Raw genomic sequence first — 72,089 nt, forward strand, 5'->3', positions numbered from 1 at the left:
AACTGGTTCCTCCTCCTTGTGCATTCCTATTTTATTCTACTCATGTGGAACCCTTCACCTATTGCTGTACATTGACAATATTTATGTTTGTATTGTAGTAGATTTAGAAGATGACTTTCAATGATTCCCATTTCTTAATGTTCATGACCTTATGTAATCCCTTTCTCTTGAGAGTGGCTAGACCTAGTGACTTGCTTCTAATGAACAGAACACAACAAGCATGATGGGATGTCATTTCATGATTTGACTATAAAACACTGTGATATCTATCTTACTAGAGGACTCCCTTTTAGCTTCTCAGTTTACACACTCTGGTGAAGTAAGACACCATGTTGAAGATGCTCACATGGAGAGGAACTGAGGGTTGTCTGAGGCTAGACATCAACAATGAGTTGAAGCCCTCAAACCAACAGCTCTTCAAGAACTGAATTCTGCCAATACCCATGTAAGTGAGCTTGGAAGTGGATCCTTCCCCAGTCAAGCCTTCAGATGAGACTACAGCTTTGGCCAACATTTTTATTTCAGCCTTATGAGAACACTGAAGTGCAGGAGCCAGCTAAACCATGCCTAGATTCCTGACCCATAGAAACTGTGAGATAACTGTTTTTATCCTGCTAAGTTTTGGTGTAAGTTGTTGTACAGAAATAAATAAAATACTCATCTCTTAGCTCACCTACTTAGCTATTGTCTCCCCAAGGCAGAAACTCTAAATGATAAAACTAGATGGAAGCACAGTGCCCAATGTAAATGCTAAAACATACGAAACACTAATTGACAGAAAGTTTAAATAAATCACTTTACTGAGCCAATTTTCCAATTGCTGTGGAAAGGGAATATTATTTAACCTTCTCTAAATGAATGAATTACATATAAAGTTTATATTACCCTTTAATGTCAGATCCTATGTTTTGATTTTTGCCTGTTTATCCACTCATTTTTATTTCTTCTTGTGTTCTTAGCAGGAAGATGTTCATGTCAACTTCTACTTACTTAAAGGAGTGCATAATTCACAGTGATAAACAATAGCAAACTTGAATTTGTTTTTGAATACTGATATCAACCAAATATAAGTTCCTTCTATAATAAAAATGTGTTTAAATGATAATGAAATTGGGATATCATCTCTATCACTTAGAATATTTTGAGCTTCAAATTAAAAAAATGACAAGTGATTCGCAGCAAAAATATTCATTTTATATATAATAAGTCTGTTGCCTTCAGGATTAAAAATTTAAGCAGGCCATTGAGAACCCAATATTTTCCCATTTTTCTACTCTACTATTCTCAGACAGAGTCCCTCATGGTTGCAATATGGCTACCACTATTCCAGTGATCCAGACATAAGAATGGAAGAAAAGCATGTCTCTTCCTGTGTGTCTCATTTTTAACAGCAACAAAACCTTCCCAAGAACCACTCAACAGATTTCACTTTGCATCTCAATGTCTAAAACTGGATTATATACCATGTCTTAAATTAAACTGTGATAGGAGAACTAGGATAACCATGTTGCCTAGGGGAAAGGGTAGAAACCTGAACAAAATTTGGGTTTCACCAGCAAGCAGGAAGAAGGATGTCTATTTACATCTGCAAAAGATGGCATAAACTAGAACACAAGTAGTCCATGTGCTTACATAAAGTCAGCAGAAGGGCCAACTATTCACCTGGAATTATTTGGAATTATGAGAAAAGGCTTACAAATTGGCTTACAAATTAAGATAAAAATCATGACCCATCTACAAAAATTGGCTATCTTTCAATAATCTTATTAAACTTTGAAATTATAGTTAACACTACCATCAGATTTTCTGTCATTCAGTTTTTATTTATGGAAAACTATTATGGTCTCAAAATCAATTTTTAAACATGATATAAATGCATTTATAAAAAGTCATAAGGTTGCACATCTGATCTTCGACAAAACTGACAAAAACAAGCAGTGGGGAAATGACTCCCTCTTCAATAAATGGTGCTGGGATAACTGGCTAGACATATGCAGTAGCTTGAAACTGGACCCCTTCCTTACAATCATATACAAAAATCAACTCAAGATGTATTGAAGACTTAAAAGTAAACCCCAAAACTATAAAAACTCTGGAAGATAACCTAGGAAATTCCATTCTAGACATAGGACCTGGCCTGACAAAGATTTAATAACAAGATGCCAAAAGCAATTACAACAAAAACAAAAATTGATAAATGGGACCTAATTAAACTAAACAGCTTCTGCACAGAAAAATAAACTATCAACAGAGTAAAAAGACAACCCACAAAATGGGAGAAAATATTTGCAAACTATGCATCTGACAAAGGTCTAATATACAGCATCTATAGAAACTTAAACAAATTTACAAGCAAAAAATAAACAACCCCATTAAAAAGTGGGCAAAAGACACATATAGGCACTTTTCAAAAGAAGATACACATGCAGCCAACAAGCATATGAAAAAAAAGTTCAACATCACTGATCAGTGGAGAAATGCAAATCAAAACCACAATGAGATACCATCTCACACCAGTCAGAATGGCTATTACTAAGAAGTCAAAAAATAATAGATACTGGTGAGGTTGCAGAGAAAAGAAAACACTTATACACTGCTGGTGGGAGTGTAAATTAGTTAAACCACTGTGGAAAGCAGTATGGTGATTCCTCAGAGAACTTAAAACAGAACTACCATTCAAACCAATAATCTGTTTATTGGATGTATACCCAAAGGAATATAAAACATTCTACCATAAAGACACATGCATGTGTACATTTAATATAGCACTACTCATGATAGCAAAAACATGGAATCAGCATAAGTGTCCATCAATGGTAGACTGGATAAAGAAAATGTGGTACATATACACCATGAAATACTATGCAGCCATAAAAAAAGAACAAGGTCATGGCCTTTGCAGCAACATGGATGGAGCTGAAGGCCATTATCCTATGCAAACTATTGCAGGAAGAGAAAATCAAATACCACATGTTCTCACCCATAAGTGGGAGCCAAGTGATAGGAACACATGGATACTAGAAGGGGAACAACAGACACTGGGGCCTGCTTGAGGGAGGAGGGTAGGAAGAGGCAGATGATCAGAAAAAGTACCTATCGGGTACTATGCTTATTAGCTGGGTAACAAAATTATCTGTACACCAAATCTCTGTGATACACAGTTTACCTATATAACAAACCTGCACGTGTATCCCTGAACCTAAAATAAAAGTTTAGAAAAAATTTATAAGGTTGCAATCAATTTTGAAACATATTTTCCTGGGTAGCGTGAGTGGCAGAAGAATTTTTCTTTGATTCCAGATGTTCTTAATTGCTTAGCTTGTGCTGGCTAAAACCAAAGAACAGAATGGGTCCTCAGAAAGCTATGTTACAGCTGAAGGGCTTCAGGAGAGGAAATACAGTCTGGGATCCAGTAATTAGCCAAATTCATTACCTTGTCCAGTTGCCAAAGGTAGAAGAAATAGATCATGGTTGTTAAGAACATAAGATTTGGAATCAGAAATAGATTTGAATCTCAGCCCCACGTTTTATTTAGAATATGTGGTTTAACCTCTGTAAGCCAAAATTTCTGCATCTTTAATATGAAGATCATCAAACTGACCTCACAGAAATAATGTCTGTGAAACACATCATACAGCAGTGAACACTCCGTAACAGTTAACAGCTATTACTATCTAAGCTGTTCTACAAAACATTTCCTAACCACATCTCATAACCTAGTCTCCCCCAACTGTCTTCCAGGGTTGTTGTGCTGCAAAATAAGGTTGGGAGCTAAGTTCCTCCTATTACAGGAAAGGGGTCCCAATCCAGACCCCAAGAGAGGGTTCTTGGATCTTGTGCAAGAAAGAATTCAGGACGAGTCCATAAAGTAAAGTGAAAGCAAGTTTATTAAGAAAGCAGAGGAATAAAAGAATGGCTACTCCATAGACATAGCAGCCCTGAAGACTGCTGGTTGCCCATTTTTATGGTTACTTCTTGATTATATGCTCAATAAGGGGTGGATTAGTCATGCTTTCTCTTTTTAGACCATATAAGGTAACTTCCTAACATGGCCATGGCATTTGCAAACTGTCTTGGCATTGGTGGGAGTATTGCAGTGAGGACAACCCGAGGTCACTCCCGTGGCCATCTTGGTTTTGGTGGGTTTTGCCTGGCTTCTTTACCGCAATCTGTTTTATCAGCAAGGTCTTTATGACCTGTATCTTGTGCCGACCTCCTATCTTATCCTGTGACTTAGAATGCCTTTACCATCTGGGAATGCAGCCCAATAGGTCTCAGCCTTATTTTACCCAGCTCCTATTCAAGATGGAGTTGCTCTGGTTCACATGCCTCTGACACTCCCATGCAGAGGGGTGGGTCTGATGCAGAAAGTTCCATGAGATTATCACCTCCACTTCACACTGGGTTCCAACAGGCCAAATCTGTCTCCAGTAGGCCAGGAAGCAAGGACAGGAAGAAACCTGGACTCCCTGTTAAACATACATCATTATTAAATAGGTTGCTCATCTCTTTGCCTCTGCATCCCTCCCTAGAGGGCTCATACCTCCTTTTCTCCTTGTTGACTGACCACCTGCACGTTGGGGATTGCCCTTCCAACGATGGTCTTTGTCTTTCCAATTGTCTTCCACTCACTGGCCTTGGATGCCTAGCCCACCCTCCTTCTGGATCTGGAGTAGCTGAAAACACCTTTAAACCTTGGAATATATTTACATTCTCTGATTTCTTGAACTAACTCAGTGTGATCCTCATTGAACACTGAATAAGGCAAAGAAACAAAGGGCTTGAAAAGGCATTTATTTCTTAGTCTTTATTCAGATTTACAATTAGGTTTCCATAAGTGATGGATGTGCCCTGGTGAACCACCTTTCCTCCATTTTAAAAGAACCTGAATCCATTCAAGTTCCCTTCTTGATTGCAAATTCAACCAGTTAAATTGTTTTTACTCATCACAATCGTGCAGTTCTGCTCTCAGAACCTACTTAGCAGGCTGTAAAGAGCACTCAACTCAAGCTTCAGGCTGTTTGTGTGATATTAATCCCTAGACTGGATACAAGGTGACAATGTTTCCTGACATACTTTTTCTATTTTTGTACTATTGTTCTATTTTTTTGTTTCAACAACCATTTCTCAATTATCTTTTAATAAAGCAATATTAGTATATTTGGATATGAAAGATTCATTGGCATTCATTTTCTAATGTGAAAAGCGATTTCCATTGTAAATACAGAAGTTAAAATCAGCATTTGGGAATTCGATTACTTCAATCATTATTTCCTTTGCCTTGTCATATTAGATCAAAAAGCTTAAGCTTTTTCAGGCATCATGCACTGAATTAGTACAGCAACACATTTTAAAAGAATAATGGAAATATTAATTAACATATGAAAATTCTTTGTGAACCTTTTGATGAAGAGCATAATGGAAAATTAAAAGTGAGTGGTATAGGTAGGATCTGAGGTTAACTTAGGTAACATACACACTGATAATTCTAACAGTGTTAACTATATAGGTGAGATTATGCACCAAGATTTTGAAAACTTGAGAGATTTAAAAGATTGAACTACAATCTAGATTATTGGTATACAATACATACATGGTATCATGCATGTATGAATAAAACAGATTATGCAACATGAGTTGATGCAGACTTCAAATAACTATTTTATAGAGCAGGGCCCCAACCCCCAGGCCATGATCTGGTACTTGTACTGGTCTGTGGCTTGTTAGGAACGGGGTCACATGGTGGGAGGTGAGGAGCCAGCAAGCATTACCGCCTGAGCTCCACCCGCTGTCAGATCCACGGCAGCATTAGATTCTCTCAGGAGCACAAACCCTATTGTGAACTGCACGTGCAAGGGATCTTGGTTGTGTGCTCCTTATGAGAATCTGTTGATAAATATAATGCACTTGAATCATCCCCAAACTATCCTCCGCCCCTTCCTGCATCCTTGAAAAAACTGTCTTCCAGAAAACCAGTCCCTGCTACCCAGAAGGTTGCGGACTGCTGTTATAGAGAGTAGAAGGAAGGTTATCAGAGGCTGGAAAGGGTCCTGGAGGTGTGGGGAGAGGTGAAGACAGTCAATGGATACAAAAAGTAATTTAAATGAATGAATAAGACCTACTATTTGATAGCACAACAGGGTGACTATAATCATTAATAACTTAATTGTACATTTTAACATAAAGAGTATAATTGAATTGTGTGTAAAACAAAGGATAAATGCTTGAAAAAATGGATACTCCATTCTCCATGATGTGGTTATTATGCATTGCATGCTTATATCAAAACATGTCACGTATCCCATAAATATATACGTCTACTATGTACCAACAAAAATTGAAAATTTAACAAAAAAAAACTACCTTTTTGGAAGCCAGACTAACAGACTAACATTCTAAAGGTAAGAGCTAATTTTCTCTATGGAAAAAAAATTCCTATTGTCACTATACCTGGGGAGAAGCCCTTCACAGGATGGGAAATGAGAACTCAGTGGGGCTTGGATTCAAATAAGGGAACTCTGGTCCCCTTTTCTACATCTGGGAGTCAGTATGATGCAGAACACCAAGGTCTGAAGATACCTGGAGCATTACTTGTGGAAGAAGAGAAGGTAAACGTGGAATGCTGGCTTCCACCACATGGATCCAGGCAGGGGGCTACCAGAGAGGGGGTCTAAACTTGCTTTTCCCTTTTCTTGTCTGTACAACTTGCAGGGTGGTGATGGGAGCAGAGGTGGGGTTAAAGTTACAGGCTGACCTCTACTACCCATCAGAGGATAAAAAAAGGAGGTTTACCTTGCACTTTACAATAATACAGATTGCAAAACAAAACCAAGTCAGCCATTGAAATATTGATGGGATTAGACTGGGGGCATTCTATGAAAAGGGCAGTGTCCTCTCCCCAAGACACACACACAAAGAAAGAGAGAAAGAGAACAAAAGCGATTGTAGCAGCCACGATCGTCCTCAGAGGAGAAGCAGCAAGCAATGGGGAAGTAAGACATAGATGCTGAAGCCATGTAACTCTAGTCACCCATTAGTGAACGTATATGAGAGCATATAATTTAACTGGTGTTTCGACTAATTTAACCAGGATGATTCAAATTTAGTCAAGCTATGATTTAACTTTCTTTTTCTATTGAAACTGACAAATTGTTCACTTGAACTTATTGCATTAACTGGTCGATTTATGTGTCACATAGATCCAGGCTGCAAAGATCAAGAATTATAAGGGGAGAACCCCATAAAGTTGTTAATGTTCTTCATGCTTTTCAAGTCCCTCACAGCTGGGGACATGAGTTTTTCTCCCTGAGCTTTTAACTCCTTCTGCTGCCACACATCTTCTAGCATCGCTTGAGACAAATTAAAAGAAAATCGGTGAAATAACTATTCTTGAATTCCCAAATCAATGGAAAAGAGTTCCAAACCTATATGGAAGGAAACTGTCCTAGTTTGAATTAACTGAAAGATTAGTGTTTCACTCAAATTTTTTAACATTTATTACCCCATTTTCCCTCTCAATATAAAATTCATTTGAAGGTACCAAAATAAAGATACTCAATTTTATATGTTCCCACTTTATCATCTCAAAATCCTATTAGAAAAGAATCTGTGCTTCCTATAATTTATAACTAAACATAGATTATTTTCACAAAATAAATTATATATTTCAGCTTGCTTATGAACCTAATTTAGCTTAGTAAAAGCTTATAACCCACACAAGAGAGATAAAAGGATAGAATTATCTATCTTTCTTAGAATGTACTGCATATATGCTTTATTTTAATTTTTATATCTTCTATCCTCTGAGGCTAAATAAAAATGCATGGGAAAAATTTAATGTAATGTAAACCAAAGATTTTCATGACAGATTTTATTAATTCTCTGCATGTACAAACATGGCTTAGTCCTCAAAACATAATTATTTTAATATATGTCATACAGATTTCAAAATAAAACCAAGTCAGCCATTGAAATATTGATGGGATTAGAAGGAGAAATTCAATTCTGTATATCAAAAAGTAAATAGGGTCAATCGATTAAATGTTCAGTACAAGTAAAAGAAATGCCAGCTAAGGAGTCATTCACCTTTAACTTGTTTCCTTCTTTCAGGTGCTATATTTTGGCTACCTTAGTTGTTTTGTATTTCCTGCCTAGAAGAACAGCCATTAAATGGAGACCAAGTCTTTTTGTTTCTTATTGCATTCCGGCACCCAATAAATGATTCCTTAGGAATAATTTGCCAATCAGTGGCACCTACAAGCTAGAATTGTTTGTTGTATTGTAAAGCCTGATAGGGAGTTCGAATCATCTTGAATCTTAGTATGATATCTGTGTTCTAATAAAGTTTTTTTTTCTTGAATATTAACCTCAGAAGGTAATTCCTTCTTGCTGTCACAGACAACACTCAGAGTAGACTAAATCATGTAGTATACAAATTGGGTATAAATGCCTTGACATTTTGGAAAGTGAAGGAGAATTCCTAAGGGATAACTCAAGACTTTCCTCTTTGTATGTCCTATGCTTGTAAGCAGCTTAAATCTCTACAGATAGACTTTGTTTCAGTGCCAGTGGTCACCTCAATATCTGCTATATTTGTCACAGAGTTACCCCTTTCCATTTTGTGTTTGGAATAACTTGAAATGTTTGTAACAGCTTTTCATCAATCAATAATTTTGAGAACCTGGTATGTAACAGACACCGTAGTAAAAGACCCTGGCCCTCATGGAGTTCATATTCTATGAATAGGAAGACAGGCAATCAGTAACCAAGTAAACAAATAAACAAGGGAGTTAATTTCAGGAGAGGGCAGTGCTATGCAAGAACAAAAACAGTTTGGTACAGAGGAGGGCTGGGCTGAGGAGCTAAGACCAGAATGACGAAGAAGCTGGGCCATCAAAGACCAGGAGGACAAGTATCCACCCAGGGGAAGAGCAGATGCAAAGGCCTGAAGGTGGAATGTGTTGGTCTACTCAAGGAAACATGGAAGGAAGGTCAGGGTACGATTCCTGGAATAAGAAGGTATAGTGTGGGGAAGCTAGGGAAAGAGATTGGAAAAGTCCACACATTTTAGAATCTTCAATCCACAACTCCACTGATGTCAGAATTCTAACATTATTGCACTGGTGTGGCACCATTCACTGAAGGAAGTTGCCTACGATTAGGGACTAAGTTAGGTCCCCCCAAAATTCATATGTTGAAACTTCAACCTCCAATGAGATTATTTGGAGGTAAGACCTTTCAGGAGAGAGCTGAGGTTAAATGAGATCGTACGGGTGGGCCCTAATCCAATAGGACTGGCATCCTTATAAGAAGAGGAAGAGACAACAGAGATCTTTCTCTCTTTGCACGCAGAGAAAAGCCATGTAAGGACATGGGAAAAGTGTCTGTCTATAAGCCAGAAAAAGGCCTCACCAGAGACCAACTGCTGGTACCTTGGTCTTGAACTTCCAGCTTCCAGAACTGTGAGAAAATTTATGTTGTTTAAGCCACTCAGTCTATGGCATTTGTTATGGCAGCCTCAGCAGACTAACACAGTTTCCACATCACAAACGGATTTAGCAAAATAAGGAGATTTTCCCCCACATGTATCCCAAATCATATTTGATTCAAGTTAGTACCAAATGATTTTAGTGGCAGAAGAGGCCTTAGAGAATATCTTCTCAATTTTACTCATTTTTACAAATGAGAAAAGGTTTAAAATGGAAAGATTAAAAGGGCAGATCAAATTCTCTTCCCACTCTCACCGCCCCCACCATAATCCATTCAGGCTTCTGGTTTGTTACCGGCTTTATTCTGACCTCTGACCAAGACAACAAAACAAATAATGAATTCCATGAAAAATTCAATTGTGCGATCACTTCTACAATAAAAATACAACCTACCTAATTTTAAAAGGGTAATAACAGACTAAAAAACATTTGCATTAAATACAACAGATTAAAGTTTCTCTTTAACATATAGAAAATACAAATGTGTAAGACAAACAGCAATATTTCAATCATTAAAGTTAAAAAAGATATCACAGATACTTCAAAAAAGATATGGGAAAATATTTTTTCAGGATGAATAACTTAAGGCAACTTCAAGAAATAATGTTATGCTGATAACAATTTTAGAACAGGTGTGATTTTGGCAAAAAATGATACTCTGAACTAAAGCTGGTTACATGGACTTAAAGCAATCCCTTTGTGGAAAATAAAATTCTAACACAGCAGAAGCCTTAAAGATAGTTATATTGCCTGAGATAGATTTTTATTCCTGAGAGTTTCATGAGAAGCAAAATGATAAAAGCATACATGTCTAGTAAATTATTATTATTATTATTATTATTATTATTATTATTATTAGTTTGAGATTGAGTCTCGCTCTGTCACCAGGCTGGGGTGCAGTGGCGCAATCTTGGCTCACTGCAACCTCTGCCTCCCGGGTTCAAGCGATTCCCCTGCTTCAGCCTCCTGAGTAGATGGGACTACAGGCGCGCACCACCACGCCCAGCTAATTTTTGTACTTTTAGTAGTGACAGGGTTTCACCATGTTGGCCAGGATGGTCTTGATCTCTTGACCTTGTGATCCACCTGCCTCGGCCTCCCAAAGTGCTGGGATTACAGGCGTGAGCCACTGCGCCCAGCCATAAATTATTTTTTTAAATAAAAAAATAGAAACCGGACTATATCTTTATACTATAGGAATGGTTAAGAAAATAATTATTCATCAAAGTGATAAAATATTACATGGTCACAAAATATTATAAAGATTTTTTTAGAAACTTGGAAACAACACAGCATAATAGTTGAAAATACAAGTACTGAAATAAAATGAACCAGGTCCAGAATTGAATTCTGTCTCCGCCACACACAAATATTTAAGTGAACTAAATATTCTCAACTATAAAATGGAAATGGCAAGGTCACAGTGAATATTTGAACTTTTTCTGTGTACAAGTAATCTTCTAAATTTATTACAGTCCACCCTCATTATTTGCAGATTTCATATTTGCAATATAAAATAAAATTTCTGTAACCTTTAGTGGAATTACGAGGCTCAGTGTCCTTGTTTCAGCTTTCCTACAGAAGTGAGCAGAGGACAGAGATGCTAACAGTGGTGCAGGGTAGTGCCAGATCCCAGCTCTGGGCCAGTGGGATTGGGTATGAATTTCAACAGTGGCACCTGTTAGTGGAGCAGCCTCATGTAAGTCAAAGCAAGTCACTAAATTCTGAACCTTGTTTTCTTTTTTTGTAAAACAAAGAGAACAATATCTACTGGAATAAGTTGCTTTTAAGATTTAAGAAATGGGCTGGGCGCGGTGGTTCATGGCTGTAATCCCAGCACTTTGGGAGGCCGAGGTGGGCAGATCACTTGAGGTCAGGAGTTTGAGACCAGCCTGGCCAACATGGCAAAACCCCGTCTCTACTAAAAATAAAATTAAAAAAAAATAGCCGGGTATGGTGGCACGTGCCTGTAATTCTAGCTACTCGGGAGGCTGAAGTGGGAGAATTGCTTGAACCTAGGAGGTAGAAGTTACAGTGATCCAAGATTGTGTCACTGCACTCCAGCCTGGGCGACAGAGTGAGACTCTGTCTCAATAAAATAAAAAAATAAAATAAAAGATTTAAGATATGAAAGAGGTGTGTGTGTGTGTGTGTGTGTGTGTGTGTGTGTGTGTGTGTGTCTAGAGCAATGCTTCAGTATTCACTAACTTAGTGTTCCAGGTAACTTTATGGAATGTAACCATCATGAATAATGAGAATTGACGGTATGTGACTGTATGGCTTTGACTCCTTTAATCCTCACACAAATCCTCTGACACAATGTTGAGATGAGAACTGGAGGAAACAGCTACCTTCCCAAGGTCTGGACATACATAAAGGAAGAGATACAGTTACTGGGACCTGACACCTCAAAGCTTAGAGGAGAGCTCCTGGAGTTGGTGCTCAGAGGGGCTGCCACCCACCGCTCCTGCTCCTGAGGATGCATGAGGCTGGTTTGGGGAATGGCAAAAGAAGCTGGAGGCTGGGGTCTTTAACCGCAGTTGAAGTTAACTTCCAATGCTGGGGCCACACATCAAAAAGAGGAAAAAATAAGAAATCCTTTTTTTCTTGCTTATTCCATTCCAATTCCAGATTTCTCTCTACTCTTCCTATTGGCAGAACCTGTAAGCAAACTAGCAAATGAGTCTGGGAGATGTTGTCTGCAGAGTTCCACCTCCAGAATCATGGGGAAGAATGAAAAAGGAGGTGTGGAGCTGAAAGAGTTAGAGTACATTGAATAGCCTGAGTTCCTCGAAAAGCGGAGCCCCAGACAAAACCTTAGGGACTGCCATTTTGTTAGAGCATTCTGTCTCAAGAAAGCAGGAGTTAGAGAAAAGCAGAATGAGGCAGGAAAAGAAGAAGGGGAAGTAGCAGCATTTATCAAGCTGCCCAATAGTTGGTATCATGTGCAACTGGTTGCTCTGTCTGCCAGATGCCTATAAACTGTGTCTCAGGAGAAATAAGGGAGTACAGTATTTTTTGTGGGGGGAAGGGTTGTTTTTTGTTTTGTTTTGTTTTGTTTTTTTGAGGCGAGTGCAATGGTGCAATCTCGGCTCACTGCCACCTCTGCCTCCCAGGTTCAAGTGATTCTCCTACCTCAGCCTCCTGAGTAGCTGGGATTGCAGGTGCCTGCCACCATGCCCAGCTAATTTTTATATTTTTAGTAGAGATAGGGTTTCGTCATTTTGGCCAGGCTGGTCTTGAACACCTGACCTCAGGTAATCCACCTGCCTAGGCCTCCCAAAGTGCTGGGATTACAGGTGTGAACCACCACGCCTGGCCGGATCACTAGTTCTTGTCCCCCATTAGCCAAGGTGTAAACTCCTCCCACATCCCACGTTGCCCACACATTGAGGGCAGAGCGAGTCTTGCAGAGTTTCACCCCTCAAGGGCTGCAGAGGACGCTCAAGACAAGGAGGGAAAGGTGGATGGCGCAGGTATGGCAAGAGGCACCACTGGGTTACACTCAAGTGAAGTCAGTTGCTTCAGACATGCCGGGTAGAGTCATATGAATTTGGCCTTACAGTGGCTGGGGTAAAACAAGTGGCCAAAGGCTAAGAAAACAATCAAAACCAAGAGAATCCCAGTTGCTGAATAAGAAGTATCTGATATAGTAAGTGACAAGGAGTGTGGGTGAACACAGGTGGGTGCACTGTGACATTTTGGCATATCTAATATCAGGTAGGGCAAGGGATTCAAACAATTCACAGTCTAAATGGACTTTTTTTTTCAGGACAAATGCTAAGCTGGATAGGGCTCTGGAACAATTGCTGCAAACCAGAGCTGCCCCAGACAAAGTAAGATGTATGATATCTTTAGTTCCAGCTAGGAGAACTCCAGAAAAAGTAAAAATTCTGTTTAGATGAGGCATGGGAAATGATTTTTTAATGAGTATATCATTTTTCTATAAAATTTTTAAAATTAATTTTAATATGATGCTTAATTTTTAAAATAATCATTAGATAAAATCACAGAAATGATATGCTATATGTGTAATATCCTGTATTTATTGTTATTCTTGGGCCATTATATTTTAAACAATGTAGAAATCTCTTCTGCCTGTGGGCTTAATTCAGGGACTAACTCCTCTCTCATCTCCTAGTGAGGAGCCTTCCTCTTAGCTCTTATGGTGCCATAGTTCTGTTTCTGAATCAGCCAAAGAGAAGACTAGTATCTCTGTTCAAGGCATTCCTTCTAAAATCATTTTATTTTTTACCTTTGCTAATTACAATTAAGCACAAAGGATCCCAAACAGACAGCCTCGCAGTAGAAAAGGCATGCATAATATTAAAGAAAAAGTTATTCTGATACTTGTTAAAATGGTAAGGAAGACTTTATCCAAGATGATTGCAATAGGGGAGAGAGATTGGACTAAACACTAAATACAGCAAGGGCAAGTAGGAATTTATAGCCAGGAAACAGAGTGAGGGGGGCCAGTGGATGGAAAATTATTAAGGTAAGACCTGCAGGGTAGGGAAACTTTTGCTAAACCAACTTACAGGGTTCTCAGTGAGGGCACACTGGAGTGATCAGATATCAAGGATGGAAGGATTCTCTCTAAACCAACTCAGCAGGACTTCTGCTAAAACTGGACTTGGCAAAGGTGAACATGGAAAGGTCTAGGCCTAGTCAAGAAGAGGGCTCAGAGGAGCCTAACTAAAGTTTGTTCAAGGAGAGAGTCCTTGTTTAAAAGGTATTCAATGTAGAAAAGCAACATGGAAACCTTCTTTCCATGTACTTAAGGGTTAGGTCCTAGTATCAGATAGACTAAATGGGTGGACCTTATGTTAATACTTTTCTGTCTTTTCTAAACGTGTTCTTTTAAAGGCCACAGTTTGCCTTACACATTTTCATTGGCCGGTGTTTCTGATTTAATTTCAGAGAACACAAATTGCGTTTTTAAGAAAAAGAAGGATGGGCAGTGCCTGAGTGCTAATGGATTTCAGTAGGAAGCCTATCGCCCAGTATTCTGCCTGATCGGTCCTCAGCTGGACAGCACTCAAAGCCCAGATGCCAAGCTGTGGACAACTGTCTCCAGGCAGCACCATCTGCTTCTATGGGAATCTCCCCAGGCATTTGGTTGGCAGCTTTAGGGTGGCCTTGAGGTCGGTCATGTGGGGAGGATGCTGCTGGGAAGGCTGTCTGGCTTTTCTTAACCCTTGGAAGCTCATGTCCTATCATTTACCAGAGTTAGCATTTGATTATATTTCCTTTCTTTGAGAACAATAGAAGTTGAGTTCCCCTTCGCAGAAATTTAGCAGAAAGTAATTGAGCTCAATCATCTGTCCTCACTCTTGGGAGAATTGTGTTTCTTCCTTAGGACAGCCAAACCCAGAGCTTCTCAAAGGGTGTGTGGAAGACCTCAAGTTTGCACAAAATGCTCCAAGAAAAATAAAAGGGGTTCAAAAGTCAAATACTTTTTAAAAATGCTACACATCACATTATCTTGTCAGAGATGCACCATGCACATTAAGTAGTAAAGCCTCTGAGAAGTCCTACTGTTAAAACTATTAACTTTAACACGGTTTAACTCGATATTTCCAAAACTTAGGTGAACACAAAATTTCAATTTAATTCAGCCTCACTGCAACCGATAAATTGTGCAACTTGCTCCCAAAAAGGGATTATCAGAATACAGCAAGGCACAATCAATCATCAAAGGGGCTTGGTAGCCTCAGGGCAGCCAGCATGGACTACACAAGAGTAGAAAAATGTCTTTTATTTCTGATATATTCTGTGGTAGTCAGAATACCATGTGTATATTATGAGTTAGGCAGAATTCATTTATTCTTCTTTTATTTCATTCAACAAATATTGACCATACTCAAACCAGAAAGACACACATTAAAGAAGTATTTATAATGAAAGGCAATGAGCATCTACCAGTCAGGATTTGCTTCTGGGTGTTTGCTTTAAAAGACTGGTTGATTGCTGGAGGGTTCACCTAGTCTGGAGGACAGGCAGGTCTCCTCCCAGGAAGCTTCTTCCATTTCAACGGGGCAGCAAACAAGTCCATCAGAAGATGGGATGGGACAAGAGAAAGCACACTAACAGCAAAGAGTACTAACAGCAAAGACGAGGAACAGATCATGACAGCTTTCTGGACTCAAATCACAAAATTCATGACAACCCACCACTGCGTTCAAACATAACAAAATTGTGTATAACACTATACTGGATTATCTTAAGAAAAGATATCATTTCAAATAACTCTTATGTCCCCTAAATCACTCAGTTATGCCAGATACATAGACATATTATGAATTTTCAACCAAGAATAATACTTTATTTCATATAGGTCCTAGTAATAATCCATATTCACACAATAGGCATTCAGTAACTATTTAGTGGGTGAATAAAATAACATTTCATTTTCACACATCAAAGATCATTCACAGCTTCACAGTTTTAAGGTTTAGAAAAGACATCCACCAGATTCTAAAAATGGATAAAGTAAAGGAACTATTTGTTGAGCCTCATACATGCCAAGCAATTTGCTAAGATCTAAGCATTCACTTAATTTGTGCACTCCTTGAGGGCAGTGGCAAAGTTTTATTCAAATTGCTTCTATAACCCTAGTACCTGGCACCATGTCGATAGCTAGTAAGAGCAGGATAAATATTTGTCAAATGGAGGAAAAAGAGAAGAATTCTTCCCACCTTATTATTTAACCCTCAGGATAAACCCATGAGGATGACCTAAACACCCTAACATTTTCAAGAAAACATCACCTTGAACTATTCCTAAGATTGCCCAGTCTTCGAGAGACTGCTGCTCTATGATCAATTAAGTGCTCCTTTACATCTTATAAATCACTTCTCTTGCTTATTTTACATTTCCATTCTATATGAATGGAGTATTTATTAAACACATCTATATCACCTTGTCAATTGTAGTTTCAAATTTCTAGGTAACTAATTGAATTCTTGGGAAAGATACATAGAATTCTAAGTTAAGTGCATGCAACATCCTGAATTCTAAAGTTCAGGACCCAAAGATGAACTCTTAACTGCAGACCTTAGCTAACTGCCCGTCTTTCTTACCTTGAACTTGGCTGGTTCAAGGAGTTGCTTTTGGATTCAAACAGCTCAATGCCCAGATTAGTGTCTCTTCCTCTACAGCTGGCTATGCCTGCCCCCTGCCCCTTCCTTGCCTGAACTGTACTTATATGTATAAGTACACACATGCACACAAGCACACACACACACACATACTAATTACCAGTTACTTTATTTCATTCAAGTCACTTAGATACTTTTATTGTAAGTCACAAAAATTGACTATGAGGAATCAAAATACATAAATGACTAAAAGGAATCATAAAGCACAAAAAATAAAAGCAATCCAGGCCGGGCGCGGTGGCTCACGCTTGTAATCCCAGCACTTTGGGAGGCCGAGGCGGGTGGATCACGAGGTCAGGAGATCGAGACCACGGTGAAACCCCGTCACTACTAAAAATACAAAAAAATTAGCCGGGCGTGGTGGCGGGCGCCTGTAGTCCCAGCTACTCGGAGAGGCTGAGGCAGGAGAATGGCGTGAACCCGGGAGGCAGAGCTTGCAGTGAGCCGACAGCGCGCCACTGCACTCCAGCCTGGGCGACAGAGCGAGACTCCGTCTCAAAAAAAAAAAAAAAAAAGCAATCCAGCAAATGAGTAATGTAAGTGGACTGCCATACTTCCAGCTAATTCTTCTGGTTTTCCTTTATAGGCCTCTTGACCTTATTTATATACCAGTGTATTGCCTTCATATTACATCCTTAATGAGGTTACTTATCCTGCATATCCAATGACACAGTCCCTTAAATAACACATCCTCTGTTCCGAGAGATGCCTGAGAGGGCAACCACTTTAGCCACTAAAAATTTACACTTTTAGCTAAGAAAGTGGGGCTTTTATTTTAAAAAATGAAGTTAGCATCTCAAGCTCCAGAGTTTTTCGAATGCCACAATTAGAGATGGGTTATTTAGTAGATACGTTAAAATTCTTACAAATAATATGCATCAATTAGTTATGTTGCATACTTAATAAATGATACATGGATTTCCTTTCTTGAAAATCTGTATCTAAGCAACGACGTATGGGGAAAAGAGATGAAATAAATATACCTGTGTATACATCAACTACTCTGAAAAAGAGAGTCAAATTGCCTGGTTCAAGTAAAATCTCTCATTTTCTCTGTTTTGTGTGAAAGAGAAATTTTTAATGAGTACTGAAATGTCTCAGAGTCAGGCAGCAAAATGGCTGGAAAAAAAAATCAAAGAATCAGAATAATTTTCATCAAGATAATTTACTCCCTGAAAAACTGACATTCAGTATAGAAGGCAGGCTTTGAAAAAACTGGATGGTTTGTTGTTGTTGTTGTTTTTCCATTACTCTTTACATGATTGCTCCAGACGAGGAAGATTGGACCTTTCCTCACTGTCTTTTATAGGGAATGCAAATGAACAGGGGAGTAGGAGACTCCCTGACTCCCCCTTCGGGGCAGGCAGTAATACCCCTCTTTGAACAAGATTGAGTTCTGTGAAATCTATACTTGAAGAAGGACAAGGCAAAGATACAGGATGTTTGCTGCAAATTCAGTATTCTCTGCCTTTTGTTAAACAATGCTGGTGGGGTAGAGGCTGTAGTTATCTGCAGCCACCTCCCGTGGAGTGATTGATGTCTCCACAGTGAGTGTGCCCGGTGGGCAGGAACACAGGCACTTGCTGGGGAGGGGCCTAAAGCTGTATACCCCACGGCACAGAGCAGGATGGATTCATGGGTAGAAAACATTGACAGCTATGGAAACCAGACTGGTTGTTGAGGCAAATCAATAGTGATATTAAGAAAATTAAACCCTGGCTGAAAAGGGGTGAATAGCTTGTAAAGTTCTCAGGCTCTAAGTGGCAATAAATGTGCTAACCTGCTGAAGGACCTCTTGGGAGTTTTCCATCCCTGAGCTCTCTGATTCTGTGTGGCCATACCCCAACTCTATCAGCCTTCCCTGTATGAACAATTGCTTAAAGGAGGAGAGTAAATGGGATGGACCAGGCTATCTTTGATTTGTATCTGTTGACTCTGAAAGGATTACTCAATAAAAGCCCTGGGTCGTCAGGGCCCTGATACAGCCTCACACAAAGCAACTCAGAGAACTTTTCATGAAGCAAGAATGACATGAATATTATGCAGTCATCACTGAGAATGTCTTCCTCCTCATTTGTGGTCATCTGCTCAACTAACATATCTCCTTTGGCCCCAAAAGGCCTATTTGTAAAACATACCTGGGATAAGTGAATAAAAAACAAATTCTGAAGAATATTCAACACTTAATTACCTCCCCAATTGACATATAAAAGTCATTTAATAATATATTAACTTGGTTAACATGATATTTAAGCCCACATTCACAAATTAAAGGCTTTGTTTTCATTTGAGCATGGAAGATTACAAGGGGTCTAAATGTCGTTTGGTTAGAAAATCTCTCTTCTTTTCCATCACACTCCACAGAGTGAGGAAATGATGTAACTCCCAAAGGCATGGGATAAAAAACATTCCCCTCATAGTCCTGCACACTCACAGAGATCCTCAGAATGTCTGAATTTGTTTGTTTTCATGTTCACAACTATGCTAGCTTCATTTGTGGGGGGCTCAGATCACTGGCAGCAAGGATGCCAATGAGATCTTATGTTTGTTTGGCTTTTTACATCTTTCAAAACATGTCTTTTCATATTATTCAACTGATGAACACAGCAATCTGTCAAGTAGGCAAGGCAGGTATTTTTGGTCACATTATTTAGATATTTGTTTATGGATGTTGACTCTTTATCCCTTAACAGATATACAATGTTATTTTTTTATATATTTTAAGTTCTGGGTTACATGTGCAGAACATGCAGTTTTGTTACATAGGTATACACGTGCCATGGTGGTTTCTGCACCCATCAACCTGTCATCTACATTAGGTATTTCTCCCAATGCTATAACTCCCCTAGCCCCTGACTCCCCAACAGGTCCTGGTGTGTGATGTTCCCTTCCCTGTGTCCATGTGTTCCCATTGTTCAACTCCCACTTATGAGTGAGAACATGTGATGTTTGGTTTTCTGTTCTTGTGTTAGTTTGCTGAGAATGATCATTTCCAGCTTCACCCATGTCCCTGCAAAGGACATGAACTCTTCCTTTTTTATGGCTGCATGGTATTCCATAGTGTATATGTGCCACATTTTCTTTATCCAGTCTGTCACTGATGGGCATTTGGGTTGGTTTCAAGTCTTTGCTATTATGAATAGTGCCATAATAAACATACATGTGCATGTGTCTTTATAGTAGAATGATTTATAATCCCTTGGGTATATACCCAGTAAAGGGATGGCTGGATCAAATGGTATTCCTAGTTCTAGATCCTTGAGGAATTGCCACACTGTCTTCCACAATGGTTGAACTAATTTACACTCCCATCGACAGTGTAAAAGCATTCCTATTTCTCCACATCCTCTCCAGCACCTATTGTTTCCTGACTTTTTAATGATCGCCATTCTAATGCTAAGTGATTTGCTCAAGGTACCACAGCTAGAAGATGGCAGAACATCTACAAGAACTCAGACTCTGATACTTATCCTGGTGTGGCTTCTGCTACAGTCTTGCTTCCTACAATGCATTGCAAGAGGAGGCATGAATCATGCTCAGGATATGAACAGATTAAACCTTGAAATCACCCCAAGAGAGAGGCAGATAGACCCAATTCCCCCTCTTGCCTGAGATAGTTCAGTGACCATAACACAAGTATTCTTTTTCAAAAACTTTGATTCAAATAAAAACTAAGCACTCATCATGTAGTAAGTTGGATAATGATTAGTCTCCCAAATATGTGCATATTCAAATCCCTGGAACCTGTGAATGTTACCTTACGTGATGAAAGGGAATTTGCAGGTGTGATTGAGTTAAGGCTCTTGAGATGAGGAGGTTATCCTATATTATCTAAGTGGACCCAATGTAAACACAAGGGTCCTCATGAGAGACAAAAAGGACAGGGAAAGTAGACAAGGCAACATGACCACAGAAGCAGAAATTGCAAAGGAGATGCAGTGACAGAAGCAGAAGTCAGAGAGAGAGCGAAATTGGAAAATGCTACCCTGCTGGCTTTGAAGATGGAGGATGGGCTCCATGAGAGAAGGAATTCAGGCAATCTCAAAAGGCGGAAAAAGGCAAGAAAATGGATTCTCTTCTAGAGCCTTCAGAATAAATGTAGCCCTATCAGCATCTTGATTTTTGTTTAGTAAGACTTAGGTCAAGTTTCTGACCTGTAAAACTGTTAAGATAATAAATTTGTGTTTTAAGCCACTAGGCCAATCCTCTAAGTTTGTGCTAATTTGTTACAGCAGCAATAGGACACTAATACACGTCACATGCAAGCTTTCCCTCTCAATAGCTGCAAAATGTGTTTCCATAAAATGGAACCCATAGCTGGCCATCTTGACCCATTGACATTTAAAAACAAATGCCAAGGGCAACAATTTTGGCTTTTAGAGAAAAATAACAGCCAATATTTGAATGCTTAGCATGTTCAATATAATGTTCTACATCTTACGTGTGTGTTGTATGTGAGATCTCATTTAATCCTCACCGTAACACAAATTACTTAACCTTTCTGTGCCTCATTTTTCCCAACCGTAACATGGGTATAATGAAAGCACCTATTTTATACACCTGTTGTGGTAGCCAGCCTCCGAGGTGGCCCCCAATGACCACTATATCCTAGTGTTCATGCTTTTGCACAGTACCTCTCACATAGAATAGGCTGACTTGTGTAACCAATACCTTGCAAAAGTGGCAGAGTACGACTTCCAAGGCTAGGTCGAAAAAGTATTGTATCTTCCACTTTCCTTTCTTAGATCATCCACTCTCTGGAGGAAGTCAGCTGCCAGTAGCCCTAAGGAGAGGTTCACATAGTAAGAACTGAGACCTCTTGTCAACAACCAGCACTAAGTTTTCCACCATGTATGTGACTGTGTGAGTCACCTTGGAAGCAGATCCTCCAGCCCTGGTCAGGCCTTCAGATGACTACAGTCATAACCAACATCTTCACTTCAACCTCATGAGGGACCAGGAAGTCAGAATTACCTATCTAGGTGCTCCCAATTTTCTGACCCTCAGAAACTGTGTGTGAGATAATCTCTCTTGATTCTTTAAGCCACTAAATTGTGGGATTATTTGTTACACAGCAATAGGTAACTAATACTAATACTTATAAGGATAAAAATGGCTAATATTTTAACTAATGTAGGGAATGCTTAGACTAATGCATGGCATATAATAGATATTACTTAAGTGCTTATAAAATTAATTTCCTTATAAAAGGTATGAATAACACACAATGAGCTGGATCTTGATAAGAAATTGAGATTACTGAGATGACAAACATGTGATCCCTGCCCTTTAGTAGCCTCACACTGAGGGGGAAGAGGGTAGAAATATATATTTAGTTGATGTTTTTGCACAACACAGGTATAGAAGATTTAATTAGCCATTAAAATGTATATATTTCAGTACACTTATACCAACATAAAATGTTTCAATGATTAGAATGATTGTGCAAAGTGGTTTAATTTTTCTGTAATTATTTTTCTCCTGCTTCTATTTACTTGTTCCTTAAATTATACACCCAACAAATTAAGAAAGGGTGGCATTTCCATGTAGTCATAACTTGAAATGCATGTTTTCAAGAAGCTTTGAATATTAAACTTGCCATTATTCATTTATACTATTAATTTTTGCATTCTCTATCTCTAGCCCATGTGTTGAAGCTTTTAAGAAAACATCCTAAATCATTGAAAAGGTAAAATAAAAAATCTCTTTAAAGGAAGTTAAATTTATTCTTTATCTTCTTCTTATTGTATGAGCCATTAGAAAGCAAATCTGCTGTACCAGTCTTTATCAAAGTAATGTTGGAAAACATGGACAATTTATTTTTCTGTGAAACATGAATCAAAAATTATCTGAATGAGTCTAAATGAGATGGAAACACCACGTTCATATATCTCTGCTCTTTTTGTGCCAAGATACCCAGCAATTTAGGACACTGATCGGTGCAGTAATGGTTCAGGGGATTACTTTTTTAGCCTCTGCCACTGAGGTTCGCATTAATTTGTTGCAAATTCTGCAGCTGATACAGCCAAAATCAAAATATCCCTTTAGCTACTAAAAAATATATATTGGACATTTATTTTAGCATGTAGAAATGTTTTAAGAAAAAGAAGGGAGAAAAAGCAGACCTGTGCCTCTACAAGTACAATCTCCCAGTTTCACAGAACACTGAGGATGTCGGAGCTGTCAGCTCTTATAATGCCTGCCTGCAGTTAATTTGATTTCTCCATTCAAGTTAAAATGAATTGCATAACTGAGCAGCCAAACACTTTCCATCTTATTAAACCAATGAGTAAGTTATACACTATGCCCTTCCAGTCATCCTGTCTGAGCTCTTCACTCACGGCCCAAAGGTTTTAATTGCATAACCAGCTGTTATTGTCACTTGAGGCCCTGTGTGGAATAATTAGGGAGAAGACACCAAGTCAACCTAAGAGAACTCTGGTAAGATTATATTCTGCCCACAAATGTGCAAATAACCAGCTGTGTGTGTACGTACAGAATGATAGAGATGAGGCTTTAGCCTCCAAAATCACCCAGATACTTTCAATGCTGTACATTTGGGAGTGGGAAGAATTCCTAGACGGAAAGTGTTAATCCACTCGAATGGGAACTCCGAAAGATGGCATGATGTAAGCACCAGAATAAACACAAGGACAGTATAGAATCATGAACAGCAGGAAGGTGACTCTGGGTTGGAAGGAACAGGAGCTGAATCTATAGAAAGTGGTTCCAGCAGGACTGCGATGGGCTTATACGCAAAGCTAAGGAGACTGGATCTCAACTTGGAAGTAATGACAAGGCATGAGTGTCTAAGTGTGTGTGTGCATGTGTGTGTGTGTGTTTGTGTTTGTGTGTGTTTGTGTTTGTGGGCAGATCAGATTTGTTTCCTGGGAAGATAATATCAGCAGTGGACATACCAAGAGAGGAGAGAGAGATTGGAATGTACTATGAAAAGTAATGAAGTCTTGAACTAAAGGAATAACTGCAAATGTTATTTAAGTAAATAGAAATAAACTTCACTTAAACCCATTTTGGAATAATAAAAATAAGATACATCTCACTAAACTGAATAGACTGGAGCAATTAGGAAGGAAGGAAAGGAGAAAGGAAGAATGGGAGGAATATTAATGAAGGAAAAAGAAGAGAATAGAGAGAGACATTTCTAAAATTCAAATTCAAACACATGTGGTCACAAGTTTTTGTGAGAATGACTTATTAGATAGAATAAAAAGTAATGTGTTGATAATAGTTTGAAACTCAGTCTGAGAGAATGGTGAAGGTGTCTTAAGGAGATGTAGCTGGAAATATGGGTACTGGGCTTAGGAGAGGTCAAGGTTGAAAATAAAAGATTTAGTAGTCATCAGAATATAGAAAATACATTTTTAAGCACTCATTCCCTTCCAAAAACCCTGCTATGTATATATGATCTCTTTTGATTAAAAAAAAACCTCATTAATAAAAAATTACCTGCTACAAATGAAGAACTCAGGTTCAGGAGGATAAGTAACCTGCTCAAAATCTTAACATTAGCAAGTGATAATCATGGGATCCCAAGTTAATAGATATTCAGTTAATTTCTGCTCAATCCATCTAAGTATGTTAGAAGACCACTTATTCTTTCACATTCAGCATGAATATTTGTTGATTAAAGCAGGCAAGTGTCATTAAAAATGGATGAATATAAGCCTTAATTAAATATTTCATTTTAACTTGGAATACATACATACATACCCATCTTCAGATGTTGGGCAAAGACATCAGTATAGGTCCACTGATGGAGACACATACCTCCATAAATCACCCACATAAATCATATCTATTATCCATTGTCTATGATTTTTAGTTTGCATTTCTTAGAGAGGAAAGAGAATCTAAAGATTTTCTATAAGACAATATGAGTGTAGATAGATTTCTCAATATCTTTCTGTTGCATTGCCCACATCTAATTTGACAGCAAGTTTTAGGAACTCTTGTTTTGTTTTGTTTTGTTTTGTTTTGTTTTGTTTTGTTTTGTTTTGTGGTGGAGTTTCACTCTTGTTGCCCAGACTGGAGTGCAGTGGCACAATCTTGGCTCACTGCAACCTCTGGCTCCCAGGTTCAAGCAATTCTCCTGCCTCAGCCTTCTAAGTAGCTGGGATTACAGGCATCTGTCACCATGCCTAGCTAATTTTTTTGTATTTTTAGTAGAGATGGGGTTTCATCATGTTGGCCAGGCCTGTCTCGATCTCCTGACCTCAGGTGATCCACCTGCCTCAGCCTCCCAAAGTGCTGGGATTACAGGCGTGAGCCACCGCTCCCGGCCAGGAACTCATTCTTAAGTTTTTCGAAAACATTCAACTTAATTTTCATAAGAAACATGGCTTTTTCTTTTCACACTCAAAGTCGAACAATATATTCCATATCTAAATAAATTATGCCACTGTCATAATCACCCTTGGAATTAACTGGTTTGGAAATAAACTCCAGTCTCTTGGTAATAAAACTCTACTATTAGAAGCAGAAATGTGCTAATATACATAAAAATAGTTGCCTGAAGTATACAAGGAATGCTCACCTGGGCATTACTCCTTATGCACCAAAAGAGAATGAAAGCATCAGTTAACCTAGTGAGACAGTTAAGTGAAGATACATTAAGAGATCTCCAACTCTAGTTTTTTTTTTTTGTTTTTTTTTTGAGACGGAGTCTCGCTCTCTAGTTTTATGTCATGGGAATTAATATTTGGAATGACAATCCTAAATTATAAACATTTTTGAGCACATGAGTCATTGCATATAAAAAAGGGCAAGTCCTGGTTCCTGCCCCTTAAGAAGTTTAAAATATAACCACTTAATTTACAGAAACTTAATCATAGCAGAAATATGCAAAATGCTATTTGTTGAGTACTTGTGAACATTCCTCATACCATTCTAAATGCTGTACATATATTATTTCATAAAACCCTTATCATAGATACCATTGTGATAGATACTATTAAGTAATAGATATTATTGTGATAGATGCTATTAAGACCTTCATTTGTCATTCAAGGAAGATGCAGCATACAGAAGTTGAGTAATTTGCAGAAGATGACCCATTTGGTAAATGATGAACGAATTTCAAACCTAGGCTGTCTCTCTCCACAGCCTGCGATATTAACAATTACCACATATCTATAACTTACCATGTGTCAAAAAGTGGACTGTGCCATTTATCTATTTTATCTAATTTTGATCCTCTGATTACTCTTCAAAACATATACATTAATAGTCCCATTTTACAGCATATCCCTTGCAACAAAGATACGAAGCAGCAGAGATAGAATTCAAACACACATAACTTAAAGTTTCATATTCTTTATGCCTCACGGTCTCCCATTATTATTTATAGAGAACTATGTACTCATCTGTAAGGAAAGAGCCCTGAGGATCACAGAGGAAAATAAATTGTATATATTTAACTCAAAGAACCAGTTGAGATGTGTCATAGAATCATGCTATGCCATAACACCAGGGAACATAACAAGATTAATTTCCCTTGTTCCAAATAATAGAACATAGTTTCTCCCCCTCAAAAAAATAATAAATTAAGATAATTTTTCTGATGAGCCTATTATAGAAAAAATTAAAAATTTAGAAAAATGAAATGAAGAAAATAAAAACATCCATAATTCTATCATCAGATATAATCTCTGCTAATTTTTTTAATATTATCTTCCAGATTTTTGTGTGTGTTTGTGTGCATATAGAAATTTCTCCTACAGATAATTTCTTAATGTGAATTGGCAATAAGGTAATTGAATAATTAGGGAACTTGATTACATTATGTGGAGGAGTGTGTTTGTGACTTTCTGCTTAGTTTAGCATCCTTATGGGTGATTAATGTGATGAGAATGTGAAAGAAATTCTTATAAAGATGGGAAATGTTTCTTGGCTTTCTTCCTATCTCTTTCTGGCTGCTGCTACTTATTTTCTTTGGCACATTCCTCCTCTTCTGACAACCAAATGTTGGTTTGCCTCAGGGCTCTGAACTGAGAACTCTACTCTTCTTACTCTGTATTTTCTCCAAGGTGATCTTATCCGTTTCCACAGTTTTCCTATTACCTACGATCTGATATTCTCTGCATTTGTATTTCTAGTCCATTCTTCTCTTCTGAGCTTGAGGGCTGATATTTATAAGCATCTACTTGGCATCTCTATTTTAATATGTAAAATTTATCTCAAAATCAACCGTTGATATACCTCTCACCCCACTCCTCTTGTCTGTCCTTACCCACAGAGTTCATTAAGCCAGAGCTTTGAGAGGCATGTGTGATATGTCTCTTTCACTTATATTTCATGGTCAATCCACCCCAAAATCTACAGGTAATACCTCCAAAATCTATCTCTAATCGTCTTACTTCTCTCCAGCTCTACCTTTGTTCAGTAGCCATTGTGTCTCACTCTAGTAGACAATAGTTTTTTGTCTCAATATTTCCACTCGTAAGCTCTGACATCTCTTTTCCACATTGAAACTGAAATGATCACTCTAAAATTTAAAATGGATCAAGTTATTCCATTGCTTAAAACTTTACATGGATTCCCATTGCACCTAGAATGAAATCCAAACTCCTTAACGTGATCTGCATTGTTTTTGCATGACCTGACCCTTCCTACTTTGCCAACCTCATCTCACTCCATACTCATTAGTTCATTGTTTCTCAGATGCTTTCTTCCAGCTCCTCAGGTACACTAGTCCTTCTTTTAGGTCATGAGCAAAAGCAACTTGGCGTTATCAAAGTTGAACACTGACTTGCAGTCTGGACAAGAAGGCACAGACCCTTCTCTCCCTGTTTCTTCCTGCTAGGTAATATAAACCCTGGACATAATGCAAAAGCAACAAAAGGAGAACTCTGAAAGGTAGTAAGAAGAAGGCAAACTTGTTTGGAATCCCAAGACTATGAAACTGCACCTATAAACTTTATAAAATTAATCAGGGAAGAAGGAAGGGAGTGTTGCGGGAAATCAGGGACCCTGAACAGAGGGACTGGCTGGAGCCGCAGCAGAGGAACATAAATTGTGAAGATTTCATGGACATTTATTAGTTCCCAAATAATACTCTTATAATTTCTTATGCCTGTCTTTACTTTAATCTCTTAATCCTGTTATCTTCGTAAGCTGAGAATGTACATCATTCAGGACCACTACTGTACAAATTGATTGTAAAACATGTGTGTTTGAACAATATGAAGTCAGTGCACCTTGAAAAAGAGCAAAATAACAGCGATTTTCAGTGAACAAGGGAACACAACCACAAGGTCTGACTGCCTGCAGGGTCAGGCAGAATAGAGATATATTTTTCCTCTTCCAGAGAGCCTATAAACAGACGTGCAAGTAGGAGAGATATTGCTGAATTCTTTTCCTAGCAAGGAATATTAATAATTAATACCCTGGGGAAGGAATGCATTCCTGTGGGGAGGTCTATAAACGGCTGCTCTGGGAGTGTCTGTCTTACGCAGTTGAGATAAGGACTGAAATATGCCCTGGTCTCCTGCAGTACCTCAGGCTCACTAGGGTGGGGAATAACCCCACCCTGGTGAAATTGAAGTCAGACCGGTTCTCTGCTCTCCAACCCTGTTTTCTGTTAAGATGTTTATCCAGACAATACGTGCAGAGCTGAACATAGACCCTCATCAGTAATTCTAATTTTGCCCTTACCTTGTGATCCTTGCTTTGCCCTTTGCTTTATGATCTTTACTGGCCTCAGAAGCATGTGATCTTTGTGACCTACTCCTTGTTCATACACCCCCTCCCCTTTTAAAGTCCTTAATAAAAACCTGCTGGTTTTGCAGCTCGGGGGAAATCATGGTCCGACCAATATGTGATGTCACCCCAGGAGGCCCAGCTGTAAAATTCCTCTCTTTGTACTCTTTCTCTTTATTTCTCAGACTGGCCAACACTTAGGGAAAATAGAAAGAACCTGCATTGAAATATTGGAGGCGGGTTCCCCCGATAAGGGAGAAAAACAAAAATAAGCCCAGCCTACATCACACTCAGTACTAATCATTAGGTCACCTCACTCTCTGACCTGCTTTCTTGTAGTTGTTTGCCTATTGCCTTAGAATCACATAGACCCTACATTATGGTTCCCTCAACTGCTCTACAGATAACAACTTTGGCATTATGAAATGTTAAGTTTTCCACTGGAGACATTCTTTCACGTCCTGTGTACCAGCGAAACTACTGACATCCACTGGTCAAAAGGACGTCATGAGAAACTGACTAACCAATAAATGTAGTTGCCACATCTTGATGATTTCATTCTCCTTACTCTGACCAATCAATGACTCCAATTTTCCAGCCCCTCACTCTCCATGATTCTCTTAAAAACCCCAGCCCAGAACTCCTCAGGGAGATGGATTTGAGGTTATTCTCTCATCTCCTCATTCAGTGCTCTGCAATCATTAAACTTCCTCTGCTACAAACCCTGCTGTTTCAGTGTATTGATCTCTTACTGTGCAGCAGGAATATGAAACTGTTGGTCCAATAACAACTGGGAGATCAACATTGCAGCAAGGTGTTGCATGCCTACCCTCCTCCCCAACAGAACTTGAAAGTCACCAAGACCTAGCATTTTCAGAACCCCAACCAACAACTAAACCAGGCTGGGTAGGCTCTTTCCACCCCCTGACTGAATGAGAGCCTTTCCAACAACATTAGGCAAACCCAGAAGAACAGGCAAGGTGGGATCCACTAGGAGCCTCACTAACAAGCAGCCCAGGAGAGAATCCACTCTTTTTTCACTGGGCCTCAGGCTCTTCTCCCTCATTGAGAGAACCAGAGATAGCCAGGCAGTCTGGAAGAGGGACACAGGCATAGCAAGAGGTGCAGTGCAGGAAGCCCCTGGGACCCCCACAGGCATAAGACTCCCCTCCCCATCTGAGAGACACCTGGAAGCCCAGCCTGGGGAAACTTCTTCTATCCTCTCATCCAGCACCAGCAAGTACTAGTGGGAGCCCCAACAGCAAAAGAAAAATCAAGCCAACCAAAATAGCACTGCAAGCCTGTAAAAATTAAGCTGTCATTTTATTAACAACCTCAAAAAGTAGGCTAGGATCTGAATGCTAAACAGACTGACAGCTTGCTAAAATAAAAGATTTAATGATGATCTAGAGACTCCTAACATAAGAGACAAAATTTCTAGGATGCAATTGCATTCTTTGGCTCGTAGCCCCTTCTTCCATTTTCAAAGCCAGCAGCATATCTCCAGATCTCTATGTGACTTTCCCACTTCTGCTTCCATCATCATATCACTTCTGTGCCTCTCTGTTTCCCTCTTGTAAAAATCCTGTGATGACATTGGACCACCCAGAGCAACCAGGATAATCATCTTTCCTCAAGATTCTTATCTGATTACATTCACAAAGTCCCTTTTGCCACATAAAGTAAAGTATTCATAGTTTTGAAGATTAGGAAGCAGACATCTTCCAGGAAAGGGAACATTCTGCTTTCCATATCAATAGATTGTGATCAGCCACATTTGCAAATCATAATACCCAAAGCAACCACTGTGAAAACTATACAAAGACTTATATTCAAAAACACTGTGAATAAATCAAGATGATATCCTAAAAAAATTATTCAGGTAACCCACAAGAAAGCAAAAAAGAGAAACAGAGGAAGAAGTACAAGAGGGAAAAGCAAAAACTGGTAAGGCTGAATGGAGAAACAGACGAATCCACAATTGTCGTTGGGGATCTCAACACCCTCCTCTCAAAAATGATAGAATTACCAGACAGAAACTCAGCGAGGATATAGGAGATCCAAATAACAAAATCAACCAACAGAATCTTATGAACATATATAGAACCATTCACCCCAATGATAGCAGAATACATATTTTTTTCAAGCACCCATGGAAGAATCACCAACTTAGACAACACTGAAGCCATCCTCACAGGGTTAAATAGCTATAGAAATATAGCTATAATTAAGCATTAATCAGGCTGTACATTGACCCGTTATCAGCAGTGAATCCATACAGGTCTGCAGCAAATGGATTCTTGCCTCTTTGAAGGAAAGAATTTGGCAGAGGAGCAGAAGTAGTTTTAAGGCAGAGGGAAGCCAAGGCAAGTTTTAGAGCAGGAGTGAAAGTTTAATAAAAAGTTTTAGAAAAAACAAACGGAAATAAAGTACTCTTGAAAGAGGGCCAAGTGGGCGACGTGAGAGTTCCAAGTGCTTCATCCGACCCTTGACTTGGGGTCTTATGCTGTGGCATGGTTCAAAGGTTTACATTTCTTTTCCCCTGATTCTTCTCTTGAAGCAGGCTGTCCACATGCACAGTAGCCTGCCAGCACTTGGGAGGAGCCACATGCACAATGTGTTTACTGGGGTTGTGTGCATGCTTACTTGAGGTGTTTTTCCCTTACCAGTTAAGTGTTCTAGAGGAAGGTTATACACCAGTTGAACTCTGCCATTTTATCTCTTAGTGCATATGCTTGAGCCCACTCACCCAGCTCCTGGGATTTTGTTAGGAAGCGCTGATCACCAGCTTCAGGTGTTTTCTATTTATTGGGAACCTGCCTTTCCCTGGTGCTGGCTGCTACCAATTATTATTTTAGAGAGACAGTTTAACATCCACCTGACCATCACCTGATGGTCACCTGACATTCACGAGGTTGGGATGTCTCTCCTGCCCTGCTCATGTCTGCCTAGGTACCTACTATTACAGACCCATTTCCTCGTAACTGAAAGTCAAATAACACTAGATATGGACCATTTGCATCCCCACTGTTCCTATATATAGGATTCTGACATTGGAATCATAAGGCTTTAGTTTAAGAATTGCCTAGGCAGATCTTGAATTTCAGCAGAACGGCTGACACTAACCAGTTTAAAGACCCCCCCACAGAGGAACCAAATCAGCCTAAGAATACAGTTTCTTCATCTCCCTGTCCCATGACTTCATCCTTTGACCAATCAACAATTTTCACACTTTGGCCCACTCCAAAACCCTTAAAAATCCTAGCCCCAAACTCCCTGAACTTGAGGTTTCCTCCTATCTCCTCATTCAATGGCCCTACAATCAAACTTCTTTCTCTGTTGCAACCTGGTGTCTTGGCATATTGACTTGCCTATTGTAAGTAACCTATTACAGTTACAATATCTTGCTTCATAAAACAAACTCAACCCAAAAAAGGAATTGAAATTATACAGAGTATGTTCTCTGACTATCATGAAATAAATAACACAGACAACAGCAAAATCACCAAATATGTAAAAATTAAATACCACATTTCTAAATAAATTAATCTAAGTTCTTTCCTAAAAGAAACAAAATGAACCCAAAACAAGTGGAAGAAGGGAAATAAATATCAGAAATCAATAAAATTGAAAGTGGAAAGACAATAAAGGAAACCAATTAAACAAAAAGTAGTTCTTAAAATGTCAACAAAGTTAATAAAACCATAGTAATAGTGACAGAAATAAAATATATATAATTATGTCCATCACTCAAAAACAAGATAAAACTTAAGAAAATGAAAGAGATAACAAAAATCATTAATATCAAGAATGAAATACAAGATATTACATATTCTGCCATCATTAAAAAGATCATTAGGGAATATCTCAATTTTATGCTCATAAATTTAATATCTTAGAAGAAATGGGCCAATTCATTGAAAAACACAAACTACTAAAACCCAATCAAGATAAAATACATACCAAAAACAAAGACAGTGAAAAAGAAGAAAACTGCAAACCAACAGCTTTTATGAATATCAATACAAAAATCCTCAAAAAATAATAGAATCTTGAATCCAAGAATTCATAAAAAAAATTATACTTGTGACCAACAGAGGTTGATTCTGGGTATGCAAGGCTTGTCCAACATTTGGAAATCAGTCAGTGTAATCCATATATGTCAACCATCTAAAAAAATTCATATAGTCATATCAATTGATGCAGGAAAAGCATTTGACAAAAATCTAACACCACTTCATGACAAAACTTTCAGCAAGTTAGAAATACAAAACATATTTCAACTTTATAAAATCCATCTACAAAACTTAAAGGTAAGTGATGACTTAACGATAAAAAAAAAAAAACTGAATGCTTTCTTAATAAAATTGGGAATAAGGCAAGGATGTCCACTTTTACCACTCTTGCTCAACGTAGTATTGAAAGCTCTAGCCATTGCAACAAGGCAAGACAAAGAAATGTTTATTCTAAAATGTATGTGAAAAGGCATAGGCCCTAGAAGCACTAAAACAATCAATCATTTGATAAAGAAGAGTGAAGCAGGAGGAATTACTCTATCCAATTGTAGTAGGCTAAATATTAGCCCTCCAAAATATATGTCCTCATTCTTATCCCTGGAATCTCTGAATATTGTCTTATATGGTGTATTAGTCAGGGTTGTCTAGAGGGACAGAACTAATAGAATATATGTATATATGAAAGGGAGTTTATTAAAGAGACTAGACTCACAGGATCACAAGGTAAAGTCCGATGATAGGCCGTCTGCAAGTTGAGGAGCAAGGAAGCCAGCAGTGGATCAGTCCAAGTCTCAAAACCTCAAAAGTAGCCTTCAGTCTGTGGCCAAAGGCCTGAGAGCCCCTGGAAAACCACTATTGTAAGTCCAAGAGTCCAAAAGCTGAAGAACTTGGAGTCCGATGTTCCAGGGCAGGAAGCATCCAGCATGGGAAAAAGAAAAAGAGTAGAAGACTCAGCAAGTCAAGTCCTTCCATGTTATTCTGCCTGTTTTATTCTAGCCGTGCTGGCAGCTGATTAGATGATGCCTACCCAGATTGAGGGTGCCCCTCTCAGTCCACTGACTCAAATGTTAATCTCCTTTGGCAACACTATCATAGACACACCCAGGAACAATACTTTGCATCTTTCAATCCAATCAAGTTGACACTCAGTATTAACCATCACATATGGCAAATGAGTTAATACTACCTTATATGGCAAAATATGTGATTAAGAATCTTGAGAGAAAGCATTCATCTTGAATTATGTAGGTGAGCCATAAAATCACATGTATCCTTATAACAGAGGGGCAGAAGGAGTTTGGGGACAGATATACAGATAAGAAAACATACACAGAGATGGAAGTGACATGAAGACAGAGGCAGAAATTGAAGGAAGCCAAGGAAGCCAAGAATTGCCAACAGTCACCAGAAGCTTAAGAGGAAAAGGAAGATTCTCCCTAGAACCTCCAGAGAGAATGAAGCCCTGCCTACACTTAACTTCCAACTTCTGGCCTCCAGACTGTGAGAAAATAAATTTCTGTATTTTAAGTCCCCAAGCTTGTGGTAATTTGTTACAGCAGTCCTGGGAAATTAATATACAATTTTACAATTTATTGTAGAGCTACAGTAATCAAAACAATGTGATATAGGCAGAAGGAGAAAGACATTGATCAATGGAACATAATGGAGAACGCAGAAATAGATCCATATAAATATAGTCAGCTGTTTTAATTATTTTGTTTTTTTTTTACAAAAGCACAAAAGCAATTCAATGGGGAAAGGATAGCCTTTTCAAGAAATGGCACCAGAGCAATTGGACATCCATAAGCAAAGAAAATGAACATTGACCTAAACCTCACACCTTAGACAAAAAATTAACTTAAACTGGTTCATGAGCTTAAATGTAAAGCATAAACTAGAAAATTTTTGGAAAAATAAATAAAAGAAAATCTTCAGGATTTAGGGTTAAGTGAAAAGTTCTTAGTCTTGACACCAAAAGCACATTTTATAAAAAGACAAAATAATTTGAGTCTCATCAAAATTTAAAACTTTTGATCTGCTGTGATGCATATGAAAAGATAATCTACAAATTTGGTAATATACATGCAAACTACATACCTAATCAAGGACTAGTACTTAGAAGATATAAAGAACTCTCAAAATTCAACAATTTTTTAAAGTCCAATTAGAAAAGGCATAAGCAGCATGAACAGACATTTAACTAAAGAGGTATATTGGTAACAAGCACATGAAAAAATTTCACCATCATCAGCCATCAGGGAAATACAAATTAAAACAATGAGAATTCACTGTACAACTATAAGAATGGTTAAAATAAAAAAATAGTGACACCAACTGCCACTTGAAGAAGAAACTGGACCACTCGTACATTACTGGAGGGAATGTAAAATGGTACACTTGTTGTGGAAACCAGTTAGGTGGTTTCACCAATCTAAACAATTAACGTGGACTTTTATCCCAAAGAAACAAAAACCTATGTCACATAAAAACCTGTACATGAACGATCATAGAAGCTTTATTTATAATAACCAAAAACTGGAAAGCAGCAAATGCCCTTAAACAGGTGAATTGTCAAACAAATTGTAGCCTGGGCATGGTGGCTCATGCCTGTAATCCTAGCACTTTGGGAGGCCGAGGTGGGCGGATCACCTGAGGTCGGGAGTTCAAGATCAGCCTGACCGACATGGAGAAACTCCGTCTCTACTAAAAATACAAAAATTAGCCGGGCATGGTAGTGCATGCCTGTAATCCCAGCTACTCGAGAGGCTGAGGCAGGAGAATAGCTTGAAATCGGGAGGCAGAGGCTGCAGTGAGCCGAGATCGTGCCACTGCACTCCAGCCTGGGTGACAAGAGGGAAAATCTGTCTCAAAAAGGCATAAGCAGCATGAACAGACATTTAACTAAAGAGGTATATTGGTAACAAGCACTTGCGACTCCTGGGAACTTTCACACTCGACATGTAATACTTGTTCATGTGCTTTTTGGTTTTTTTTTTTTTTTTTTTTTTTTTTTTTAGAGATGGGGTCTTACTCTGTCGCCTGGGCTGGAGTGCAGTGGCAAGATTGTAGCTGACTGCAACACAAGTGCCAACCCGCGTCCAGTTGTATTTTTTATATTACTAAACAAACATCAACTATGTCTGTGTCAATTATATCAATCCGAACAAAAATGTATTGCCTTTATTGACATCATCACTACAGATTTTTTTCCTTAATCTACCCCTACTGTCACAATTCTATACAAAGCGCCAGTTTAGAAGTTAGTTATTTAACCATACATTCCTCTAAAATTGTAGAATTCTAAGTCTTTTATTGATGAAATGAAATTTTTTAGTACAAGGGCAACAAATTCCCATCACAGAAAATGCAGATGAAAAAATTAAAATGCAAATAAATCCATAAAACTTTGTATCTACAGAAACTGACAACTAACACATTTGGCTCTATATTCACATGTGTGCATAATTGTTTTAATAAAAATGATAATATCTTGTATAATATTTGATAATTTGTTTCCAAATAAAAATACATTGTAAACTTTTTTTTTTTTTTTTGAGGCAGAGTCTCACTTTGTCACCCAGGCTGGAGTGCAGTGGCACAATGTCAGAGCACTGCAACCTCCACCTCCCAAGTTCTAGCAATTCTCATACCTCAACCACCCAAGTAGCTGGGATTACAAGCACGCGCCACCAAGCACAGCTGATTTCTGTATTTTCAGTGGACACATGGTTTTGTCATGTTGCCCAGGCTGATCTTGAACTCCTGGCCTCAATGATCTACCTGCCTCAGTTTCCCAAAGTGCTAGGATTATAGATATGAGCAACCACACCCAGTCCATTATAGACATAGTTTCATTAAAAGAGAAGCATTTAATATGTACTATCTTATTAACTTATTTTGTGGTAGTCCATTATGTAAATGAACCTTAACTAATTCAATAAATCCCCAATGGTGGAATATTTTGGTTTTTTTTTTTTTTTTCAAGAAGTTGCTATAATTAACAGGACTAGAGCTAAATATTTTACAAACTATAGTTTGTTTCCCTAGGATACATTCATGAAAATGGAATTGCTTAATAACTTATTGACAAAATATCTAGGAGAAAATATATAGCAATTTATAATATCACCAATGATTTTTCAAAAAGCCAAGGTAGGGAGAATAACTCTGTCCTTACCTTCGTGCATTCTTACCATCACCAAACATTTATTTTTTATGTTTGCCAAATTACAGGCTAAAAATAGTATATTGTTGCTTTTGTCTTTTTAAATTGTTGATGAATTTGAACATTATTTTCACCTCTATATTAGATATTTCAACATTTTTCTTATTTGTCTGTGTCTTTAACCCATTTTTCTTAACAATTACGTTTTATATAATAAAGATACTAATCTTTTGTCACATGTTTGAATATTCAACTTTTAATTTTACTTACAATATTTGTATATTTATCAGATATACAGATATTTACTACTCTGTGCTGTAAAGTTTATTGGACTTCTCTTTTGATTTCTTCTTCCTCATCTCTAGGGTACACACTCTCCCGTATAAAATCAGGAATTGGAAGCTGCACTGAGACATCATATAGTTCCAGTTTACTGGAAAAGTAAGATTCTTGAGAAATTTTATTAATTTCCCCTGGCCACATCATTCCTTTCTAGTACTGCCAGGACTAAAATGTAGATCTTTTGATACTTCCAGCTGTTAGAGAATTCAACTGATTTTAAACATCTCTTTTCCTTCTGAAAGAGCGTGAATGAGATGCTTTGGCTGTCAACAACTGGGGATGGAGGAATCTCCATGTTCATTTCCTATACTGTCTACAGAGATTCAACCTGTGCTTCCCAATCCTCTGGATGGTGCCTGATCCATAGAGACCTGGACACGCCATGCAACATCCCTTGGGTAAAAATAGGGTCCTTTTTTTTTTTTCTTAGAGACAGAATATTGCTCTGTTGCACAGGTAGGAATGCAGTGGCACAATCATAGCTCACTGCAGCCTGGATCTCCTGAGCTCAAGTGATCCTGCTGTCTCAGCCTCCTGAGTATCTGAGACTACAGGCATGCACCACCATGCCTTGTTAATTTTTTATTTTTGGTAGAAATGTGGTCTCACTATGTTGCCCAGTTGAGTCTTGAACCTCTGGCCTCATGCAATTTTTCCACCTCGACCTCCCAAAGCACTGCGATTACAGGTGTGCGCCACTCTACCTGGCCAAGATGGGGTCTTTTGACAGCCACTGTTTTGTGCTGATAGCTACGGCTGTGGAGTTTTGTGGATGACGACAACTTCTCCCTCCATTTGGGGGAAAAAGAGACAGCTTTGCTAGTAGATGACCACTAGGTATTGAACTTAATGTCTGATGGATTAGGCAAATAAGGTAGAAAAAGCAAGAGATTGATTAATAGGAAGAAAGAGATTTTTAACAGAAGAATAGCAGTAGGCCTTGAGGACCGGCAAAACTCTGATAGACTTCCTTGGCCAAAACATGCTCATTTGGGTCTGGCAAGCTACTTCTCCCAGATTCCAAACCAGTAAACTCCCTTACATTTGGCCCACAAGGAAACGCTTCCAAGTCTCTGCTTTCCATGAGGCTGATAATATTAAACTGCACTTCTATTCTTGGGATTCAGGGATCAGCAGAGGCCAACCTTCCTCTGTTGCCCTTGCCAAACAGCTACACAATGAGTGCCAAGCAAAAACTATGTGATGTTTTAAAAGCAAGCAACATATTAAACACCAAAAACAGTCTTATTTTTGAACCTACACCTCTCCACCTTGCCAGGCAGCATTGGTGACTGTGATTTATTTAATCTGCATCAGAGCAACTCCTTCAGTGAGGACTGAAAGAATTTTGAACAGAAAGGTGGCATTGATAGTTAGTGCTGAATATTTTACTTACTGAAATCATCTAAGGAGGACCCCATAACCATTTCAATGCTCTGCTGAGAAGAAGGCTCAAAGGTCAGGGCAGAGACACTTCCCATTTATCAGCATTAGCCGCCACTGTCCAATAACTTGACTTTAAAGTGCTCGATTATCCAGCCAGAGAGGGACATTCTCCAAAAGATTATAGAGAAAGAAAGTGTTTTTCAGTCTGACCTGGTTAAAAACTGAGGCAGAGTGAAAGGCAGATACAAGGTATGGAGAAAAGGCTACATTGCCATGAGTTATTGGAAAGAAAGAAGAGGCCAAATACCAATTCATTTTTTAAATGACAGAATAAATCAGAAACTTTCTTATTGGTTCACCCTATTTGCTACATACATATATGGGGCATTTTTAAACAGTTCAATCTCTGAACCATACTAAAATTATTTCCCCTCTCCCCTTACCCCCCACAATTACATTGAAAAAAATTCCTTCTCTGAACCACTGTTGCACATCTAATTATAGCATACACTACTTAGTGCTGTGATCGCAACCACTTTAAGGAGATGAAGATTCTCTTTGCTCAGTAGGGGAGGGACAAAAAGGTCTGTTTTTCAGGAAAATATAGATTGCCAAATGAATGTGACTTGAAATAAAATCAGCTTTAACTCTGCTGGAAAGCGACCCTATGACCTCTGCTTCCCAGACCTCCACCACCACACCCACAGGCCTCCATTTCATGTTTCACCCTGGCGGGTCCCCAGGATACCATGCTACAGAACTCCCTCCCATTAGCTGCAGGAATCCAGAATATCCATGGCAACCGGTCTCTAACCCCAGGGAGAAGGCAGCAGAATTGAAAGGCTCCATTCTGTTTCTACATCCACAGCTCAGTGAATTGACAGTTTGGTGGTTCTCTCAGTTCTGTTAGATTAGGATGCACTTTTCTGTCTTCCTTTGTGTCATCTTTTTACCTGTGTAGGTGTCAGCTGCGGTTAAGGAATTTTTCAGATAAGTATTTCCCCTCTTTCCCACTACCTCTGCACCCATCCAAAAGCATATTCTTTAAACAGTCCTTGCTTTGCGGCATTTTTCTAAAGAAAACAAAACATAGTCTTGCCATTGGTCTTTTTGCCTTCCCACAAAAACATTCCATGTTTGGTGTGCATGCTGCGCAAATTACCAACGGATATCTGATTTCAAGCAAAGCAAGTCCTTTGTACAACACGATCTTATAAAAACTGGCAAAGAGATTTTTTAAAACATACAATTTTATCATGAAATTAAGTTGTAGCATCAAATAACTATAATCACGTTTAAGTGATTGTTTGTGCCACAGATATTTAAATGGGGTAACAGATTGCATAGTGCTCTCGCTGTTTGCCAAAGGAGCCTGAATAACTAATTTGCACTCCCATGCCCTGTGGAATGGCAGCTGAGTCCCCAGTGGATATGGGAAGAACTTGACAGAAGCGGACCATTTGGTCTGCAGAATCAAAACAAGGCAGGAATGTTATGTACGGTATGCAATGCACAGTCATATGTTGCATTTATAGTAGCCTAATAATAGGATTGTGAAAGGAGGTCAATCTGTTGGACAGCATTTCTTAGCTCTTTTGGGTAAAGTGGACCCTTTATAAAGCTAATGAGAGCTACAGATTCTCCTCCCAGCAGAATGTATACATGTGTGAAATGGGAAGTTAAATATGATACTCCCTGTCGCTCAGAGTTTTGGCAGAAGCCTAAAAGAAAGCGAATACAGTGAGCATCAAGAATCCCTCACATCCTAAATGGAGAGGTCACTCCCTAAAACAGTAACTGGAAGTACACATATCCCTGGAGGGTATACTAGGGTTTCCAAAGGGAAAAAATGGGCAAAATGGTTTCAAGAAATTAATCTCTGTATCCTCAACTTTCTTGCATATTTCTTCTTAAAATTATTCTATGAAAGGGATCGTGCTTTCCATTTCACAGAAGCCTTTCTCCCTTGTTTTACAAGAAAGGCAAATGTCTCATTCCTCCCTAACTCAACTCTGATAAATTGCTTAGGTTGTGAACAGCTCCTAGATCCCAAAGTGACCGTGTACACATCCCTATCTGTTAAGCTGCTTTTCCTTAAAGCCCCAGGTTTGAGTCTCAACATGTTTTGTATGATTTCAATAACAAAAAGGTAAAAAGTTATACCTTTACTCACTTACTAAAAACAGATTAACATATCTTTGAGTAAAAGGAGTATCAGTTAAAAATAGAGCATTATATTTTCCTGAACATTTGTTCAGACTGTTAAGATAAAATATTTCTTAACTTTTACCAAAAGATGAATGAATATTCTAAGTATCTATTTAATTTTTACTGCTTATTGTCTGTCGTTCACTAACCTCTTCCATCCTGTTACTCCTTAATACCATGTACTTGTTTTATTTGGATTTGCTTAATGGGAAGGTATTATAGATTTCACTGCATATAATGCAATTAAGGCTAGTAATAAATCTTTTGTAGCTCCATACTTATTCATAGTCTAATACTTTCTTTTCCAGTTGCTGTTGATTTCCACTGAAACCTAATCCATCCTCAAAATATTAAAAAAAAAAAAAAAAAAGAGAGAAAGAGAGAGAAGAAAGATGATAAGAGAAGGAGGAGGAAGAAGAGCCTCATCACTCTCTCTAAAAAGCACATTTCTGATAAAAGTTTTCTTCCAAGAGAACCCTGGAGGAGCAACACAGAGGACCAGGGAGCAGTGGTCCCAGAATCACTGTGGATAGCAGAACCCAGAGGGCAGTGGAAGCTGGGGGCTAGGAATGAGGGCAGGGGCAAGGTGATGAGCAGATGTGACTGCTAGAGCAATTAAGCTCAAAGTCAAGCAAAACTCAGTTTTGCAACTCCCACCCATGGGAACATCTCCAAAAATGCACAAAGAGTCCACTGAGAGAGTCAGCTCGTTATACGTATCTCTTGCAGCCAGAGAGCATCAACACGAGATAAAATGAACTTAAGGAAAAATCTCTTTTTTTCCTTACCTCTTTCCTCCCTTAGACGGGCTTCAAAAACATCTAGCCAATGAATGAAAAACAGAGAAGAAACTATTTCTTCCTCCCACTGGAGGATTCTAGGCAGGCACAACTGGTTTGCAGAGAAGCAAACTGGATTGGGGATTAGTATTGTATGATTACTAAATTGGACTGTATTTTTTTATTATATAACGGCAAAAATCTTTAATCCTACCCCAAATTTCCTCCAGTTATTAGAGAGTAACAAGAGAAAGTTGATTTGAATGGAGCAATGGTAAGAGAGAATAAAGTTGCTTTCAGCTTCCACCCTACTGAATTCAGTACGTTCAATAAGCCAGTTAGATGTCCATGCTTCCATCGACAGCTAAAGGCTTACGCGCACTTCTGCATCCATACTCCCTCGAGAGGCAGGCAGTGAGAAGGAAAGAAGGCTCCTTGAGAGATAAGAAATCCCATTAAAGGAAGATTGAGTTCACATAATATTTACCTGCAAGAGACATTAAAACTAGAAGATGATGAATTAATTTAATTTGTTTAATTTTTAATAGAATTCATTTAGTTTTTTCCCACCACCTCTTTCTAGGGGGAAAAGGGTTGAGCACAATTGTATCTTTTATTAAAAATAAGAAAAGCTATACTTTGGCACATCTAGGATGTATTGCAAAATGTAGAACATGATTGGAGAACTGGAAGTAGAGATTATTGAGGGATTGAGAAGGGAATCGACATGACACAAACCAACATTTAAGGAATTGCTCAAGGGAAAAGAGCCCACAAGAGACAGTGAGAAAAAGCAGCCAGAGAGAGAGGGGGGAACCAGGGTAGTAAAGTCAAGATGCCGAGGAAAGAATTAATAGGAGGGAGGGGTTTATGTTTTCAAATGTTGGTAAAAGTTGGGTACTGTATAACTGAAATATGTGCTTTGGTTTTAGCAACAAGAAAATCATCAGTGGCCTTGGCACGAGCAGTTTCACTAAAGTAGTAGAGGCAGAAACCAAATTGAAGAAATAGATTTTTTTTTTTAAGTCTAGCAATAGAGACAACTCTTTCAAAAAGTCTGGCAATAAAGAGGATGTGGTAGATTGCATTTTAATTATTCACTTCCCTTGCTATAGGATAATTATACATCCCTACCCATTACTTTGTAACTTGCAATGCTTCTCTGAAGGAGATGAGTACTTCTCTGTCCTATTGACACTGAAGTTAGCCACGTAGATGGCTTTGTACGTGGAATGTGAGTGATGTGAAGGAAGTCATTGGAATAGTGAATTTAGTCAAGGAAGATTTTATTATTTTGTTCATTTTGTTTCATACAAGGTGTCACTCTGTTGCCCAGGCTGGAGTGCAGTGGCCGGATCATAGGTCACTGCAGTCTCAATTTCCCAGGCTCAAGCAATCCTCCCCTGCCTCAGCCTCTGGAGTAACTGAGACCACAGGCACGTGCCACCATGCCCAGCTAATTATTTTTAATATTTTTAGTAGAGACAGGGGTCTCACCATGTTGCCCAGGCTGGTCCCAAACTCCTGAGCTCAAGCAATCTTCCCACTTCAGCCTCACAAATTGTTGGGATTACAGGCACGAGCCATAGCACCTGGCCAGATTTTATTCTTAAAATGGGAAAAAGTAACCGATGTTTAAATGCTTACAAAAAAGAGTCAGTATGAAGGGAAAACTTTATTAAGATACAGAAGAGAAGGGATGGTTGATGAAACCAGAACCCTGAGAAAGCAGACAGGGTTAGACCCCCAAAATAAAGGACGTGCCCATTACATGAAGGCCACCTCTTCCATTAACAAGAAGGCAGGAAGGAAGGATGGATGTGAAGAAAGTTAAGCTTGCTGGTTAAGTGCTGACAGAGAGTTAAAAAGGCATCTAATTTCTCTGTGAAATGCGAAGTGATGTCACTTGATAAGGGCTAAGGGAGGGAAAGCCAGGGCAGGAGGGGAGAAGGGGGAGTAACATTTTTGGAGAATCCATTTAAAAAAAAAAAAAAAAAGATACAAAACCAGAAAGAACAAAGCATAGAAGAATCAGTGAGCAGTATTAAAGGCCAAATTGAGGTTGGTGACCATAAAATTTTGTGGTGAAAATATTCGTGGTTGTGTTATTTTCCCAGATGTGAGCCTAGGAAAGGCACGCCTAGAGCCCTACAGTCACATGGAAGGGAGGTAACTCAGGAGGGGCTGAGGATATTGGCAAGAAAAGGTTGAATGTACTTTATCACCAGTGTCAGATTTTCCCGGTTGACCTTCGGTTTTCCTATTACACTAGCAGCAGCCTCTGTGTCCATTATTCACTAACTCCTTTATTCCTCACAGCAACCTTGGGATTATTCTTTTATAATTACTCTCTAAAGATAAGGAAATTGAAACTCAGAGATACTACATAATTTGACCAAGATCACCCTGCTCGCAAGTGACAAAGTTGTAATTAAAATTCGCATTGTATGACTTCAAGTTCAATAGAATTTTCCCACCACGTCACTGTTGCTCTCATTACTCTTGTTCTTCCTTTCTAAGCCTCTGTGAAACCCCTTGGTTTTTTATTAAAATTGCCTACAATCGAGAGTTCCAAGTCGGAAGTCCAGATTGCTGATAAAATCTTAAAGTGTCCAGCTAGGATTTCTAATTTCTTCCCTAAGCTGTATGAAGTGAATCAAATAAAGACCACTAGCCATGCAGACTCTTAAAACAGGAGCCTAGTTGACATCCCATCCCCTTCCCTTTCTCTCATCCTTCTTTCTTACTCTGTAAGTGTTCTTGCTAAAGAAACAGAATACAATGAACTGAGCCCTGAGAAGACTGCTTTGAGCTGCCTGCCACTAAGACCCCTCAAATAAAAGAAAAGGGTCAGGCCACAGTGTCAGGACCACCCCTACTCCATGACAGCAGCCCAGGCTGCTGCTGGATTGTATTGCAATTTCAGAGGCACCACTCATATATTCCACATGAATGGTGCTCCCTAGAAGTACACAGCAGGGCTACAGCCCTACCCACCTCCCTTGGCATGAGTTGTCACATTGCCAACGCTCAACTGTTGACATTGTAGACAGGAGATTTCCCAGAGTAGTTCATTTGAAAATATTCTGACCTTCAACCTCGGGAATCTCTATGTCCTTTTTTCCTTCTTCCTCTTCACATTTTTCCTCTCATAACATTTACCTGGCATAAAGTCCCTTAACCACTACCCCACTTCGCCAGCCACAGAGTTTTGGACATACTTCCCTCAATTAAGCTAATCTAAGATAGGGAAGAAACTGCTGATTGCCTTTTAATATTCAGTCCTTACTTCTGTCTTAATAACCAGGTTGGGACACCACCCCAATAGTAACTAAATAGTAATTTTTTTAGCTGAGTATATCATCACTCAGAACAAAATATTAGATTCCCCAGTTTCCCCTGCAGATAGATGTAGTCACATAACTAAGTTCTGGCCAATGAGATAAAAGAGGAGGTGTTATAGGCAACTACCAAGAGGTATACATAAAGGAAACTGATCCAGAGAGTCCTATTTTTCCATCGTTCCTGGACTGTAAAGGCAACATCCAGATTTCCCACAGCCATCTTGGACTCTGAGGTAAACTAAAAAGTGGAAACCATGTTCTAAATATGGTGGTGGCACAAGGAGACTGTGTCTACCAGTTACCACTTTCCCTCCCAATGTCAACATTCTAGACCTCAAACTTAAATGTCTCCAGGTTCCTCCCAGGCCACCTGATTCGTAAAATTTTGTGTTCATAAGCTACTCTCCTAGGTATAAATTTGAAAAGGCTCCCTGTTGCCTAACTCTAAACACCTTTATCTGCCATTAAAGGGTCATCATGGTTTGATCCCCACCTCTCCAAATGTTCCTCCCCCTATTCTTTTAAATACAGCCTGTATTTGGTCAAATTGATCTATTTACCTCCACATTATTTCTACCTCTGTGACTGAAGTCATGATTTTTCTCCTGCCTAGAAAGGCTTTGATCTGTTTCTTTATCTGTAAATAGCAAACTATTTTCATACAACAAGTATAACTTCTGTATCCAACCTATACTTTTCTCCCTGAGATTTCCTCATTATACAGTAAAGTATCTTTGTCCTCCAAATAAATGGTAGAAATGCAGGCCAAAATACAGCCCCAGGTGCACACTAGACACTAAATAATGTTTGGGGAAGGAGTGAAAAGGAGTCAAGAACAAAAGAAACTAGGAAAACAGGCTACATTGAAGAAGAAAAGAAGGAAGATGTAACTGAGACCATATTCTTCCTTTATTACACAATTGTAGAATTTTTAGATGGGTATGTGGCTAGATACAGTAAAGACTAGTTTCCTTGAAGCTAGTTATAACCATGCAATTAAGTTGTGGCTTATATGTAAAGACAAGTTTTATGAGGCAGCTTCCTGAAACATCCTGCCAGGAAATAACCAGGTTACATCTTTTACTAGTCCTTCTTCATTCTTGCCTATCCTCTGCATAGAAGGTGGTGTCACCATCTTGAACTACAGCTCAGGGTTAGCAGGGAAGTAAACTGGTAAGAGACTGGGTCTCACCAGTAAGAGGATTCCATGAAGCAAAGCCACTGTATCCACCCTAGATCACTTTCCACCAGCCTTTGGCATGAAAGGAAAATAAACTTCTACTTGTTTGAGAGTCACAGTTAAATCTAAACCCTAAGTAATAGAAAAGTCAAGAATAAAAGGATAATGGCAGAAGCAGGTGAGAAAAAATAGGCAGCAAGACAGACATGATCCCTGCCTTCAAGGGACATAGACTCTACAGGAATAAAAACTCCCGAATCCAGAACTACCTGTTTTATGAAGTCAAAAGGAGAGAGTGGCCACCAAAATAGTGGTTGCTTCTTGTCTCAAAACTAGTGATGGAGAAGCTCTAGTAGAGAAAAGCTTTTTTTTTTTTTCCATTTTAAATTGATTTTTTTTTTTTTTTGAGACAAGGTCTTGCTTTGCCTTCCAGGCTGGAGTACAGTGGCACAGTCATGACTCATGCAGCTTCAAGTTCCTAGGCTCAAGCAATCCTCCCACCTCAGCCTCCTAACTGGTACAATAGGCATGCACCACCACACCCAGCTAATTTTTATATTTTGTTTTTTGTAGACATGGGGTTTCATGATGTTTCCCGGGCTGGTCTCAAACTTCTGGGCATAAGCCAACCACCTGCCTTGGCCTCGAAAGTGTTGGGATTACAGGCATGAGCCATTGCACCTAGATGAGGGAAGCTCTTAAATTCTGCTTTTATCTCTCTAAAGTCTTCCCTAAGGACAAGCTTTGCCTGGCACTTCCCCAAAGGTATTTATCCCAACACTGGCCTCGTGGTAACACTAGCTTACAGCAAATGCTTCTGGAGCCTCCACTCTTCAATTTCCTCCCCATCTAGAATACCAACTGCCTTCTCCCAATGATGCTTGCCTTTGAGTGCCTAAAGGTAAAACCTTAACACAAGTATTTGATAAGATGTCATCAAGGGTAACTATGTGGAATCTAAGGATCTAAGGAATACAGTCTTTCTTATCTTTAAGCCCACCAGAGTGGACACAGATTTGGGCACAGCCTTTGACCCTTCCCCTAAACAGAGAAAAGAAGCTGATACCCCTAGAGGAAAATAAGCTCATAAGACAAAATAACTAGACATTTGAGGAACATGACTACTGTAAAGACAACCAAAGGGAAACATCTAAAGCAGTGTTATTGAAAATGACAAAGAACTTAAAATAAGCATGTGTATTAGCTCGTTCTTGCACTGCTATAAAGAAGTACCTGAGACTGGGTAATTTATAAAGCAAAGAGGTTTAATTGTCTCACTGTTCCACAGGCTGTACAGGAAGTATAGTGGCTTCTGCTTCTGGGGAGGCCTTGGGAAGCTTCCAATCGTGGTAACAGGCAAAGGGGGAGCAAGGCATTTCAGACGGCATGAGCAGGGGTTGGGGGAGGTGCTACCCGCTTTTAAATAACTGGATCTCATGAGAACTCACTATCTTGAGACCACCACCAAGCGGATGGTGTTAAATCATTCATAAGTTTCAACTCCCTCCCACCAGGCCCTACCTCCAACAGTGGAGACTACAATTTGACATGTGATTTGGAGGAACACAGATCCAAACCATATCATCCTGGCCATGGCCCCCCAATCTCATATACTTCTCACATTGAAAAATACATTTACCCCTTCTCAACAGTCCCCCAATATCTTAACTCATTTCAGTATTTACTCAAAAGTCCAAAGTCTGATCTGAGACAGAATGGTCCCTTCTGCCTATGAGCCTATAAAATCAAAAACAAGTTAGTGACTTCCAAGATACAATAGGTGTATAGGCATTGGGTAAATACTCCCATTCCAAAAGGGAGAAATCAGCCAAAAGAAAGACCCATGCAAGTCTGAAACCCAGCAAGGCAGTCATTAAACCTTAAAGCTCCAAAATAATCTCCTTCAACTCCATGTCCTACATCCAGGGCACACTGATGCAAGTAGTGGACTCCCAGGCCCTTGGGCAGCTCCACCCCTGTGGCTTTGCAGTGTTCAGCCCTGAGGCTGCTCTCAAAGGCTGGCACTGAGTGGCCAGTTGCTTTTCCAGGGACAGGGTGCAAGCTGTCAGTGGATTTACCATTCTGGGATCTGGAAGATGGTAGCCCTCTTCTCACAGCTCCACTAGGCAGTGACCCAGTGGGGAGTCTGTGTAGGGGCTCCAATCCCACATTTCCCCTCTTCAGTGCCTTAGTAGAGGTTCTCGATGAGGGCTCCACCACTGCGGCAGGCTTTTTTCTGGACATCCAGGCTTTTCTGTACATTCTCTGAAATTTAGGCAGAGATTCCCAAGCCTCAGCTCTTACACCCTGTGCACCCACAGGCTTAACACCACATAGAAGCTGCCAAAGCTTATGACTTGCACCCTCTGAAGCAGTGGCCTGAGTTATAACTGTGACCCTTTGAGCCATGGCTGGTGCTGGAGTGACTGGGATGTAGGCAGCAGTGTCCTGAGGCTGTACAGGGCAGCAGGACCCTGGGCCTGGCCCATGAACCCATTCCTCCCTTCTAGGCCTCTGGGTCTGTGATAGGAGGGGCTGCTGCAAAGGTTTCTGAAATGCCTTCAAGACCTTTTCTCCATTGTTTTGGCTATAAGCATTTGGCTTCTTTTTACTTATGCAAATTTCTTCAGCATTCTTTAATTCCTCCCTTGAAAATGAGCCTTTCTTTTCTACCACATAGACAGGCTGCAAATTTTCTAAACTTTTATGCTCTGCTTCCCCTTTGAATATAAGTTCCAACTTTAGGTCATTTCTTTGCTCTCACATATGAGCACAGATGTTAGAAGCAACAAGGCTATTTCTTGAACACTTTGCTGCTTAGAAATTTCTTCCACCATATACCCTAAATCATCACTCTCAAGTTCAAAGTTCCACAGATCCCTAAAGCAAGAGCACAATGCATCCAAGTTCTTTGCTAAGGCATAACAAAAGTGACCTTTTCTCCAGTTCCCAGTAAGTTCCTCATTTCCATCTGAGACCTGCTCAACCTAGCCTTCACCGTCCATATCACTACTAGCATTTTGTTCATAACCATTCAATCAGCCTCCAGGAGGTTCCAAGCTTTCCCTCATCTTCTTGTCTTCTTCTGAGCCCTCCACACTTTTTCAACTTCTGCCCATTACCTAATTCCAAAGTTGCTTCCTCATTTTTAGGTATCTTTATAGCAAAGCCCCACTCCTCAGTACCAATTTTCTGTATTAGTCTGTTCTTGCACTGCTATAAAGAAATACCTGGGACTGGGTAATCTATAAAGCAAAGATATTTAATTGTTTCACACTTCTGCAGGCTGTACAAGAAGCATAGTTATTTCTGCTTCTGAGGAGGCATCAGGAAGCTTGCAGTCATGGCAGAAGGCAAAGTGGGAGGAGGTGTCTCACATGGTGGGAGCAGGAGCAAGAGACAGTGAGGGGGGAGGTGCTGCACACTTTTAAACAACCAGACCTCACGAGAACTCAATCACTATCACATGAACATCACCAAGGGGATGGTGCTAAACCATTCATGAGAAATCCACCCCAGTGATCTAACCACTTCCTACCAGGCCCCACCTCCAACACTGGGGACTACAATTTGACATGAGATTTTGTGGGACACAGATCCCAACCATATCAGCATGACATTAAATATCTTTCAGGAGATAAGAAAAGTTATTAGTAACATGAAACATAAACAGGAAGTTATAAGAAAAAAACCCACTGCAAATATTAAGTGTAAAAATATGGTAGTTGAGATTTTAAAATAGAGCAAAAGGATAAACAGTAGGAGGAAAGAGAATACAAACTTGTTAGTTGGAACATTATGTTGAGAAGCTCCCCAAGAGGGCAGTTGGAAAAGATAAGGAGATTTAAAAATAAAAAGAATATACCGATATCAGCATAGACATTGTTAAGTTTTTAAAAATCAGTATGGTTAAATAAATATAAGAATGGGTCTTAAGGGCAATGACCAAAGTATTAAAATAGAATGTGTACATTTGCAACCATAAAAAGAAAATTTGATCTTTCTAAAGAAGAGCAAGGACTGAAATAACAAAGGAAAAAATAAGTGAGTGAATGGAAAATATAAAATAATATGACCAAATAAATTATAATAAATATTAATATTTAAGTTACTAAATGTTAGTGGGTTACATTTACCAACCGAAAAACAGAGACTCACAGATTAAACTGGAGAATAATCCAACTGTATGTCATCTACAAGAATCAGATTTAAATGCAACAACAGTCAGATTAAAAACTGAAAAGATTCAAATGGACTTAATAAGAAAACATAAACCAAAAGAAAGCTGGATTCACCATCTTAATGTCTGACGAAATGTTTATCCAATGGTACACAGAGAGTATGACCCAAAACTGGGACTCAAATCAGATTTATTGGACTACCAAATTTATTCTCGGAGTCTATCTATGCATAGGCTCCTTAGCTAAATACTTCCAAAAGTAGATGAAGATTAGAAAAGAAAATAGCTCTCCCATGAACTTCACATTAATTCTACACATTCCAGCAAAATCTCAAAGTATAGTCAGACATTAGGACATTTACAGAGAGGCAGGTTGTCAACATAAATTCCTAGTAATTATTGGATTATGTTGCCCAAAAATCCATCTTGGCAATTTCTCAGAAACTTCTATTGGGCAATTTTTACGATGCCACAGTCTACTGCCATGAAAATGACCACAATGTCATAAATTCAGAATTTCAACTCTACAGCAGGATCAAGGAAGAAAAGATGACAAAGCTGTTCAAAGTGAGTGGTACAAGTGCTTCTGGTAATTATCCAGAAGAAGATGGAAATAGTAAAATGCACAGGGAGAAAGAAAATGGATATATGAAGCCAAGTCCTTTAATTTAAGTCACAAAATTGGCTCCGACCCACCCTGCCCATGAAGGTTTTAACATATGGCCACTTTTACCATTAATTACTAAGATCCTATGGCAAAACCAGTGAACTTCCATGCCCTCATGAGTTGAACCATCTGTTCTTTGAATTCAATACTAAAATCTTGAACTAGAGTTTGAATTTGTGAGATACAGTCACTAAACTTTTGAGAAGAGAAGCACTTAAAATGTTAGAGTATTTTCCTATCTAATTACAGCATTTTAAATTTCATTTTTAGCAGGGATATCACTTTGAGAAGGTACATAAAAGATAATTTATAATTCAGTTTTAAAGGTAGAAAGAAAAACATTACACCTGGATCTATAAATCCTCAAAAGCTATTGTTTTTGCATTTAGCACTCTGTGATGCATGGCGCCAGGTCCTCCTTACTCAAATATTATCATTTTGGTTGTTATCTTCTTATATTTATATATAGCCCTAGCCCAAACCTTTCCTTTGAACTCAATACCCATATATATAGGAGGCCAAGGCAGGAGGGCTGCTTGAGCCCAGGAGTTCGAGGGCAGCTTGGACAACATAGTGGGACCTCATCTCTACAAAAAAGTTTTAAAAACTAACTAGGTGTGCTGTTGCACACCTGTGGTCCCAGCTACTTGGAAGGCTGAGATGAGAGGATCATTTCAGCACAGGAGATCAAAAGAGATCAAACTGCAGTGAGCTGTGATCACACCACTGTACTCCAGCCTGGGCAACAAAAAGAGACCCTACTGCAAAAAAAAAAAAAAAAAAAAAAGAAAGAAAAGAAAAGGAAAAAAAGGAAAAGAAAAGAAAGAAAGAAAGAAAGAAGACTCATCTACACAGATATGTCTCACATGCCATGCACAAACTCAACTTTTCAAAACCAAACTTGGCATCTTCCCATAAACTTGGCCCTGTTCTAGTGATCTCTATGTGACCAAATGGCACTCTTGTACAAGCCAGAAACCTTGACCTTTCTTTGCACTGCACACTTTACCTTACACATTGCTACAGTTTGAATGTTTGTCCCATCCAAAAGTCAGAAGTGGCCCATCAATCCCAGACTTCTCTGCCTCCAGAACTGTAAGAAATAATTGTTTTCTTTATAAAGTATCCAGTCTCAGGTATTCAGTTATAGCAACAGAAAATGAAATAAGACACCCATATCTGAGACATGTCAATTTTATCCTTCAAACAGCTCTCAAATCCATATGTCTGACTCCATTGCCTTGCACACCACCTCAAGTCATGCTGGCCCATTTCAACAGCCTCATGACTGGTCTTCCACACCCATCCTAGTCCCTCCTATAATCTGTTCTCCATGATGCAGCCAGAGTGATCATTTCAAAATCCAAATCTGATTATGTTATCATCCTGTTTAAAACAATTGGGTGAGCAAAGGAAGTGGTTTCTTGAGATGAAATTTACTCCTTTGCTCATCTGTAAGAATCTACTCCTCATCCATTAAAGTTTGATTATGAGATTCACTCACATCTCCAGGTTCCACTCCTAATTTTAGTTCTCTTGCTATTTCCACCACATCTGCAGTTATTTCCTCCACTGAAGACTTGAACCCCTCCAAGTCATCCATGAAGGTTGGAATCAACCTCCTCCAAACTCCTGTTAATATTGATATTTTACCTTCCCCAATGAATCAAAAATTGTTCTTAATGGCAACTAGAATGGTGAGCTTTTCCCATATTTTTAATTTTCTTTGCCCAGATCCATCAGAGGAATCACTATGTGCAGCAGCTGTAGACTTACAAAATGTATTTCTTATATAATATTTGAAAATTGAAATGACTCCTTGATCCATGGGCTGCAGAATGCATGTTGTATTAGCAGGTATCCAAACATTAATCTCCTTGTAAATCTCCATCAGAGCCATTGGGTGACCAGGTGCATTTTCAGTGAGCAGTAATATTTTGAAAGGAATCTTTTTTTCTGAGCAGCAGGTCTCAACAGTGGGCTTAAAATACTAAGTAAACCATGCTATAAACAGATGTGCTGTCACCCAGGCTTTGTTGTTTCATTTATAGAGCAGAAGCAGAGTAGATTTAGCATAATTCTTAAAAGCCCTAAGATTTTCAGAATGGTAAACAAGCATTAGCTTCAACTTAAAGTCACCAGCTGCATTAGTGGCCTAACAAGAGTCAGCCTGTCCTTTGAAGCTTTGAAGCTAAGCATTGACTCCTCCTCTCTGGCTAGGAAAAGTCCTAGATAGCATCTTCTTCCATTAGAAGGCTGTTTCATCTACATGGAAAATCTGACACTTCCTGTGGCCACCTTCCTCAATTATCTCAGCTAAATCTTCTAGATAACTCACTACAGCGTCGACATCAGCACTTCATCTCACGCTTTCATGTTATGGAAACAGCTTCTTTCCTTAAACCTAATGAACCAACCTCTGCTAGCTTCCAACTTTTCTTCTGCAGCTTCCTCACCTCTCTCAGCCTTTACACAATTGAAGAGAGTTAAAACCTTACACTGGCTTAGGCTTTGGCTTAAGGGAATGTTGTGGCTGCTTTGATCTTCTACCCAGATCATTGAAATGTTCGCCATAGCAGCAATAAGGCTGTTTCAGTTTCTTATCATCCATATGTTCACTGGAGTAGCAGTTATCATTTCCGTCAAGAACTTTTCCTTCGCATTCACAGCTTGGCTGTTTGGCACAAGAGGTCTAGCTTTTGGCCTATCTTGGCTTTGAACATGCCTTCCTCATTAAGCTTAATCATTCCTAGCTTTTGATTTAAAGTGAGAAACGTACGACTCCTCTTTCACTTCAACAGTTGGAGGCCGTGATAGTTATTAATTGGCCTAATTTCAATCTTGTTGTTTCTCAGGAAATAAGGAGGCCAAAGGAAAGGGAGAGAGATAGGGGAACAGCCAGTTGGTGGAGTGATCAGATCACACACAACATTTACCAGTTAAGTCTGCAGTCTTACGTGGTGGGCATGGTTCATGATGTCCCAAAAACAATTAAAATAGGAACATCAATGATCACTGATCACAGATCACCATAATAGATATAATAACGATAATAAAAGTGTGAAATAACTGCAAAGATTGCCAAAATGTAACACACAAACACAGAGTGAATACGTGTTGTTGGAAAATTGGTGCCAGTTGACTTGCTCAAGCCAGGGTTGCCACAAGCTTTCAATTTTTAAAAAATGCAATTTCTGCAAAACACATAAAGCTGATAAAATGACATATCCCTATATGATATCCTTTCATAGAATCACATTCCTTTCCTTCAGAGTAAATATGTTAATGGGTAGTTATACAATTATTAGGATAGTTATTTAATTAACTTGTTTCCTATGCCATACTATAAGGTGCATGAAAACAGGCAAGATGTCTATTTTTGTTTCCATTATACCCTCAGCTCTGGCACTGTATCCAGCACATAATATATGCCCAAGGTATTTTTTGAATTTGTGACTAGTCATCTGTCATTTATTGAGATGTTTTCACAAATGACATTTCAAAAATTCTCAAAAGAAAACAAAGGAAACCTACACCTACCATTTTATCCAGCTATGCTACCACTAGGTACTTTTCATAGCAATTTTATTTATAATAGCCAAAAAACTACTGGAAACAGCCCATTGCATGCAACAGATGAATAGATAAAATGTGAAGTGTCCACATAGTAAATCAATACTCAGCAATAATTATGCTCAAAAAATATATTTTATGTTCAAAAGATAATTTAAAAAGGAATAAACTATTGACACATGCAGCAACATAGAAAACCTCAAAAGTCTTTAGCTGAGTGAAAGAAGCCAGACACAAAAATGTATATGCTGTATGATTTCATTTGTCTGAAGTTCTAGAAAATCCAAACTAAATTATAATGTCAGAAAGCAGGCCAGTGATTGCCGGGGGACAGTGAAGATCTGTGAGAAATTACCATAAAGGAACAAAAGAAAATTGTGGGGGTGATGGAAATGTTTATTATCTTGATTACGGTGACCATTTTATACATGTGTACATATGTCAAAAAACATCAATCTTATCTTTTAAACATAGGCAATTTATTATTTGTCAATTATACCTTAATAAAATTGGAAGCTTATAATTCAGTAGGAATTATTAAGATCTGAATGTAAGCATAATATGTATTTAAACTGTCCGAGAAAATATATGGAAAGGATACAAATTCCGGGATTTTGCTATTTCTTCATTATTTAGTCATTCAACAAATATATCTTATTTTTAATAGAAATTAGTCAACAGACACTTCTCAAAAGAAGACATTTATGTTGCCAACAAACATATGAAAAAAAGTTCAACATCACTGATCATTAGAGAAATGCAAATCAAAACCATAAGATACCATCTTACGCCAGCCAGAATGGCGATTATTAAAAAGTCAAGAAATAACAGATGCTGGAGAGGCTGCAGAGAGATATGAAGAGTTTTACATTGTTGGTGGGAATGCAAATTAATTCAACCATTGTGGAAGACAGTGTGGTGATTCCTCAAGGATCTAGAACCAGAAATACCATTTGACCCAGCAATCCCATTACTGGGTATGTACCCAAAGGAATATAAACCATTCTATTATAAAGATACAAGCACATGTATGTTTATTACAACACTATTCACAATAGCAAAGACATGGAATTAACCCAAAGGCCCATCAATGATAGACCGAAGAAAGAAAATGTGGCACATATACACCATGGCATACTATGCAGCAATAAAAAGGAATGAGATCATGTCCTTTGCAGGCACATGGATGGAGCTGGAAGCCATTGTCCTCAGTAAACTAATGCAGGAATAGAAAACCAAACACTGAATGTTCTCACTCATAAATGAGAGCTGAATAATGAGAACACATGGACACAGGAAGGGGAACGACACACACTGGGGCCTGTTGGTAGGGGACAGGGAGGAGGAAGAGCATCAGGAAAAATAGCTAATGCATGCTGGGCTTAATACCTAGGTTATGGGACGATAGATGCAGCAAACCACCATGACACACGTTTACCTTTATAACAAACCTGTACATCCTGCACATGCACCCCGAAACTTAAAATAAAAATAAAGAAATCAGGCAAATAAAACAACTAAGAAATTCTACAACTTGTAACTAAAAAGTAACCCTTAAAATAGTATTCCCTCTCATAAACTTTGTAAACTAAAGATAACAAATAAAACATTTTTATTCAGATATTTATTTCCTGAGATTGCTAGAAAATATAATGATTTGAGTCCCAGAGTCTTTGGAGATATATTTTCTACAATGGCCTTGGAAAGTGGCATGACCAGAATTTAAAATCAATCAATCAGAAAGAGCAAAATTTTTTAAAAGGTAGTATTTCTAGCAATAACAATAGCAAACAACTCTTCCACTCTTTACCTTCCTTGCTCTTTATTTGTTATTCAAGTCTAGTAATCTGTGTTTAAGTAAAACCTTTGAGCATTTTTGATACAGGCAAAATTTTATATTCTCTTAGTTCTGTGATATGGAGGAGTCAGCTATTTCAATTTTTTGCAGACTAAATAGAATATTAATGGCCCTAATGATTTTTAAATACTATCAGCAAGGTTGTTTAAAATGACTGTGTCATAGCAACAATCAATAAGATAATGAATGTGAAAATACTTTGTACGTGGCAAACAGCTATCCAAGCATCTGTGAAAAGATGAAAATTTTTTTAAATTATTTTTCAGATGAAAGTCATTTGAAAGAATATATGATAAACAATCATAACATATTCAAATAAAGGAAGTATTAAAAACAAAAGGCAGACTAGCATAGGCCACTTGAGAAAATGGAAGCCCACAGTCAGTTGTTTTAACCCAGGGAGAAATAATTTTACAAATGGGAAAATAAACAAATTAGAAAGTATGCTACTTTTTTAAACATACAGAGAAAAATGTTCCTTAATTATCTTCAGCTCTGGGAATCTTAAATCTAGAAGGGTGTTTACCAAAATATTTTCATAGAACTATTCTACATCAACAAAATGTTTCATAGTCAAATAAGTCTAGAGTATATTGAGTCAAACAAGGCTAAAAGGTCATTAGAGAAATTTTCATAAACTCTAATATGATAATAATAATATGAAAGAGAAGATAATATGAAGAGAGGAATATATTATGCAATCTTTTCTAAACTTGACTACAGAATTATTTTTGTCTTGAAGCTTCTCATGGGCCTAACATGGTTCATCTTTACCTAGAAATACCACGAATTAATCAGTATACTTGATTTAATAATTCCAGAGCCTAATGAAGACCAGAGTACATGAGCCTAGCAAAAAAAAAAATTACATATATACAACTTTGACTACACTGGTTTGAGTAAATGAGAAGATCATTGCTTACCAAAATCTTGCATAAAACCACAAGGGGTTTGGTTACCGAAAAATATGGGAGAAGCTCGTGTCTACATGGAAAATGAAATTGTGGGAATAAAAGGAGCTCCTTATGTTGTCCAAGTAACTTCTATTTCGTGAAACCCAATTTGTGTGAAAAACCAGAACTCCAATTAAAACAAATTCCAAAACCCAGAATATGATGAGACTTCAAGAACCCAGTGATAGCTACAGGTACGTGTTTATCAAGCTGGCATTCATGAAGCCCTGGCCCTGCCTGAGTTCTCCATGAACTCTGTCCTGCTTGGTCCCTGGGTACCTTGCGCAAGAGCGGCTGATTCTACCACCCATCAGCCATGTCCCTCCTCATTCCTCACTCCTCTTCAATGGCCTAGGAAGTCTCAGTCACTTTCTGGACATCAAGCTGGAACTTGGAGTCTCTGGGAAGTGATTATCAGACTCAGGGTTTCTGTGTACGGTTGAGTCATGCGTGTACTGCACAAAGGCCAAAGGAGCAAGAAGGGCCTGAAATGATCTGCATAATGCTTGCCAAGTGGTGTTCCCCGGCATTGGGTGCTTTGGTCTGGAAAAAGAGAGCCTTTGACTTTTGCAAAAAGACACTTGTCAGCTGGCCAAGCATGCACCTGCCAGCCTTCCTTCATGCAGAGGGGTGCCTTTTTCTAATTCTTCCACTTAGAGAGAGAATTTTTCTCTTAATTCCCACAAAGGCAAATGACTGGCTTGTTGCTTGGCCCATCTGTCTTGGCCCTTTACTCAGTTATCTCTACTCTATTGCCTGAGAGGCACCTTGTGGTTCTGGTGACATGAATAAAGGGCTTCTCTACAGGACAAGACACAGGCACCTGAACCTGAACAACCTGTTAGCCTAGAAATGCTTCTTCCCTCTCCTCCCCTTCTCCAGGGCAAAAACAGCAGAAGGACCTCAGAGAAAGAAAGAGAACTGCTGAGAAGTGGAGACACATTGGGTGTATTTCAAAAATAAAGCCCCCATTACAGAACCTGTTGGGCTAACCCAGTCTCTACATGGAACATTCCTGGGCCAAGTGTCCACCATCTGGGTCTGCTCCACATACAGGAGCAGAAGGGTAGGGCTGGCCGTGGGCAGTGGAAGAGTGGTATGTCTGTTCTCAGAGGAAGTGAACATTCCTGGACAAGCACACACTAAGACATCTACTACTATTTTTCTCTAGGCTTAGGGATGATGACAATTTTATATATATTAAATAGTCCTGCTTCTTTAACTTTCCACATTTTATTTTATATCCCAATGTCTTGAACTATAGCTTTTATATATGTACTTTTTTCAAGTTTAAAGTCTTCTTTTAGGTGTGAAACTGAGAGATTTACAAGCACTTGGGGAAAGGTCTGAATCTTGAACTATGCAAGGGAGAATGACCTGGTGATGCTTCGTGGCTTATGCCTGCTTTCAGTACCTAATAGCCAGTACCTCTTCTAAAACATTTTCACATTGATACTCGCTTGGCCATCCAGTAGGAATCTATAAAGGGAAAAATAAGCAAACCCTTCCACCAGGAGGATAGGTTTGTGAAGCAGTAGTTCCCTCCACCTCCTTCCCAAATTCCTTTAGCAATTCTTATTCCTGCTTGAACCCTAAAAATGACCTGGCCACAACCATGAGCCTCAGAATAATATTTAAAGAGGAAAAAAAAAAAAACAAAGATTCTGTTAGATACTGACAAAGTAATAAGCTTTACTCTTTGCCAGGAAAATTACAGCGCTGTGGTTCCATATGTTCCTCTTCTATGACATCTCTCTCTACCTTGTGGAGGTCGTACATAAAGTCTTCCACTAAGGAAAGTGAAAGGTAGGTAGGGCTAGAAAGAATAAAAATAAAAATAAAAAACCTCTCATGCCCTCACCAAGAATCCCCATATACACCCAGGCCAGCATAGAATTCCCCCAACCCTAAAATGTGGTTTGGAAACAGACAATGTAGGAAAGTGAGACATCAAAAGAAGTGACTGTGGAGCTTCTGACAACACAAATGAAATCAGAAAGACAGCTCAGCTCCTTTGGAACTGCAGCTCCCATTCCTTCAGAGAGAACTCCTAATGCTTATTTCTTCCACGTTAGAATTAGTTTAACACTCATTCCTGATGCCCTCTCTGCGGGTCGGGACATTTTTCATTCCTCTCCAGGACGTTCAGGGAAGTTTTCACTGCAGGAAAACAAAGCACACACCACGACCCTCACAGGACCAGACACACTGACCGCTTTCTCCTGGAATCCTCAGCAGACTTCTCCCTACCAGCGCTGTGCAAACCATTTGCAGCTGGGTTTTTTCCTACTTGTGAAACAACATTGTCTTCCCAGCAGAGCGGGATCTATTTGATGAACGGTGGCAGAGGGCTAAGGTGGAAATGGATTTTGATTGCTTTGATTGCAAGAATCCAGACTTTTAAAAATGACCTAGATGGCTTAACCCCTTCTTACCTGCACTACAGTAAATGAAATAAATATATATATGTGTACTCAAGACACAAAACAGAAGATGAAATAGCTGTTTTTCTCAGTGTGTTTGAAGCACTGTGATATTTACAGTCACACTTTAAAAACTATCTTATTACATAAATAATACATTAATATATTTCAGCAAAAAAAAGATTCAAACAACATAGAAGTACAGAGAGTAAAATGCAAAAGTTTACTTTTTATCCCTCATGCACTGCCATTTTTCTCCCAAAGGGTAACCAAATTTAAAGATTACTGCATATGCTTCTCATCATTTTTCTCTATATTTAAATAATAAATGTTTCCTAAACATAGTATCTGCCTGTTGCTTTTTCCCCTTAACAGTACATCTTTGAAATTTCTCCATGTCACCATATTCAGGTCTCTTGTTCTCTTTAATGGCTGCAGAATTGCTGTGTTTTAATATGGTAGAAAATTATAATTGTGTTTTCATGGCTAAAAAAAACTTTGAAAAGGAAGCACACTATTTGCCTGGTTCTGCAGTAACTTTTTGAAAAATTAAGTGGTAGCTTGCAAAAGCATGCTTAAATTGCTAGTCACTGAGAAAATGCTTAACAAAATTAGCCACATTGCTCACTGCTCCCAGTAGTGCCCTAGCACGGATGCTGCCTGGTAATCCAGCAAGTCTTGGAGTTCTTTGCGTAACAACTCTTTGCAATAGTTCCTTGAAAATGGCTAAGTTCAGATAGTTTCCAATCCTGACAATGCTTTACATATAGGTGTATGATTCTGTAAACCTGCAAGTCTTTAACAAAAAGAGAAGATTGTTAAGAAAACTGCAAACAAGAAATAAAAGAAGAGCCACACTGAGTTGTTAGGTTGATTTTCCTGACTGTGTTTACACGTTTCCATAAATCCTGGAACGGCTGGGCACACCTTCATTAAATTAGGTGTTCTTGATTGGGTTACTCTCACCTTTTTACAACACTGGTCTCTGTTTTCCCAGTGAAAGATTAATCTCTTGCTCTTCACAATTTAAAGATTCTTTTTGGTAACCAAGTTTCAGTTATTGAACAGATACACATCACGAAATGTTTTCTAGGACCTTCCTTTTCTTTTTAAGACAGTATGAGGGGGTTGTGAGGGGAACAAAACTGACAGCATTCTGTTATCCTCGGGAGCCTATACTTTTAAGTATTTTTAGTTTTTCCCCAGGAGCAAAGAACATGGTCATTTCATGTCAGCTTGTTATGCATTAGCACAACTCTGATCAGCGCCATCAAAGGTTATTGATAGTACCAATAATATAGATGTCGGAAAATTTTGCATTGATTTAATGCCTGAAATCAATCAACCTTTCACTATTCTCTTTCCTTTCCATTGCTCCTGCAGACTCGGATAACATTCAGTTCCTGAATCTCCAGAGCCTCCTACAAAGGGGTAATGGAATCCATCAGAGAGTCTAGTAATCTACAGCTCCTGGATTAGAACCCATCAAAAGCTAGAATAGGTCATTTTACCATCAAAAGGACATCGCTCCTTCAAAGAAATGTCAAAACTCAAGCAGTCTTTTCACTCTGAGGTGGCTTTATTTATAGACATTTCTGGTTTCATTTCTCTTGCCATACACTGTGATCCCCAGGACAGTGGCCCATGGATGGCAGCAAAGCCTCGCAGCTGAGACTATGTCTGAATGCAGCTCAGGCTCTCCTCCACATTCCATTTGTTCAAGTAACTTTTCCAGGGCTATGCAGTCAGGCCAATTATCTTAGAAACAAGCAATTATAACCACATTCACAGCTCCCTAAAAGGGTGAGAGCATTCTAGTAACAATTTCTCATGAAAGAAAAACAGTAATTGAAGGATTGGCAAGGCTATTGCAACAGACCAAGACCTCTGAGAAGACATTTAATAGCATGCAGAAGTACACACACACACACACACACACACACACACACACACACACAGAGTCCACTTGCTTTCCCACCAGAAGAATTTTTCCTTCCCATCCAAATCTACCAAATATTTTCTGAAGGAAAAAATATAGAGAGACCAGAGGAAACAAAATAGATGAAGGTATAACTGGCATTCTGTGTTCCTGCCATGCATTATTCCTTAATATCTACATGCTCACCTCTTGCTTCTCTGATGGCATAAAATATTGGCAAAGTATCATTCCTGAGATAATACACGTGGAAGCACTTTAGAAAAGGTAAATCAGGTGGATCACTTGAGGTCAGGAGTTCAAGACCAGCCTGGCCAACATGATGAAATCCTGTCTCTACTAAAAATACAAAGATTAGCCAGACATGGTGGTACATGCCTATAATCCCAGCTACCTGGGAGGCTGAGGCACAAGAACTGCATGAACCCGGGAGGCAGAGGTTGCAGTAAGCAGAGATCACGCCACTGCCCTCCAGCCTGGGCAACACAGTGAGATTCCATCTCAAAAAAAGAAAAGAGAAGGTAAATCATTTTATCAACCTAAGGTAAATGTAGTTATTTTTGGAGCCTCATTCACATCTTTATTGATAGAACATACTATCAGCTCAAACTAGGCATGGCACTCTGAAGCAACCAAACTATCCTACATTCATTACAAGATATATCGCTCTAAAAGTCTACTACAGTCCTCCAGACCTCAGTCTTGATCAACTACAGCACACACACTAACACATATTGTGGCCTTCTTGCATATATTCAAATGCTTATATACACTGCTTTAGCTCTAATTGTCCAAGGGCTATTTTTCTAAGACAAGGTGGTAAATTCTTTAAGGGTAAGGATTTAATGTAATATTTGTATTTCCTACAACAGAGTATAAGGCTTTGCACATCAGCAGCAATCAGTAACTAGTTGTTGAATTGATTAACTATCAGACATTCATGATAGTTTTTCAGATATTGGACCTCTGGAATGACAAGTAAACATATGCTTTGAGTAGACTGGTAAAAACGTTATCTAAAAGCATGTACGTTTGCCTAAAGGGAAAGAAGTATGTATTTATTTACTTATTTTTATTTCTTTCTTTAGGCAAAAAATACACACACACACATACTGTATATACATAAACACATACACATTGCATATACATATATATGTGTATATATATATGTATATATGGGCAGCAAGGCTACTAGTTCCATTTGGCTCTGGAAAACAAGAACGACACACCATTTTGGAAGAGAAAAGGGACGTCTAACCTTGCCGCTTTGTTTTGTTTTTCATGCATCCAGACCAGAGTATTAGGACAGAGGGGAGACAAAAGGTAATTGAGCTGGGATTCGGGGGAAGCATTTTGTAAGTGAATAAAAAAGGCCACAGTGATGAGTTCAGTGTCAGGGGGTTTTCCAAACGCATCTCCAGAGAATCTGGGGTGAACCTAAATAGAAAGGCTTTCTTTCTCAAAACGCATAAAATAGGTTTAATATTTGCCTCTTGCCTGCGCGGGTGACACCAGTCTGGGCCTCAGAGCCCAGCTCCGGGTGCCGCGGATCCCTGGACGGCTGAGCGGGGGCGGAGCGCCATCTACTGGTTATCAGTGCGACGGGCGCCTGACATGTTTCCAGAGCAGAGCCTGCGAGCTAACTGTGCATCACTTAGTCAAGAGGGCGTCTGGAGTCCAGCTGCTCCGAAGTTAGGCTCCAGAGAGAAATGACAACGTGCATACACTTTCCCACCCCTTCCCTTACCTAGCTCTCCTCCTCCAATTATCCTTGGGAAGAAAATGCAGAGAGAAAGACATGGAAACACTTCCTTAGAAACGCAGTGGGGCGTGGGGAGGGTGGAACAGGATTTTGCCTGGGCAGGGAAGAGACTAGGGTTTTTCTCTGTCTCTGCACGCTAGGCTTTAGAAAAGGCTTGCACCCTTGCTGGGTGCCTTCTCCTCCACCCGCTGAGCTCACTAGCTAATGAGGCTGCTGGATAACCGAGGGCTCAGGGGGCGACCTGGACCAAAGGGGCAGTGGGAGAGGGCTGCAGGCAGGTCTGGTCCGAGATGCATGGTGAGGCCTGTCAAACCGTGGCCAGAGGAGATGCTGTCACCCCAAGAGGAGAAAAAGCCCCATCTTCCTCTGTGTCCAGCTTTCCACTGGCCTAAAAGACGGCTTCCTTCTGGGGCAGCTCTGTGTCTCCCAGGACTACAGGGGGCGGGGGGGGGGGGATGCTGGCCAGCCCCCACAGGTGTGCCTCTCTTTGGAGGGTCTACTTTCTTCCAACAGCTCCCCAGCCTTCTCTAGACCAGGGAGTAGTTTGTTCATCAAATTACCTTCATTGATTTCTGACAGAGAGTGAGTGCTCTACCACAGGCAGACGCCCCTACTAGAATTCTGTTCTGGGCTTGCTGCCCACTACTAGAATCGGCATCAGGAAGTCTCCACTTTCAAGAGTTAAAAGAACCACAGAATTATCTATTTCAAACCATTGGTAGATGCAAAGCCGAAATTCACACCAGGGCCCATAGTTTTCTGACTATCATGTTGGGATGAAGAGTACAACAAATCACGTCTGTAAGGCTTCTGATAAGTGACTTTGTCAAAATGAGAAGCTGTTTACTTACAGAAAGCACAGTGACATCAGGTTAGAGAGCGTGACACAAGCAAGGTAGTTTACACCACATCTTCTGTCTACTCCTCCCCAAAACTCCTTCCTCAGGAGGTCTGAAGTCAGCCCCATCACCCACCCTACGCTTCAGCAAAACCGCTACCAATAAATCTCAGAGGCTGGCAATTCTTTGACTCCACAGGCTTGGAGAAGACATCTGAAAAAGATGAGCATCTTTTTAAAGAGAACAGAAAACACATGTTTTCAGAGAAGATGATGACTTTTTCTGAAAATAAGGCAAGGGATGCTGCATTAGATTAGTCCCAGGTTATCTCCATTTGGCCAAATACTCTTAAAATTAAAATACCAGGACACAAACCAAAGAAGAACACTGCTAATGTATTTTACAGCCTTACAAAACTTAGCAGAAAGGGCCTATAATTTAATTGTATGGGTTTGGGTTTTCAGTTACTTATAACCCCGCGACAATCTCTGTAAAAGAATAAAGCAGGGATTACAAATAGTGGTTATGACACAAATTTCTAGAATATCTATGGCATTAAGAACCTGAAAAACATCTATTCTTTATATGACACAATGTTCTCTTCTTCTTCAAAACCTCTGCAATACTTAAGATCCTCTTTTTTTAGGAAACTAAATCTTAACAATCTCTAATAGATTCACTAAATGAAGCAGCACCTAAATATTGGCATGTGTGGAGTGCTGTTGATAAAATGGGGAGGTGGGGACCACTGGGGAGGCAGGAGATGTGTCCTAATGTATTTGGTTCTGCATGTCCTGTGTTGGCCATAACTCTCTTGTTAAACCATCAGCTCCTCCTGGAGAGAAAGATTTTGTTTTTCTTTCTGCACCATGGTTCGGATAACTAACACAGTGCTTTTGTATTAGTCCCTTCTCATACTGTTATATAGAAATACCTGAGACTGGGTAATTTATAAAGAAAAGAGGTATAATTGGCTCACAGCTCTTCAGGCTATACAGGAAGCATGATGCTGACATCTGCTCAGCTTCTGGGGAGACCTCAGGACACTTACAATCATGGTGGAAAGCAAAGGAGAAGCCAGAAATTCACATGGCCAGAGCAGGAGGAAGAGAGAGATGAGGGAAGTACCACACGCTTTTTAATAACCCAATCTCATGAGAATTCACTCACTATGCAGTACCAAGGGGAGATGGTGCCAAGCCAGTCATGAGAACTCCACCCCCATGATCCAATCACCTCCCACCAGGCCCCACCTCCAACACTGAGAATTACAACTGAACATGAGATTTGGATGGGGACACAGATCCAAACCACATCAGCTTTGCAAAGAGCAAGTACTTGAGCAATACCTTGTTCCTGCCAGCTCAGCCTGCCCTGATTCTGAGCAAATCTGTACTTAAGGGGGAAGCACGAAAACTACTCAGCCAGCCCCATGAGGCACTTTCATGGTCAAATCAGACTCTGAACCAGGTATCTTAGGAGCAAGCCCAGAACAGAAGCATTCTCTTGGCTGCCATATGGGACCAGAATCTCCAATGAGGACAGAGATCTTTCCTGTGGCCCCAGAGTCCTATCTAGCCCCACCTCCACCCCCAAGTTGGCTTTGCCATAGATAAGCTCCTATTATGGGCCTGTGTCTAGATGCTGGCTGGTGATTCCAGCCTGTGTATTCATCACTCCTGAGCACAGTTTCGTCTTGCGCTCCTTCTGGATTGCTGAGCTCTGCTCTTCAGTGAGAGCCAGGATCTGCTTGCCTGGCCTGCTAGACCCTGAATGTCCCTGTCTCTCTGAATCAGGTTCTTCGCCACCTTATCTCACCTTGAACTCTGTGAGGGTACATACATGGTTTGCTGATTTTGACTGTTATTGATGATTCTTTGCACATCTTTGTATGCCCGAGTACCTGGCCTAGGGAAGAGGTACATGTACAGTAAATGTAGGTGGAAAACAAACAAATCAATAAATAGATAATACCAGTACTGCCTATTGACATCACTTCTTGGGCAGGGTCTGCAGCTCTCCAGAACCAATTTATCCATGATAGGTACATTGCATATCTTGTCTCAGAATCCCCTGTCCCCTGCCTTCCCTTGTAGATACAAATCTAAAGATAAGTTAATATCCCAGACTTCTTCCCCAGAGCCTGCCCCATTCCAGTGGGCAGGTGTTGGACCAAGTTCTGAGTCTTTCGGAATCACCATCCAGTCATAAGAAGACAGCCATACCCCTGATGCGTTCCCAAGTTGTGACAGATACGATGAGAGACAGGTTGGGACCCTGCATCCACCCTAAACCCACCACTTTATTTAACCAACACTTAGAGTACTTGCTTTGGGCGAGGCACTGATTTAATCCTTAATAATACTACGGTTATTATCTCCTTTGGCCCACAGGAAAATTGAGACATGGTGGGCTTCAGCTACCTATCCAAAGGCCCACAGTGGCAGGGCGGGTCAGTGACCTTTGGCAGGCGGGCTCCAGAGCCCATGTTCTTATTCTCCAGCCCACACTAACTCTCCAGGCTGTGACCACTCGTGAGGTTCTTCTAGTCACCCTATCAGGAAAGAAGACAAGGATAACGTGGCACAAGCTCAAACTTGTAACAAATATGAAACTACAAAATTAATGTTACCTCGTCTGTTCATTGCTTCTGTGCCCCAATGAAACACAAGTTATTTCAGAGATGGGACGAGGCCACAGCAATCCTTCAGCTGAGAGGTAAGACTAAGGCAGGAGGGATTCAAAGGAAAGGAAGATTGGGAAGGGTTTAAGTAGAACTGAAAGGACATAATGTATTGGTCAAGGAGGATTTAAGAGAGACAGCAGAATCTAGGGTGGCTCCTGTATGATTAGTGCTATAAATGATGGGACCTTTAACAAAAGTTAGGAATATGATGTAAGAGCAGGAGAAGGCTTACTTTTGTATGGGCCGAGAAACACAAAGATGATTAAGACACGCTCTTCCCAAGAATTATATATAATGTAAACGATAGCACCTTTAAAAAATTGCTAAAAGATCTGAAAATATTTTAGGCCCATAGAAATTTTTATTTACCTAAAACGCGATTATGTTCTACTCACAGGATCACCCATATATATCATTAAATGTGCAAAATTGCACACACTTTTATGATTTCATATTTTCAAACTTACACATGGACATGATTTTCCTTCTAAGAGCTGGGGCCATGCTTCTAGCCAGAACCGTCTGGGAGGTAAAGGCCCATCTGTGCTCCAGATTCCCGTTCATCTCCCCGGGAGGCTTTCAGGAGCCCAGGGTGTGTAGGGAATGCCTGCCAGGCAGGCCCCAGGTGTGGAAAGCATGCACAGACATGGTCTCACCCAGGACTAGGGCCAGCTGGGTCCTCCTCAGAGGGATTCAGGATTGAGACCAAACATTTGATTTAAAGCAGGACATTCCTGGAGTAAAGGAATCACACACTCTAATATTGGAAACACGCATGGGATTCTTTGCTAAGACTTCAGCTGGCTGTAAGTGAAAGTACAGAAACAATGGAGAAACAATTCAGATAATCTCTAAAAAGACATTGCAGGCCGGTGACCATAAACTACAGACGCACTTACACGGACAGTAACACACATTCACATGTAGCCAGTTTTCCAGTGACTCACACTGAATTTTCTGCAATCATCCTTCATCTTGCTTTCCTGATTCCAGCCCCACAGATAGCTCATGTGAAATCCATACCTACACTTCCTATTACAAAGCACCTATGACGGCCGACTATGTTGTCAACAGGAAACTTCACAGTATTTAGTATAATTTGAGTACAGCCAATCAAAAGTGTCTCCCTAATGAGTACATAGGAAGCTAGGTTTGCTGGCAAATAAAAATACAAGGCTCCCAGTTAAACTTGAATTTCAAATAAATGGCAATTTTTTTTTTAGTAGAAATGTGTCCCATGCACTATATGGACAAACATGTACTAAAACATTTTTTATTAATCTAATGTTGAAATTTAACTGTGCATCCTGTATTTTACCTGGCAACTGTATGTGAGGCTCCAAATAGTTTGGATTTTGATAGCGTTGGAGCTTTAAAAAAAATCCTCTACAATATGCAAGTTCCCACAGGAAAAGCAAAAAATAAGCTGCTGCTAAATATGATTTTATAAAGGACATAAAATTAACCTTTACTCAAACCCTGTTAGAATCTTCTCCTCTTCCCCAACTCCTGTTTTTTTTTTTTTTTTTTTTTTAGACACAGTCTCATTCTGCCACCCAGTCTGGAGTACAGTGGTGTGATCTCAGCTCACTGCAGCCTCTGCCTCCCGGGTTCAAGCGATTCTCATGCCTCAGCTTCCCAAGTAGCTGGAATTACAGGAACCCCCCACCACGTCTGGCTAATTTTTTTATTTTTAGTAGAGACAGGGTTTCACCATGTTGGCCAGGCTGGTCTTGAACTCCTGACCTTAGTGATCTGCCTGCCTCGGCCTCCCAAAGTGCTTGGATTACAGGAGTGAGCCACCGCACCCAGCCCATTTTCCTAATCTTATCACCAAAATTCACCCGACCTGCAATTCTGGAAGCCATCCTAAATTGCACCCTTGCCCTCAGCCCCTACACTTACTGGGCCACAAAACTACCTCCCAACTAGCTGTTATGGACTAAATTGTGTTCTCCTAAAATTCATATGTTGGAGCCCTAACCCTCAAAGTGACTATTTGGAGATAGAGCCTTTAAAGTGGTATTTGAGGTTAAATGAAGTCATAAGCATAGGGTCTTAATCAGTATGACAGATGTCCTTACAAGAAGAGGAAGAGACATCAAGGATGTACACTCAGAGACAATGTCAGGTGAGGACACAGCGAAGAGGTAGCCATCTGCAAACCAAGCAAAGAGGTCTCAGGAGCCGACCCCTTGATCTTAGACTTTCAGCCTCCAGAACTGTGAGAAAATAGGTTTCTGTTGTTTAAGTTTCCCCAGTCTGTGGTATTGTTAGGCCAGCCCAAGCAGACTAATATACTAGTTTTCACATTTGCTCCTCTCCTCTGGCAACACTCCTCAGCCTCATAGCTGGAAATATTGCTACAGTCTTCTATGGGGATCTCCAACTCTATTAGACCCTGTTAAAGTGAGCCAGGAAACACAGATCCACCTAAAACCCAAATCTAATAAAGCCACTCTGCTGAAAGCTTTTTAACAATTCCTTGCTTGGACTTCTCAGCTGTCTTTGGCCAGCCTCAGTGCTGTCCCAGCGTCAGCTCACACAGGCTCAGGAGAGCCACCTACACTCATCTCAACTCCACTTTCAGTGGCACCATGTTGGTAGCTTGCAACTGGCCAAGGGGTGGGTAAGTATTTACTCCATGTAATCTGCAAACACAAATCAAGGCTTTTCTTTTTAATTAGAGAGCTAATTGTTAAACATTTACCAGCCCACTATTGCGTCCATCAGGATACACTCAGCTCCAAGAAACAAACAAAAAATGCACCCAATGACAGATGTACCTACCAGTGATTCTCAAAATGTGCTCCCAGACCAGTGACACAGCGAGGTGGGAAGGGCTTCCTGGCAGAACTCCAACCCGCCTGCGCACTGGGAGGAATGTGCACGGGGGAGGAGCCACAGAAATTCACACCCTTTGCAGCCTGGAGGAGCCTGGCCCCCCCCCATCTTCCTGGGTGGAACCTGGGATTCAAACTGTAAGGCAGAAAGCCCAGCGGGCAGGAAGCACACTCTCTCACTTTGCTAAGAATCTGTTTCCCTTTTTGTTCCTTTTTTGCCCAATAAATCCCACTTTTCTCACTCTTCAAATTGTCTGCGAGCCTAAATTTCCGTGGCCGTGTGACAAGGACCCCGTCTTTAGCTGAATCAAGGAAAAGTCCCACAACACCAGCAGTGGCAGCGGCAGAAGCAGCCTGAAATTTGTTAAAAATATAACCTCTCAAGGTCCTTCCCCTAGATCTACTGAATGGAAAACTCAGCCAGCAATCTGGGTTTAAACAAGCAATTCAGCTGACTCTGATACCCACTTAAGTTTGAGAACTATTGACGTGAACCTGTGCTCTCAAGTGTTAGTGTTTTACATTAACTGGGGATCTTGTTAAAATACAGACTCTTGACTCAGCAAGTCTGGAGCAAGGCCTGAGACTGCATTTTTAACAGGCTGGCTGGTGATGCCAACACTGCTGTTTCACCAACCACATTTTTGAGTAGCAAGAGCTTAAACCACAAGACATTTGAAATTTCTTTGGCAAGGACTCTAGAAGGTAGTTCAGGATTCAGTTAGTGGCTTAGTGATATGATCCTGTACCCTATCTTTCCATCTAGTCCAGTGGTGTGTTCATAAATTTTAACAGTTGGCTGGAGGCACGGAGGGAGACTACTGATATGTAACAGTTACCAATTTCCACAGTGTAAATACTACCCATCCTAGTTAATTTCAACCTACTGATGTGATGCCAACTGGCTTGCAAACTTTTTGAAAATTTCTCAATCAGATATTGCAAGCCGGTATGAGCTGGCTCCAGTACCCCACTGGGTATAGGGCTATGATCCCATGGTACGGGGAAAGTTAACAGTGGTGGGGATGACAGTGTTATGAGCATGGGAGTCCTCGGCTTTGCTGATTCATAGCAGGTCAGAAATATTTTATTAAAGGCCTATGGATGGGCAACAAACTTTATTACTAGTTTAAATCATTCTAGGCAGATGAGGAGTCTCATGTATGAAAGTTTTTGCTTACTATATAAGGGGAAGAGGTGCCAATAAAAAAATACCCCGTGGAAGGTGGTCCATACATTAATTCACTGAACAAATGCATATGGAATACCTATGATGTTTCAGGCACAATGATATAGTAAACAAGACTCACTCTGTCACCCAGGCTGGAGTGCAGTGGAGTCTCACTCTGTCACCCAGGCTGGAGTGCAGAGGTACAATCTTGGCTCACTGCAACCTCTGCCTCCTGGGTTCAAGTGATTCCCCTGCCTCAGCCTCCCAAGTAGCTGGGACTACAGGCACTCGCCACCACGCCTGGCTAATTTTTGTGGTTTTAGTAGAGACGGGGTTTCTCCATGTTGGCCAGGCTGGTCTCGAACTGCTGACCTCAGGTGATCCACCCATCTTGACCTCCCAAAGTGCTGGGATTACAGGCATGAGCCACCGCACCCAGCCTAGAATCCTTTTCTTTAAAGTGCTTACCATCTCCACATAGAGCTGACGATCCAATTAAACAAGGAAGTGTTCAACGTGAGAGTACAACCATAATGTGAAAAAGATGCCGAATATACAAAGCACAAGAATATGTGCTCCATGAGAGCAGGAATTTTTCTCCATTTTGCTCACAGCCTCATCCCCACCCCCTACCATTGCCTGGCGTCCAATGCTTAATAGTTATCTGTTGAAAATAATAAAGGTAAGTCACTTGTCTATGCGCATCACAGCCCAGTGTTCAGACCAGAATAGGGACCAGGGAACTGTAAACTATGCACTGGAATGAACAGGCAAGGACTCATTAAAGTCATTTTCCTATATGAACCCACAGAGTCAAGAAATGGTATCTGCTGCCCTATGAGGTTCTGTGATTAGTTCAGGAAGAAATCCCATCAAATTTATAGTGAGGCCTAAATAAGACAGATGTTAAGAGGCAAGAAATACCCAGATCCTGGCAGAGGGCTCTGAATCCTCATGTTTCTTGGCACTTCCCCTAATTCACAAGAAATTAGCCAGCAGTGAGAGAAAGCCATTTGGCCCTCTGAGTGTAGTTCTCCCAGGGTTGTGATTTTCTTCTGTGAGTGGATTCCTTCCCCTTTAATGTTTAACTGTTTTCCCTACTGTTCTCATGAGCCAACCCCAAACTTTACATTCTAACACCCCTTTGTGAAATTTAAACAAAGTAAAAGAACAAGAAGTTTCAGTTTTAAATCCTGAGAATGAACGGTGAACTCTGAAAAGCATAGGTGAGGTGGATTTAAAGTGGAAACACACACACACACACACACACACACACACACACAGCCCAAGAGGAGGCTCATGAGCTGACAGAGGCCTCTGTTGGCAAGAAATTCTACTCCACTTGAGATTCTAGGAAAAAGAAGAATTTCTTTAAATTAGTACCATTTCAATGAGTCCTATTTCTAAATCTT

This window comes from Hylobates moloch, unplaced genomic scaffold (genome assembly GCF_009828535.3).
Source record: "Hylobates moloch isolate HMO894 unplaced genomic scaffold, HMol_V3 SCAFFOLD_4, whole genome shotgun sequence".
Lineage (NCBI taxonomy): Eukaryota > Metazoa > Chordata > Mammalia > Primates > Hylobatidae > Hylobates > Hylobates moloch.